The 72,089-nt window shown below is 38.1% G+C and overlaps 3 protein-coding genes, 1 long non-coding RNA gene, 1 other non-coding gene and 1 pseudogene across 5 annotated transcripts; 1 reads left to right on the plus strand and 5 right to left on the minus strand.

Moving 5' to 3' along the window:
- Window positions 1–14,666: 14,666 nt before the first annotated feature.
- Window positions 14,667–20,337, minus strand: LOC147787049 (uncharacterized; annotated as a pseudogene).
- Window positions 20,338–24,795: 4,458 nt separating this feature from the next.
- Window positions 24,796–28,569, minus strand: LOC147787050 (cytochrome P450 CYP72A219-like). The gene is made up of 5 exons (XM_087119641.1): window positions 28,219–28,569; window positions 27,918–28,135; window positions 27,053–27,297; window positions 25,681–26,065; window positions 24,796–25,601 (listed from the first exon to the last, which is right to left on the minus strand). The coding sequence occupies exons 1-5, from the start codon at window positions 28,499–28,501 to the stop codon at window positions 25,176–25,178; spliced, it is 1,557 nt and encodes a 518-aa protein (XP_086975767.1). The 5' UTR covers window positions 28,502–28,569; the 3' UTR covers window positions 24,796–25,175.
- A 2,234-nt stretch (window positions 28,570–30,803) lies between these two features.
- LOC111780492 (uncharacterized) lies at window positions 30,804–31,971 on the minus strand. Its single transcript, XR_002812852.2, has 2 exons — window positions 31,828–31,971; window positions 30,804–31,737 (listed from the first exon to the last, which is right to left on the minus strand). It is a non-coding gene; the product is annotated as an uncharacterized LOC111780492 (long non-coding RNA).
- A 4,773-nt stretch (window positions 31,972–36,744) lies between these two features.
- Window positions 36,745–37,761, minus strand: LOC147787051 (uncharacterized). Its single transcript, XM_087119727.1, has one exon. It carries the CDS (start codon window positions 37,759–37,761, stop codon window positions 36,745–36,747), a length of 1,017 nt encoding a protein of 338 aa, XP_086975853.1.
- Window positions 37,762–48,949: 11,188 nt separating this feature from the next.
- LOC111780767 (U1 spliceosomal RNA) lies at window positions 48,950–49,114 on the plus strand. The gene has a single exon (XR_002812913.2). It is a non-coding gene; the product is annotated as a U1 spliceosomal RNA (small nuclear RNA).
- A 10,439-nt stretch (window positions 49,115–59,553) lies between these two features.
- Window positions 59,554–62,958, minus strand: LOC147787052 (cytochrome P450 CYP72A219-like). Its single transcript, XM_087119376.1, has 5 exons — window positions 62,569–62,958; window positions 62,268–62,485; window positions 61,200–61,444; window positions 60,162–60,546; window positions 59,554–60,082 (listed from the first exon to the last, which is right to left on the minus strand). The coding sequence occupies exons 1-5, from the start codon at window positions 62,849–62,851 to the stop codon at window positions 59,657–59,659; spliced, it is 1,557 nt and encodes a 518-aa protein (XP_086975502.1). The 5' UTR covers window positions 62,852–62,958; the 3' UTR covers window positions 59,554–59,656.
- Window positions 62,959–72,089: the final 9,131 nt, after the last annotated feature.

Here is a 72,089-nt window from a genome sequence, read left to right on the forward strand (position 1 = left end):
GTTAACTACTAGGACACTCCACTATAGCCTAGTAGTTGCACTCCCCTCACTATAGATATATTTCTGTCCATTTGATATAACCATGATTAGTAAGTCGATCCTTCACAGGTTGTTCGTAACTAGAGTTGGGTCAATTTACCGTTTTACCCCTAAAGTTACTTCTTGTTCCTTATGTCTCACTGATCCTCTAATGAACAATCAGTTTGTGGTCCCACCAGTAAACCGAATCCCTCTCAGGCTAATGAGAGGGTGGGGCCCCTTGTTCAAGACCTGGAGTCAGTGCTTAAGGGAATTACCTCTCTTTTATCCCTAAAAGTGGGTAGGAGTGAATTCCATCTTGCACCCCACGTCCCCAGCCATTCACCCAGTCTTACCCCTAAAATGGGAGGCCTATTGAGTCGGCGAACTAGAGCCACTCTCACCCGTGAAAATCTAAGGATAATCTCGAATAAACAGGAGTTCATGATTAGCTCAGGATTAAAACCGAGTTACCTAGGTTATCGAATGAAAAGAAAATCAGTCTCAACAGTAAACGACATTATAAAGTGAGAGTGGTTTTCTTCATGGTCCGATCTTATGCAATACTCATTGCGTAGGACGCCCCCACTCACATGTCTCCACATATACAATTTAGTGATCACATTGTTTATATCATATACAAAAGTGGGCCGCATCCATAGTGTCCCCAGAATAAGGTACTCAGCCTTATCCTTATACTATAGATCATTTTGACTATATACTTGAACTTGATCCACTCTTATGTCTCTACATATAGTTCAAGTAATCATACTATAGCCAGAGTGTTCTTAGTTTATTGGATTTAGATTAATGATCGTAAAGTTCATTTATTCAATAACAATCTTTACTGAATAAACAACAATAATAACTTTATTGAAAATAGAATATGTTTTTTTTGTTTACAAACTATGAGTTTTAGGACATAAAACCCAACAATCTTCCCGTTAAACTTAATTGAATGTTGCTTGGTTTGAATTTTGTGCTTAGGTGATTCATATGAATATCTCTCAAATAAGCATGCATGAATATTTTGAATAAGTTTCTCGAGGTAAATTTATGAGTGCTAGAGCTGGAGTAGTCTTCGAGTTGACCTAGACCAATACACTTCCAGTAGACTGAGCACCATAAAATCATGAGCAGCAATTAGAGGTATAGATCTGAGAGCACCCAGAGGTTGGATTAGCCTTGAGGTGTTAGTCTCCAACGTCTTGAAAATGAGAGACGAGATTTAGACTGCCTAGATGCCCAAAGAACCTAGTAGACCTCTACGACGAGGATGACTTAAAACTCCTAATAGGCTTATTAGTAGTAAGAAATGTGTAACTAGATCCTCTAAGGTAATTTGAGTTACTATTGTGTTGAGGGGACGAATCAAAGTTGACACCACAATTGTGTAAACTAGTCCTAAAGAAAGATTTGGGACTACATAGGTGTTACTTCAAGATTAGTGTTTCTATGGTGTGTAGAAATGGATCAAGGCTAACGTCGTGATTCTGTAAATCATTCTTGAAGAGACGGGTAGAATTTAGGGTTAGCACTTCTATTATGTGTAGAAATAAGACTACTTAAGTAGTTGACGGATGATGGTTGTTTCAAGAACTTCAATACCTACACATAAGCTCACATAGTTGTAGGAATAAGCCTAAACTTTCTGGAGCCTAGAGTTGCCCATAGAAATCTACAAGTAGGCGCTTTATTGAGTACTTCTATACTCACCCCTTTTCCATTTCTTTTTTAGGTGAATGCAGGTACTAGTCGAGGTGGGAGAATACTCGAGAGCTGCCCTGTCACAGAGAGGTGTCGACCCAGGGTGTCAGTGTAGTATGTATTTTCTTGAGTTGACATTTGTACACTTTTATATCCTGTGTTCCGTTCTCTATTTGTAAATAACTTGAACAACATTTGTTTTTTATTGTTTTGGATTTTGACAACATTGTGTATGTTTTTAATTTGTGGGAAATTATATGGTATTTTCATTGTTTTTTGTACTGTTTTATTTAATTTTTTCTTTCTTTTAATTGCTTTCGTCTTGTCTTTTTAGTCACAGTATGAGAATCGAAGTGTAAAAGATCGAACCAAGTCGACCTAAACATGATCTGAGGGACCACACGCGACCCAAAATCTAGAGGCTAAACACGAAGCGCGCCTAACCCGACCACAAAAGACATGCGATTACGCAAACTCTCCACATATGATGCTGGTGTGAGAACCCCTAATTGCATATGGATGATGCGTGCAGCGTGCACGAGGGCCCTAAAGTTCCCTGTTTGGCCTTCGTTTTTTAGTTTTTTGTCATGATTTCTATACTAACCTTAATTTTCTTGAATTAGGACATACCAGAGAAATTTCAAGAAGTTTGGAGCTCCTAACACGTAGTAAAGTTAGCTCGGAAAGGTACACGTCATCTATGTAAGTAACCACTTGAGTTTTAGGCAAGTAATACTTGTAGGAGTCACTAGAACATGCTAGCATACAAACATTACTTACCTTAGGTGATTAGATAATGCATGTTAAGGATTTTAGAAAGACATTTTTTGATGAGTATGTATTGAATGTACGTTATGGTAAAATTACTCTCATGCCTCTACGTTTAGATTTTCGAGGACCATGTTATTTATGTATTATGCAAGGCCAGAAGGACCATGTTATTTAAGTGTGGAATGCATGATGTAAGAAATTACAAAAATGCCTTTATGAGGAGATTTGTGATAAAGATGATTTATTGTCTTCTAATGTATTAGGAAGGAGGATGAGCTATTGGATCTGTGCTCTAGGTGATTGATGAATGTTATCTCCCTGTTATCTTCTTGAGACCAGGAATGTATTTGACATCCTTTAGTGTCCACAGATTTCCTGCTCGAGTTTTTGTTGGGTTTTATGTCCTAAAGCTCATAGTTTGTAAACAAAAACATATTTTGTTTTCAATAAAGTTATTATTGATGTTTATTCAGTAAAGATTGTTATTGAATAAAGTGAATTTTACAATCATTAATCTAAATCCAATAAACTAAGAACACTTTTGCTATAGTATGATTACTTGAACTATATGTAGAGACATAAGAGTGGATCAAGTTCAAATATATAGTCAAAATGATCTATAGTACAGGGATAAGGCTGAGTACCTTATTCTGGGGACACTATGGATGCGGCCTACTTTTGTATATGATATAAACAATGTGATCACTAAATTGTACCTGTAGAGACATGTGAGTGGGGGCATCATATGCAATGAGTATTGCATAAGATCAGACCATGAAGAAAACCACTCTCATTTTATAATGCCGTTTATTGTTGAGACTGATTTTTTTCATTCGATGACCTAGGTAACTCAATCTTAATTCTGAGCTAACTATGAACTCCTATTTATTCGGAATTATCCTTATGCATGGGTGAGAGTGGTCCGAGTTCGCCGACTCAATAAGCCTCCCATTTCAAGGGTAAGACTGGGTGAATAGTTGGGGACATAGGGTGTAAAATGGTATTTACTCCTACCCACTTTTAGGGATAGTAGAGAGGATGTTTCCTTAAATACTGACTCCAGGTCTTGAACAAGGGGCCCACCCTCTCATTGGCTCGAGAGGGATTCGGTCTGGTGGTTGGACCACAAACCAATTGTTTCATTAGAGGATCAGTGGGACTTAAGGAACAAGAAGTAACTTAGGGGTAAAACGGTAAATTGACCCAGCTCTAGTTACGAACAACCTATGAATGATCGACTTACTAATCATGGTTATATCAAAAGAACAGAAATATATCTATAGTGAGGGGAGTGCAACTACTAGGCTAGAGTGGAGTGTTCTTGTAGTTAACGAATGTTGGTTAACAAGGTTATTGAGTTTAGCTGGTTAATCTTGGATCGTTGGAGCCCATGATCTGTAGGTCCATTAGGTCCCCCTGCTAGCTGATATCGGACTAAACCTTAGAATAGTGTGACGAGTGAGTTCGAAGTGTTTGAATTTAAATTAGGGAATATATGCTAAATATATACCATATATTTAACCGCATTTTGTTTTAATTGTGAATTAAACAAAAAGAGAGAAGGGAAGAAATTTAAATATTTTAATTATGAATAGGGATTCATAATCAATATGTGCCGGAATTGATTGGGATTGATATTTGATTTAATGTTAAATATTAATTAAATTGTTTTATTAATCATTTAATATTATTTTGATTTGAAATTAATTATTTAAATTAATGGTTGAATTAAAATGATTGACTTCACTTCATGGAAAAATCCATGTTTGAGTTAGTGGAATAATCCACGTTTGAGTTAGTGCAATTTTGAGTGTCAAAATTTGGTTTAACCAAACTTGCATGCTTGCCAAATAAACCCAGCAAATTTGAGTGGAATTTTAAGTATCAAAATTTGGTTAACTCAAACTTGCATTCACCACATAATGCCACAAATTTGAGTGGAATTTTGAGTGTCAAAAATTTGGTAATCTAAAATTTGCATGAACAGGCAAATATGACGCTATAGATAGAGTGATCAAGGTACATGGAAACTCTTCTTGAAAAATTTTGAGAAAATCTCTCAAAACTCTCTCTTTACATGTACTAAATTCCTATCAAAGTTTAGTCAGTCACCAGATTCCACAATTCCGTTCTAAGGTTGGAGAATAGTAGGGAAGACACTAGTGGTGGTTCGAAACCGGTTCATGAGAAAAAAGGAATTTGAACTACAAAAGGTTAGTATTCAAACTCATTGAGTTTTAATGCTTTTGAACATGCTAGCTAATTTACTATAATTGATGTACCTAGAGTGCCTAAGATCCAAATTGCTTCCGCACGTGTTATAATAACACCATCAATTTTATGCATATATCCTCTTTTCTTTCAATCTCTAAATCTTTGTTGTCGGCAAGATACACCTTTATGAAATTTTCAGACTTTACAAATTCCAAGATTCAATCTGAGTGTCCATGCTAAGGACTAGAGCATCCCCAATATCTTCGGCTGAATTTATAGAATCATCCTCCTCTTCTGATTTGTGATTCTGCTACCTACTTAGTTTTGTACAATCTATCCAAAAGTGACATTTTTCTCCATAACCCCAACACATCACGTTTGGTCTGTTTGGAAAATTTTCACGGTTCTTTGATTTTGATCGACCTTTGTTTGGGCCATTCGATTTACTTTTTCCACTATGGTCAACACTAAGAGCACTGCCGGATGAATCTTTAAATTCTCATTTGCTAATACTTTTGCTGAGAACTACATCTCGGATTTCATCGAACTTTAGTTTTTCAAATCCTCGAGAACTGTTGATCACGACAACAACATTATTCAACGACTCTAGTAATGATGACATCAAAATCAGTGCCTTCATTTCATCTTCGAAATTAATTTCCACCGAACTCAGTTGACTTACAATCATATTGAATTCGTTTAATATGATCAGCAATAGATCCACCTTCAAACATTTGTAGATTGAACTGCCTCCGCATCAAATACACCTTGTTCATAGTCGATGGATTTTCATACATATTCGATAGCGCCTTCAACAGATTTGATGTTGTCTTCTCCTTGATGATGTTAAACGATATGTTTCTAGACAGCGTCCACCAGATCAACCCTAAGGCCTAATGATCCTTGAGCTTCCACTACTCTATGGTCATAGTATCTAGTTTCACCCCAGAAGGGGGTTCATAAAGATCTTTCTGGTATAAATAATCTTAAATCTGCATCTTCCAGAAACCGAAATTGCATCAAACTTCTCAATTCCAATCTTTGAACTTTCCATCTTCGCTGATCGTGGAGAATCTCACCTAGCTCTGGTACTAGTTGTTTGGATCGCACAACAATTGTAACGACCCTAAATTTCCACATATCTAGAGTCGCCACTAACGTCTCATGCTCATCTCTAATGCAGAATATAAATCTAAGAATGTTCATCTTTATTAGCGAAAAAATTTAAAACTTCAGAATACGTTCAAACATTAGAAAACACTGCCGGACTTCTGTGTTTCAAACATCATGCTGGAGTTAAAAAAAAAAAAACAATTACAAATTAAATAATTTAAATGAATGAAATGCAAACGCTCTACCTTCACCAAGACTAGGAATTTTAAATATGCAACTATCCTATGCACGCGCCATAGTCTCTGATCACGATGTCACCGTCAACCGTACATGGGAGCCTTGCCTTTACCTCAAAAACAATATGGCACACGGCCTGAGTATTTCAAAGAAATATTCAGTAAGTGACCCCACTATAGGGGCCATGCTAATGCAAACACATGCAATCATGAATTTGGGACCTATCTCTAATAATCTTAGGGGTGGCCTCCAGTCTCGGACAAATTGGATGTGTAGTACTTCCCTACACACGACTCACACGTGCGAGTGTGAATCCCTAGGGCACTCGCACACCCCTTGGACCCTTTGGTCAAGCTAATCTGTAGCGACGTCCGGTGGTCAGCGGAACCCCATAGTGTCATGCGCCTCATGAACACCCTCATCTGTGTGCATTCACACCTGTGCGCATTCGCGCTCATCATATGGTGCACGTCTGCACTCATAATCTCTAGGGGAAGTAGCCCTATGCTTATGAACATACAATCTGCATGAGGTCCCTCTAAATCCATCGTAATGTCTCTTCTAACACAACCCTCTAGTCTCATCTCTTTGTTACTCTAGGTAACACATACTTGTGGATATTTATATTAATATCATTTTCACGCTCTTAGGGTTGTGTCCTATGTCGATCTAACGACATGATGCAATATGGCACTCATCATCATATACCATGCTCAATATGGAAAACATCATCATATTAAGGTAAACGTCATACATTCATCATACTTATCATATTGCCACAAAGTGCATCAAACATATCAAGTACGTCATTCATCAAAATATATATATACTGCACACATCATCAAGTATCGTAACCCACACATCATCATAACTCATATACCGCATCGTACGACATAGTTCATACATCATCAAAACTCATACAATTTTTAGCCTATCCTATAGTAAGGCCACTTACTTGGTTGCCCTTGGCCGAAGTACTCCTTAAATAGCTAAACGTAAGCTCCCGTTTCGTGAGAGCTGCTTCCTACGTTGCCGGGGTTTGTTTCCTATCACACCGTTCACCACTTTCCGTTAGTATTTCACAATTAATTTACCTATAATTCAATAAATGTGAAATATGACTCTAAAACGGCCTCGGATACCTTAATTGGGGCTGAAAATAGATCCTGGAGGGTCAAAACAGTGAAAATCGGGCTAAAAACAGGTGAGCCATTGGAGTGTCACAGGAGGGAGCCCGAGCCGTTTGCGCTGAGCCAAGCCGAGGGACCGCCTGCGGTGCTGTGTGCCACGTGGCAGAAGCAAAGCGAGCCACGTTGTGTAGTAGCATCGGGTCAAAGCACGGGTCGCAGTCCGGTTTGGGTCGTGGTCCAGGTCGCGTGCTGCGGAAGGCTACTGGGCCAAGACTAATCGTTGGGCGTCGGCTTACTGGGCTGGGCCACAAGTGTTTGGGTTGCAGGTCGACTCGATTGGACCGTGGGTCTGGTCTCGGGTTGGTTCAACTGCACCGTAGCTTCTGGGCTGGTTTGAAGTTTGGGCCACTGTAGAGGGCTGGGCCGAAGGCAGAGGCTGAGGGAAAGAATGGGCTGGCTCTCTTAGGTTTTGGGTTCGAGTTGACCCAGATCCGTGGATCTCGTCTTCCTTACCTGACTTCGGCCGATTTTTTGGCGAGTTTTCTCTCTCCTTCCCGCGGCGTTTCCGTTATCGATTTTGGTTCTCTTTCTTCCTTTTCCTCTTTATTTGTCGTCCTTCTTTCTTTTCAAAAGTTTTGCGGCCTAAGAGTTCCTAAAACCACAAATCTAAGAACGATTAGGAAACCCAATTTTCCGACCTCGGTTACTGACGACGGCGCTTACGAAAAAGCACAAAACGCACCTTGAGTTATTGTGCTTTCGTTAGGGATTCTTCTCGTGGTGGTAACTGATCGTTTGGTGTCGGTTTTTGGGTGGTTTGGGGGCTCGTTGGAGAAACTGGAAACTCGTCGACGTTTATCTGAAATCTCTCTCTCTCTCGTATTTTCTTTCTTTTCTCCCTTTTTAGGTATTCTGATAGGTGCTAGGAGTCGTGGGCTGAAGGCTGGGCGTGGTGTAGCCGTCGTATTGCGTTGGGTCTGCGAAACTCGATGGTCGCCGGAAAACTCGCGAGTTTTTCGGCGACTGAGTTTTTTTTTTCTTTTTCTTTCCCGGGTCGTTACGTTATCTACCCTTAAAAAGAACTTTTGTCCTCGAATGTCTCAAACTCTCGTACCAACTCGGGGTATTTTTCTTTTATTTCGTCCTCACGCTCCCACTGGCTTCCTCACTCTGGTGATTCCGCCACAGTACCTTAACGAACGCAATGCTCCTGTTGCGTAAGGTTTTTAATTCTCTAGCTAAGATTTTTACTGGTTTTTCCTCGTAGCTCAGATCTTCATTGAGTTGGAGTGGTTCGTAGTCTATTACGTGGATAGGGTCCGTAATGTACTTCCTCAGCATCGACACGTGAAATACATCATGTACTCCTGAGAGGGCTGGAGGTAGGGCTAACTTATACGCTATTGGACCAACCCGCTCTAGGATCTCGAATGGACCAATGAATTTAGGACTTTACTTGCCCTTATTTTCGAATCTTAACAAACCTTTCATAGGTGCCACCTTGAGGAATACTGGGTTCCCTATCTCAAACTCCAGGCTTTTACGCCTTACATCAGCGTAGCTTTTCTGTCTACTTTAAGCGGTACGCATCCTCGCTCGAATTTTCTGGACAGCCTCATTGGTGAGTCGAACCAGCTCGGGTCCTACTAATTCTCTCTCTCCTACTTCGTCCTAACATAGTGGGGACCTACACCATTTCCCGTACAGGGCATCCAAACGGTGCCATTCCAATAGTTGCTTGGAAGCTATTGTTATACGAGAATTCCATCAGGTGGACTTTGGAATCCCAACTTCCTTAAAATCTGGTACGCAAGCGCGTAGCATGTCCTCTAGAATTTGGTTTAAACGCTCCGTTTGTCCATCGGTCTGGGGGTGAAAGGCGGTAGTAAAGTCGAGGCAGGTACCCAGTGCTTTTTGAAGTCCGCGCCAAAACGCTGACGTAAAGCGTGGATCCCGATCCGACACTATAGACATTGGGACTCCATGTAGTCTTACTATTTCTTTCTCATATAGTTGTGCCCAATTGTCAACTGTATATGTAACCTTCCCAGGTAGAAAGTGTGCCGACTTGGTCAACTGTATAGCCTTTGGGCGTTTTGGGTAAACCTACTCTGAAGTCCATTGCTATGTTTTCCCACTTCCACTCCGGTATGCTTAGGGGCTACAACAACCCCGCCGCCTTTTGTCTTGGAGCTTTCACTTGTTGACAAACTAAGCACTTGTTCACAAACCCGGCCACATCCCTCTTCATACTCTTCCACCAAAAGTGTTGTTTTAAATCTTGGTACATCTTAGTACCTCCTGGATGCATGACAAATGGCGGTTGTGAGCTTCCGTCAGTATCTCTTTCCTTAAATCTTTTATTGCCGGAACACATAAGCGTCCCTGATACAGTAGTCCTTCATCCGATGACTTCGAGAATCTATCTACCAGACTAGGACTTTCTGTAAGTTAGGATCCTCTCGTTGGGAGGTAATAATTCTCTGCCTAAGCGTAGGTTGTACCGTGAGTCGGGCCAGCTGTGCTATGACTCCCTCGGTCGCTACAGCTATGTTGGCTTGCTCGAACTCTCTTTGTACCCTTACTTCCCTCGTAATGAGAGCCGACGAGGGGACTGTCTTCCTACTCAAGGCATCTGCGACCATGTTTGCTTTTCTAGGGTGGTACTGGATATCTACATCATAATCCTTCACCAATTCTAACCACCTTCTCTGCCTCATATTTAACTCTTTCCGGGTGAAGAAGTATTTCAAACTTTTGTGGTCGGTAACAATTTGGGTTTTCTCTCCATATAGGTAATGTCGCCAGATTTTTAGCGCGAACACTACAGCGGCCAACTCTAGGTCGTGGGTAGGGTAGTTCTTTTCATATTCCTTAAGTTGAAGAGATGCGTATGCGACAACCTTGCCGTGTTGCATTAATACACATCCCAGTCCTTTCATGGAGGCATCACTATAGATCACATACCCTTCTCAGCTCTTGGGTACTATGAGTACCGGGGCGATTACTAATCTCTCTTTTAGGTTCTGGAAGCTTGCCTCACAAGCATCATCCCATCTAAATGGTACCCCTTTTTTTGTTAACTTTGTTAAAGGCAAGGATATTTTAGCGAGGTCCTGCACGAACCTTCGATAGTATCCTGCCAATCCTAGGAAACTCCTTACTTCTGTTACCGTAGTTGGGCGTTCCCACTTTGTGTTCGATTCGACCTTGGTGGGATCTACAGATATTCCATCCTTTGACACCACGTGTCCTAGGAAAGAGACTTGTCGTAATCAAAATTCGCATTTGGAGAACTTGGCATACAACTTGTGCTCTCTTAGGGTGGTTAGGACTTTTCGGAGGTGTTCCTCATGCTCTAGGTTTGTTTTCGAGTATATAAGAATGTCGTCAATGAACACGATCACGAACATGTCTAGGTATTCCTTGAATACCTGGTTCATTAACTCGATAAACATAGCTGGGGCTTTGGTGAGGCCCAATGACATCACTACGAACTCGTAGTGACCGTACCTTGTCCTAAACGCTGTTTTTGGTACATCTTTTTCATTAATCCTAATTTGGTGGTAACCGAACCAAAGATCTATCTTAGAGAATACAGTTGCCTCTCTGAGTTGATCAAACAAGTCTTCTATTCTAGGCAGAGGATATTTGTTTTTTACGGTTCTCTTATTTTAGCTCTCTGTAATCGATGCACAGACGCATCGATCCATCTTTCTTCTTAACAAACAACACTGGCGCACCCCAGGGGGACACGCTAGGTTGAATGAATCCTTGATCTAGTAAGTCTTGCAATTGCGCCTTGAGTTCCTTCAACTCTGTTGGTGCCATGCGATAGGGTGCTTTGGAAATAGGCCTAGTTCCCGACTCGAGTTCGATGACGAAGTCGACCGCTCGGAAATGGGGTATTCCAGGTAAGTCGTCCGGACATACATTCGGAAACTCTTTTACTATTGGCACGTTTACTAGGGTCTTTTCCTTTCGTCTTACGTCTACAGCACATGCTAATATAGCCCATCCACCTTGTTGGACTAACCTCTTTGCTTTCATCATTGAGACTACCTTGGGGGTAATCCCGGTACTTGTGCTTTTAAATTTAAAGGTAGGTCCTGTCGGTGGTGAAAATTTTACTTCCTTTTTGCGACAGTCTATACTAGCTCGGTTTTCAGCTAGCCAATCCATGGTTAGTATGACATCGAAATCTGTCATGTTTACCACCATCAGGTCAACGCTTAAAGTTTTTTTCCCTATGATTACTTGGCCATCCTTTACTCTATCCCTAGATACTAAGTCTACCCCCGCAAGGGTTCTTACAGACATTTCATGCAATAAGGGTTCTAATTCGAACCCTGCTTGTACAACAAAAGGCATGGAAATAAAGGAATGCGTGGAACCAGAATCAAATAAGGTAAAAGCAAAATGACCTAAAATGGATAGTGTACCTGTCACCATGGCGTCGGACCTCCCAGTGTTCTTGCTCGTTGACGCGTAGGCCCTAGCTTGAGCTCGCGATGGTGCTAGTTGATCCATTTGCTCTACTACTCTGGGCGGGTTTGCTTGTGCTGCAGCGTTTCTGGCTGTACAGTTCACGGCGATGTGCCCCTCTTGACCACATCTATTGTTGGCTTTTTGGCCCTTAATCTCAAATTAATTAATTAATTGATGTTTTGATGATAACAAACCTACCTTCAATTATTAACCATTCTCAGTATTTTGTCCACAGTGTAAGGTTGGGAATAGCGATTTCAACGTCTTTTTTGGTTCACTCAAATTAGAGATAAAATGAGTTTCAGTCAAAACAAGATACCCGACGTGATGATGTGGCGGCAAAATTGACATTATGGACCAATCAAATTTAAAACAAGATACCTGACGTGATGATGTGGTGACAAAATTAATGATGTGGTGACAAAATTGACATCATGGACCAGCGGCAAAATTGACATCATAGACCAATCGAAGTATGACATTTATAAATTTGGTAGAATAACAAATGGTGGAGTTTTCAATTACATTTATAAAAGTTTTCTGTTACTTTTAAATGTAAATGAAATCATTATAATTTTTTTTCATTTATAAAAACATTTATAAAAATTAGTTGTTACTTTTAAAGGAAAAAAAAAATTATAATGATTTTATTTATATTTATGAAATCTAGAGGTTATAAATGGAAAGAAATTATAATGATTTCATTTAAATTTATGAAAACTAGTTTTAAGATAGAAAATTATTTAAATTACAAAATCATTCCAATTACATTTACAGTGATTAAATCTAAAACTTTTCAATTACTTCTAAAATGGTTTTCATTAACATTTTTTTTTATATTATTACATTTCAATAGGTTATATATATATAATAAAAATAAATTTAAAATGTTTTTAATATTTATTTAAAATAATATATATATATATATATATATATATATATATTTAAATGAAACATGTGGTTTATAATTTTTTACTGATAAATTTAAAAATAAATAAATATTATTTTTCGTGGTCCACGTTTCGGTTCACGTTTTAGTGGTCCGTATCAATTTCTATTTTTACAACTTGATCGCTATTTAAACTCATCACCTCTTCGTATTTTACAGGACACAACACATAACATTTCACAATACACAAGTTTTCCTTCGATCTAAACATTTTTTTAAGCCTCCATTGTTGCTCTCTACAAAGCTTCCAATTCTATTTCTTTTTTATCTTATTCCTGAGAGAGATGTCTATTGTATTGTGAGAAAACTGTAAATTTATTACTTCAGACAGTTGTGGTGTGTTTCTATAAGATTTCAGACAGTTGTACCGGTTTGATCTTGAGTCGTGGAAAGGATTGAGGTTGCTCTTGAACTCGTAAAAAGAGCGGTGTACCGGTTTGATCCTGAGCTATGGAAAGGATTGAGTTTGCTCTTGAACTCGTAAAAAGAGCTGTGTACCGGTCTGATCCTGAGCCGTGGAAAGGATTGAGTTTTCTCTTGTACTTGTAAAAGGAGCGGTGTAGCGGTTGGGCTCTGATCCGAAGAAAGAGTTAGAAAGTTTTATTCAAATTCCCCAAGAGGCACTTGGGGAGTGGAGTAGGTCGAGTTTGACCGAACCACTATAAAATTAAGGTGTTATATTTTCTAACCCTTTTCCTATTTAAATTCTAAAGTATTGTTAAGTTTTATTGGATGGTATAAGTTTTATTGTTATTTAAAAAAAAAAAAGAATTAAGAATTACATTGATTGAAACCCTATTCACCCCCCTCTAGGGTTGTCATATCGATCCAACATTTATAACACGCTCGGCTGCCAGCCATACACCTTCCACCGTGTAGTCTTCCACAGATAGTGCACCTTTCCTCTCTCCTCCCTCTGGCCCCATCTTGATTCCTGGGGTTCCTGTCAGTACGTCAGGGAGGGTGTCGCTCATTCCATCTAGGAGCGGATCTGTTATTGGAACGGTGCCTACGTGCTGGTGGTGGACGGTCAGAGCCTCCTGATTCATGAGGACACTTCTGCCCAACTACTACCGGCTCCTCATGTCGTTTCTCATCCTTTGGTTTCTCTAAAGCCTTGGTAGTTCTCAAGGCTTCCTCATAGGTCTTTGGGTTGAACGCCTCCAACATGCGGCGGATTCTTGGTTCCAGACCCAATACAGACTTCTCTGTCATCTTTTCCTCAGTGTCCACCATGGACGGCGCAAATCTCTTGAGTCTCTTAAACTCTCGGTTGTACTTCTCCACTGTGAATCGGCCCTGTACCAGGTGGGCGAACTCCTGCTGTCTTTTAAGTCGCTCTGACTTAGGATAATATTCTTTAAGGAAGGCCTCCTTAAACCGTTCCCAATTCATCGGTCCCCCTTCTGGGTTAAGAAGGGTTTTGTTATCTCTCTACCATATCTCTGCGTCCTTTGGTAGGACGAATGTTGCACAGGCGACCTTTTTGTTCTCTGGGCACTCCATAGTCTCAAAGGTGGTTTCTACCGCTACAATCCACATTTGGGTTTCTATGGGGTCTACTAAGGAACCAGTGAATGGTCGAGGGTCATATCTCTTGAAATCCCTTATCCAGTTTGAACATCTAAAGGGTTGTGGAGGGTTTACTGGGGCGTTGGCCTGAGCATTGGCCTGTGTCTGTGCCAGTGCCGGCGCCTGTGCTTGGGCCTGTGCTTGGGCTTGTTCCTGGGCCTGTTGTAGATTGGCTTGCTGAGTGGTTACCAAGGTTTGAATTAAGGCTTGGATGGAGTCACACATTAACTTAGTATTAGCATCTACTCCTGCCGCTGGGGGTGCAGCTTCAGGTGCGGCTTGAAGTGGTAGGGCAGGCTGGGGTGGAGGTTCTACTTGTAGTGGAGGCTCTACTTGTGATGGAGGCTCAACTTGTAGTGGAGCTAGAGAAGGTAGCTCAACTGGTGGTAAGACTGGGGGCGGCGTAACTGTTACCGACCCATTCTCTGATCTTTCTTGAGGTGGGCCCTTTACTGCCACACCTCGTCCTATTTCTCTACGACGGGGTCGCCCCCATCCTCATCTTCCTCTTCCTCTTCCCCTTTCTCTTCCTCGTCCTCTGGGCATGGTTCTATAAACCAATATAAGGTTGCTTAAGTCTAAGGCCTTAATACTATGCATTTATAAATAACAATATACACACTACAATACATCATAATGCCACATAAGAAAACATTCATCATGCTATACATCATATCATACTCCCAACAAAATTACTCAGCATGCAACACGTCACATCATACTCTTAAATAAATACGTGAAATATCACAACCATTTTAGTAATGTAACATAAAAATGCATGCGAGTTTTAAAACATTTCTCTTTTCTTACCTTATGCAAGGCGTACCTGACGGTGGAGGGGCATCGACGTTGGGACCGTGGAGCGTGCCAAACCTACATCGTAGGCTAGTCTACAAAATCTAAAACCTAAATTTCCACATATCTAGAATCGCCACTAACGTCTCATGCTCATCTCTAATGCAGAATATAAATCTAAGAATGCTCATGTTTATTAGCGGAAAAATTTAAAACTTCAGAATACGTTCAAACACTAGAAAATATTGCCGGACTTACGTGTTTCAAACATCATGCTGGAGTTAAAATAAAAAATAAAAACAATTACAAATTAAATAATTTAAATAAATGAAATGCAAATGCCCTACCCTAACCAAGACTAGGAATTTAAAATATGCAACTATCCTATGCACGCGCCACAGTCTAAGATCACGATGTGATATGGAAATCAACCCAAGGAAAAGTATGAAACGGATTACCTTGATGATCAAGATCAAGAGTAAAGAAAACTCGTTTCTAAACTCGTGATTCGAATCACTCCACAAGAGATGTGAGCAATACCACTTGAATGACTCTACATGCAAGTTCTAAACACAAGAATTTGCAAAGAAAGTTTAGCTCTCAACAAAGCTAAAATAGAAATTCTATTCTTAATTCCAAAATCTGATGTCTAATCAAAGAAAAGAAGACTTTATATAGCCTTTACAAACCTTAACCTATGTGATACATAACTCCAAAATTAAATGGGTTAGTAAATGAGAAATACCCATAACCTCCATATTAAAATGACTAGTTAATGGTGGAATATAGTAACCTATGTGGGTTACAATATAACCTTAACTCCTATATTTAAAACTAGCTTAAATATGACAACAAATAGTTAAACTATAATTAAATAATGCAAATAATAAAATGTGCTTATTAGTCATCCTTGGACTATTTGATAAATTCAGCGGAGTTCATTAAATGCAACTTAAAGTGCATTTAATTCATCTCTGTCTTGAAGCTCAACTTTGCATAACATATAAGGGAGGTCTCCAACGTCTTCTAGAATTTTCTTTGATGAGCTCATCATAGCTTGAATATAACTGTATATGGTTTATTGTAGCTTCTTGGCTCTCGTTCTTGTAATTGGACCTTGAGGTATGGAAATTCCTTGGTCGTGGTTCATATCATTCTCCCCCTCTTGAGAAGGATTCGTCCTCGAATCCAAGCCATCACCTACATCAAAAGAACTCAAATCAACAACATTAAAAGTTGCACTAACATCATACTTACCTGGTAAATCAATTTTATAAGCATTGTCGTTGATGCGCTCAAGAACTTGAAAAGTTCCATCTCCTCGTGGTAAAAGCTTAGATTTTCTTTGAGTAGGAAATCTTTCTTTTCGGAAATGCACCCAAACCCAATCTCCTGGCTTGAAGATGACAATCTTACGTCCTTTATTAATTCGGGTGGCAACCTTGGAATTTTGTTTCTCAATTTGTTCTTTTACTTGCTTGTGCAGTTTATGAACAAACTCAACCTTGGCATTTGCGTCAAAATTCACAAATTCTTTTGACGGTATAGGTAACAAGTCAATGGGGGTTAAAGGATTAAAGCCATAAACAATTTCAAAAGGTGTGCATTTAGTAGTGCTATGAACAACCCTATTATATGCAAATTCTATAAATGGCAAACAATCCTCCCAAGTCTTAAGATTCTTATCAATAATAGCCCTAAGCATAGTAGTCATGGTTCTGTTAACAACTTCAGTTTGTTCATCCGTTTGAGGATGACAAGTAGTTGAATATACGAGCTTAGTTCCTAACTTACCCCATAAAACACGCCAAAAATGGCTTAAAAATTTGACATCACGATCACTAACGATGCTTTTAGGAATGCCATGCAATCGTACAACTTCCCTAAAGAACAGGTCTGCAATATGTTTTGCATCATCAGTTTTGTGACAAGGAATAAAATGAGCCATTTTACAAAATCGATCAACCACAACAAAGATGCTATCATAACCTTTCCTAGTCCTAGGTAAACCTAAAACAAAATCCATTGATATATCAATCCAAGGACCATTAGGAACTGGTAATGGGGAGTATAAACCATGTGGTTGAAGCCTAGACTTAGCTTGTTTACATGCTATGCAACGAGCACAAACTTTATAAACATCATGTCTCATTTTAGGCCAAAAAAAATGTTCAGAGAGCATATCATAAGTTTTAGAAACTCCATGGTGTGCCATTAAACCACCTCCATGAGCTTCCCTCACAAGTAGCTCACGTATGGAACAAGATGGTATGCAAAGTTTGCCTTTTCGGAACAAAAATCCATCTAACAACAAGTAATTGTCCACAATGAGTCATTTTTCACAAGATTCAACAAAAGGAGAAAATAACATGTCATGTTGATACAAATCCTTTATGTGTTCAAAACCCAACAACCTAGCATCCAAAGTATTGAGGAGGACATACCTTCGTGATAAAGCATCTGCAACAATGTTCTCCATACCTTGTTTATATCTTATGACATAAGGGAATGTTTCAATAAATTCTAACCACATAGCATGCCGTCTGTTGAGTTTATTTTGTACTCTCAAATGCTTTAAACTTTCATGATCCGTATGAATAATGAACTCCTTAGGCCAAAGATAATGTTGCCAGGTTTGCAATGCACGAACCAAAGCATAAAGCTCTTTGTCATAAGTTGGATACCTCAAAGATGCACCAGTCAACTTCTCACTAAAGAACATTAAAGGTCTTTGATTTTGCATTAATACAGCACCTATCCCTACTCCACTAGCATCACATTCAATTTCAAAAGTAGACTCAAAATTAGGTAATGCAAGCAAAGGAGCAGAACTCAATTTTTCTTTCAAAGTATTAAAAGCAAGTTCTTGATCTTTTTCCCATATAAAGGATACATTTTTCTTAACAAGTTCATTCAAGGGTGAAGCAATTGTACTAAAATTCTTAATGAACCTACGGTAGAAACTTGCAAGACCATGAAAACTTCTTACCTCACTTACATTTTTAGGTGTAGGCCACTCTTTTATAGCCTTCACTTTCTCCTCATCAACCTCAACACCATTAGATGAAACTACAAACCCAAGAAAGTTAACTTTTTCCATGCAAAAGCTACATTTCTTTAAATTTACATACAAACATTCATTTCTTAAAGTAGTCAAAACATTGCGTACATGGGTAATATGATCATCTAAAGATTTAGAGTAAACAAGGATGTCATCAAAATAAACAACCACAAACTTACCTAAGTATTCTCGTAAGACATGGTTCATTAGTCTCATGAATGTACTAGGTTCATTAGTTAATCCAAAAGGCATAACCAACCATTCATAAAGACCATACTTGGTTTTAAAAGCTGTTTTCCACTCATCCCCAATATGCATGCGAATTTGATGATAACCCGATTTTAAATCAATCTTAGTAAAAAGACTACATCCATGCAATTCATCAAGCATATCATCTAATCTAGGAATTGAATGCCTATACTTTATAGTTATCTTTTTTATAGCCCTACAATCAACACACATACTCCAAGAACCATCTTTCTTAGGTACAAGAATAACTGAAACAGAACAAGGACTCAAACTTTCACGTACATACCCTTTAGCAAGGAGTTCACTTACTTGCCTTTGTATCTCTTCAGCCTCATTTGGATTAGTCCTATATGCTGGTCGGTTTGGAATGGGCGCGCCAGGAATGAAGTCAATCTTGTGTTCAATCCCTCTAAGTGGTGGCAAACTACTAGGCATCTCCTCAGAAAATAAATCTTCAAACTCTTGCAAAAGCACAAAAAAATCACTAGGCAAAGAAGGGTTAAGCATGTTAGTAAAGTAACAAGACCCCTTGCACATAAGTACAAGAATAGTCTGGTTAGAGAGCAAAACATTCCTAGCCTCACTTGATCTAACATACAAGCTTACTGATTTGGCTTTTCTCTCTTTTTTTTCTCTAGGCTGAGTGTTACTCTCTTGCTTTTCACTCAAGCTCATTTTTTCACTTGATTCTTTTTCAATCTCTGCTTTTGCATCAGCCTCTTGCCTTTTCTTTTCAAGTTTGCAATGATCAATAAATACATCTTTTGGAGACAATGGAACAAGAGTAGTTTTTCTACCATTGTGAGTAAAAGAGTATCGATTTGCATACCCATCATACATTACCCGACGATCAAATTGCCATGGCCTCCCCAGTAGTAAATCTCCAACATGCATGGATACAACATCACATAAAACATCATCAACATATTTTCCAATAGTAAATGAAACAAGAGTTTGTTGAGTTACCCGTACTTCCCCACAATCATTCAACCATTGAAGCTTGTAGGGTCTTGGATGTGGTTGTGTCTTTAAATTAAGTCTTTTGACTAGAATGGAACTCACAACATTGGTTCAACTACCGCTATCAATGACAACACTACAAGGTACAGGTTGAACAAGACAATGAGTTTGAAACAAGTTCTCTCTTTGGTCTAGGCCGTCCTCCTTAATGTGGGTGTTTAGAGCTCGTCGAGTAACCAAAGATATATGTGTAGGGTCCTCTTCGCTAAACTCCTCACTCTCATCAGTTTCCTCATTTATGTCGCCATGTGCCTCATCATCCGTAACAATTTCTCCCTCCTTGATGGTCATAATTCTTGCATTTGGGCAATCTCTACTATAGTGTCCTACCCCATGACATCTCCAACACTTTAAATCCCTATTTCGAACATTAGACTTTTCTACTTTTTCTTTCCCTGTTCTAGAACTCTCGCCTTTCTCAAATTTAGCTTGAGGCTTCTCATTAATCTCTGGATTTCTATGCTTATAATCAATGTTCTTAATATTCTTTTTCCATGTAGAAGTAGAATTGGGAAAAGTTTTAGAAGAATACCGTTGAGACCTTCTTTGGATTTGCCTCTCGATCTTAATTGCAATGTGCAACAACTCCTCGATATTAGAATAAGGCTGTAAATCAGTCTTGTCTGCAATCTCTGTGTTTAACCAATTAAGAAACCGCGCCATGAGAGCCTCCATGTCCTCATCGAGATCAAGTCGATCCATCAATGTATCCATCTCCTTGTAATAATCTTCCACAGACTTGCGTCCTTGTTTCAATGCTTGAAGCTTTTGCGCCTGTCCCGTTGAAAATATTGTGGAACAAAACGCTTCCTCATGGACTCTTTAAACTTGTACCATGAATCAATTGGTGCTTCAAGGTTTCTTCTCCTACTTGACATCAATTTATCCCACCAAATTTGAGCATATTGTTTGAATTGAGCAATGCATAACAGTACCTTCTTTTTATCACTAAAATTATGACAGTTGAACACCGACTCCATCGTTTTCTCCCATTGAAGGTACTCCTCTGGATCGGTTTTGCCATACAACTTGAGAAGTTTTAATTTGATGCTCCCCACGTTACGATCAATTCTATCATCATAAGGAACTCGTTGTTGTAAATTATGATACCTTCTTCCATGGTCTCTCCCTCGCATCAAGCCATGACCAACCGCATGTGGATTATCCTCGTGGTGATCAGAATTGTCGCCCTCATATGTATCGGTTGAGGGCGTAGGTTGTGGAATCCTCTATCGAGCTTGATTTTGAATCTCCAATCTTCCTATTCGATCAGTCAACTCTTATATTCCTCGAATTAGTCTTTCCATGGTTCGTTGTTGTGCTTCTCTCAATCGTGCATCAGTAATGTCAGTATTATCGTCTGGATTTTCCATGCTACAAAAGAAAGGTAAAAGAAAAAAAAAAAGGACCTCACAAGCGCTCCCTCACGTGTATTCACTCGTAAATGTAGTTCACTCGTGTTTAGCACTCAACACTCGAATCAATGTGTCACTCCCTTACAAACTCACCCTCACAATTGAGCACACACAAATCACACTCCAAAAAACAAATTGGGATGTGAGACAAGCTATGTTATAGAGCTAAGTGCAATTCAATGTGAATAGACAGCACACTCAATACATAAACAAGGGTATTGAAGGAGCAATCCGAATAACGACAAAGAAACGAATTAAAGAAAGAAAATGATTAAGGACTAATTTAGACATAGTAACATATGAGAGTTACATATAATAATCAAGAGGAAAAAAAAGAAAGACATTTAACATCAATGAGCTTTCTTTCTTTCAATGTTTTTTTTTTTTTTTTTTTTTTTCTTCTTATTGGCAAAATCTAATCAATTTACCAACAAGAAAATTGATTTAGAAGATCTTAAAGAAGAACTAAGTGTTGATAAGATCCAGATCTAACACTTTAAAGAACATAAGAAATGTTTTTTTTTTTTTTTTTGTTATATATTTTTGTGATAGAATATGAACATTCTACACAAACTGAGAAAAAAAAAATTATAAGAGAATTAAAAGAGATAAGCACCATGAAACATATATCCGATCTTGAGCCTAAAGCTCTGATACCAAAATGATATGGAAATCAACCCAAGGGAAAGTATGGAACGGATTACCTTGATGATCAAGATCAAGAGTAAAGAAAACTCGTTTCTAAACTCGTGATTCGAATCACTCCACAAGAGGTGTGATCAATACCACTTGAATGACTCTACATGCAAGTTCTAAACACAAGAATTTGCAAAGAAAGTTTAGCTCTCAACAAAGCTAAAATAGAAATTCTATTCTTAATTCCAAAATCTAATGTCTAATAAAAGAAAAGAAGGTTATATAGCCTTTACAAACCTTAACCTATGTGATACATAACTCCAAAATTAAATGGGCTAGTAAATGAGAAATACCCGTAACCTCCATATTAAAATGGTAGTTAATGGTGGAATATAGTAACCTATGTGGGTTACAATATAACCTTAACTCCTATATTTAAAACTAGCTTAAATATGACAACAAATAGTTAAACTATAATTAAATAATGCAAATAATAAAATGTGCTTATTAGTCATCCTTGGACTATTTGATAAATTGAGCGGAGTTCATTAAATGCAACTTAAAGTGCATTTAATTCATCTCTGTCTTGAAGCTCAACTTTGCATAACATATAAGGGAGGTCTCCAACGTCTTCTAGAATTTCCTTTGATGAGCTCATTATAGCTTGAATATAACTGTATAAGGTTTGTTGTAGCTTCTTGGCTCTCGTCCTTATAATTGGACCTTGAGGTATGGAAATTCCTTGGTCGTGGTTCATATCACGATGCTACCATCAACTGTACATGGGAGCCTTGCCTTTACCTTAAAAATATTATGGCACACGGCCTGAGTATTTCGAGAAATACTCAGTAAGTGACCCCACTATAGGGGCCATGCTAATGCAAACACATGCAATCATGAATTAGGGACCTATCTCTAATCATCTTAGGGGTGGCCTCCAGTCTCAGACAAATTTGATGTGTAGTACTTCCCTACACACGACTCACACGTGCGAGTTTGAATCCCCAGGGCGCTCGTACACCCCCTGGACCCTCTGGTCAAGCTAATCTGTAGCACGTCCGGAGGTCAGCGGAACCCCATAGTGTCATGTGTCTCATGAACACTCTCATCTGTGTGCATTCACACCTGTGTGCATTCGCGCTCATTATATGGTGCGCGTCCGCACTCATCATCTCTAGGGGAAGTAGCCTTATGCTTATGAACATACAATATGCATGAGGTCCCTCTAAATCCATCGTAATGTCTCTTCTGACACAACCCTCTAGTCTCATCTCTTTGTTTCACAAGAGCTTGAAGCTTAAACCACTGATGAGGAACAATAGGCTTTACGAGTTAGCTGTCTATCGCGGTAAGAAGATGTTATTCCGCTTCAGAGACTCCTTGAATCTACTCCCTGGCAAACTGAGCTCCCTTGGGAACAATCTTTGCCCAGATCTTGGACCAAAAGGCTCAATCTCAATCCCATATGACAAACTGAAAGTAGAGGATCTGGTTAATAATAAGAGTGAATTGTTGGATTATATGAAACAGGATATTCGTCTATTGGGTGGAGTAATGCAAAAAGTCGAGAGAGGGAGGGGGTCAAAGTGACGAGACACCGGGATCGCGTCGCCTTACGACACCAATAACAGTGATTTCTGATGAGTAGGGCCGCCTACCAATCAAAGAGGCTGGAAGACTTTCCACTTCATTGAAAAAGGGAACTCTAGGTAACATCTACTCGTGGATATTTATATTAATATCATTTTCACGCTCTTAGGGTTGTGTCCTATGTCGATCTAACGACATGATGCAATATGGCACTCATCATCATATACCATGCTCAATATGGAAAACATCATCATATTAAAGTAAACGTCATGCAATCATCATACTCATCATATTGCCACAAAGTGCATCAAACATATCAAGTACGTCATTCATCAAAATATATATATATACTGCACACATCATCAAGTATCGTAACCCACACATTATCATAACTCATATACCGCATCGTACGACATAGTTCATACATCATCATAACTCATATACCGCATCGTACGACATAGTTCATACATCATCATAACTCATACAATTTTTAGCCTATCCTATAGTAAGGCCACTTACTTGGTTGCCCTTGGCCGAAGTACTCCTTAAATAGCTAAACGTAAGCTCCCGTTCCGTGAGAGCTGCTTCCTACGTTGCCGGGGTTTGTTTCCTATCACACCGTTCACCACTTTCCGTTAGTATTTCACAATTAATTTACCTATAATTTAATAAATGTGAAATACGGCTCTAAAACGGTCTCTGATACCTTAATCGGGGCCGAAAATAGATCCGGGAGGGTCAAAACAGTGGAAATCGGGCTGAAAACAGGTGAGCCGCCGGAGCGTCACAGGAGGGAGCCCGAGCCGTTTGCGCCGAGCCAAGCCGAGGGACCGCCTGCGGCGCTGTGTGACACGTGGCAGAAGCAGAGCGAGCCACATCGTGCGGTAGCGTTAGGTCGAAGCGCGGGTCGCAGTCTGATTCAGGTCGTGATCCGAGTCGCAGGCTGCGGAAGGCTACTAGGCCAAGACTAATCGTTGGGTCTCGGCTTACTAGGCTGGGCAGCAAGTGTTTGGGTTGCAGGCCGACTCAATTGGACCATGGGTTTGGTCTCGGGTTGGTTCAACTGAACCATAGCTTCTGGGCTGGTTTGAATTTTGGGCCGCTGTAGTTGGGCTGGGCCGAAGGTAGAGGCCGAGGGAAAGAATGGGCTGGCTCTCTCGGGTTTTGGGTTTAGGTTGACCAGGATCCGTGGATCTCATCTTCCTTACCTGACTTCGGCCAATTTTTCGGCAAATTTTCTCTCTCCTTCACGCGGCGTTTTCGTTGCCGATTTCAGTCCTCTTTCTTCCTTTTCCTCTTGATTTGTCGTTCTTCTTTCTTTTTAGGAGTTTTGCGGCCTAAGAGTTCCTAAAATCATTGATCTAAGAACGATTAGGAAATCCAATTTTCCGACCTCAGTTACCGACGACGACGCTTACAGAAAAGCACAAAACGCACCTTGAGTTATTGTGATTTTGTTAGGAATTCTTCTCGTGGTGGTAACTGATTGTTTGGTGTCGGTTTTCGGGTGGTTTGGGGGCTCGTCGGAGAAACTGGAAACTCGCCGACTTTTATCCGAAATCTCTCTCTCTCGTATTTTCTTTCTTTTCTCCCTTTGTAGGTATTCTGATAGGTGCTGGGAGTCGTGGGCTGAAGGCTGCGCGTGGTGTGGCCATCGTTTCGCGTGGGGTCCACGAAACTCGGCGGTTGCCGGAAAACTTGCGAGTTTTTCGGCGACTGAGTTTTTTTTTTTGTTTTCTTTTTCTTTCTTTTTTTTTCTTTTTCTTTCCCGGGTCGTTACAACAATGCACACACTCATCAAGATGAACACAAAGTACAAGAGAGAAAAAATTCGAGAAATATTGGCTAAATGTTTTATTGTACACCGAATACTACAGAGAATGAAGAAAATACATTTTGGAAGCCCTGCCTAATAGGAGGATATATGTATATATATACCATATATATCTCTACCCGATATGAAATATCAATCATATATATCTCTACCAGATATGAAATATCTACCATATATATCACTCTCCGATATGAAATATCTACCCCACACACACACATTTATATATATATATATATATATATATATATATATATATATATATATATATATATCAGATATTTACGAAATATCTACCGTATATCTCTCCACCAGATCTTTACTATAAATAGTCATCGGAGAACATATCCCAACATTTAACATTGTATTGTTTGCATGACTAAAGTTTACATAGCATGATATGAGCTCCATGTTGAGGTCTAGTAGTTAAATTGGATGTTGGAGCATGCGTATAAGACGATGAAAGCTCAAAAGAAAAGTGTTGTAGAATCATGGATAGAGCAATTTTGGCCTCAATTATGGCAAAGTTCTGTCCGATGCATATGCGAGGACCCCATCCAAACGGGAAGAACCCAGTTTGATTTTGTGTTGCTTTTGAAACTCCCTCAGCAAATCTGTCGGGATTAAACTCATTTGCATCATCACCCCATAACTTCTTATCACGATGGATAAGAATAATTGGAAAACTCAGCATCACTCCAGCTGGAAAACTCAATTTTTCAAGCTTTGTTTCGTTTTGAACGAGACGAGGAACCACTGCTGCTGGTGGGTATAATCTCAAGACTTCGTTCAATATCATAGTAACCTAAATGTTGAGAATATGATAAAGTTTAACGAATGAAATAAAATAAAAATGAAAATACATAGAAGAGAGTGTTACTCACAATTTTTAGGCCATTTAAACCATCAAAATCTGGTTTGTTGTTACCAAACACTTGTAGGACCTCTTCTCTTGCTAGATCTTGCCATCTTGTGTATGAGCTCAATAAAACCATTGTCCAAACTAGTAGCATTGCTGTGGTTTCTTGGCCAGCAAGGTAAAAAACTCTACACTCGTCTACTATGTCTTCGATACTCATTCCGACATCGTTGTTTCCGTGCTCTTGAATTTCTTTCAAATTGGATTGTAAGAGGATGCTTAATAGATCATTATGCATAGCTTCACCTGCCATCATAGCCCTTTGCCTTTTGTTGATAACATCCAAGAGCAACGCTTTTAATTCTTTGCTTATCTTTTTCATTCTATTGTTCGACTTCGTCGGTACAAACCTGCACAAATATTATAATGAGATGTTATATGAAATTTCATAAATAAGATCCTATATGGATTGGAGAGAGAAATGAGAATCACCATCCTTGGAGAGAGAAATGAGAATTAGCGAGGACGCTGGCTCCAAAGGGTATGGATTGTTAGATCCTAGATTGGCTGGAGAAAGGAACGAAACATTTTTTTTTTATAAGTGTGTGAAAATCTCTTACTAGCAGACGTGTTTTAAAAACTTTGAGGGGAAACCTAAAAGAAAAAGCTTAAAGAGCAAAATATCGGCTAGTGGTGGGCTTGAGCTTAATGGTATCTGAGCCAGACACCAGGCGGTGTGCCAATGAGGATGATGAGCCTCGAAGAAGGGTGGACACCGGGCGGTGTGCCAACGGACGCTGGCCCCAAAGAGAGTGGATTGTGAGATCCCACATCGATTGGAGAGAGGAACGAGTGTCAGCGAAGACGCTCGGCCCCAAGGGAGTGGATTATTAGATTCCACATTGGTCGAAGAGAGGAACGAGTGCCAGCGAGGATGCTGGGCCCCGAAGAAGTGTGGACATCGGGAGGTGTGCCAACGAGAACGCTGGGCCTTGAAGAAGGGTGGACACCGGGCGGTATGCCAACGAGGATGCTGGGCCCTGAAGGTGGTGTATTGTGAGATCCCACATCAATTGAAGAGAGGAACGAGTGCCAGCGAGGATGCTAGTCCCCGAAAGAGGTGAATTGTTAGATTCCACATCGGTTGGAGAAAGGAACAAGTTCCATCGAGGACGATGGTTCTCGAAAGGGGTGGATTGTGAGATCTCACATCGATTGGAACGAGGAATGGGTGGATTGTGAGATCCCACATCGATTGGAGAGGGATTGAAACATTCTTTATAAGAGTGTGGAAACCTGTTCCTAGTTTTAAAACCCTCGAGCTGAAGTCCGAAAAGAAAAACCTAAAAAAGACTCGTATTCATGTCTAAATTGAATTGAATTGTGCATGAGTTCACCTCCATCCGGGTATGTAAACTGTAGATGTAGCTTTAACGAATAGATTGATAAGTTCTTTTAGCCGTATAAAGATCATTTTTCCTTCTTCATAGCTGCTTCCAAATGCTGTTCGAGAAATCACATCAGCTGCCAAGTTTCCCAAATGAGGCATCACATCCAATTCATAATATCCATCTTTTGAGACCACTTCTTCCCATTTCCTAATCATCTCAGTGCAACTCTCACACATTGCAGGCACCATGTCCTGTATATAGCAATTTAACCATATATATGAACAATTAGACTCCCAAAAATATTGTTGCTCAAAGTACCATATAGAAGTTTTTGAAATTGCACCAACTTCTAAATCTACTTTTATACAAATCTAACATGGTTAGTTGGATAGGCGTGTATCAGCCAAACTCCACCGCTGTCAGATATTGTCATCTTTCCGTTTTTTCTTTCGAGTTTCCCTTTAAGGTTTCTATAACGCGTCCGCTAGCAGATATCGTTCTCCTCCCCAACCGATGTGAGATCTCACAAGCAAACGCGTTTACAAGGGTATGGAAACCTCTCCCCTAAAAGATGTGTTTTCAAAATCTTGATAGAGAACCCGAAAGAAAAAACAAAAAAAAAAAAAAAAACAATATTTGCTAGCGGTGGATTTGAGTTGTTACAAATAGTATTAGAGCCAGACATCGACTATTGTATCAACAAGGATGTTGTCTCCGAAGGGGGTGAATTGTGAGAACACACATCGATTCGAGAGAGGAACGAGTGCCAGCTAGAACGTTGGGCCTCAAAGGAGGTAAATTGTGAGATCTCACATTGATTAAAGAGATAAACGAGTGCTAGCGAGGACTCTGATTAGAGAAGAAAGCATACCTTCAAGTGTTTGAAATGAAAGGCTGGATTGATTATCTTTCTATGCTTAACCCATTTGGGTCCTTCATGATCCGTAAGTCCATCGAAAAGCAACCTTTGAAGAGGGTTGATAGACGGCTTTCGAACATCATGCATTAAAGAAAGTGCAGCTTTGAGTTGATCAGGGTCCATGATGTGCACTCTTGGATATGGTCCAACCCACATGAACGAATTCTTTCCTGTATTTAATACAAACAACAAACAAACACTTAGAGAATAATTAAACACCTAAATTTGATAAAAACAAACAAACACGACATACCATATTTGTGGATGGTATGATTTATGGAGGGGATGACACGTGGAGCAATATCATGGGAGAAGTTCATGGGGCTGGATATGGCCTGCTCTCTCATGGTGGCTATGTCCTTCATGTCGCCGGTGAGAAGCCGGTAAGGATTCCCGGCGAAGCCTTGCTTTCTGAGGCACCTCTCAAGCTTCTTGGGCCTCAGCCAAATCCAGTTCAAAAATCTCCATCCCCATACGGCTAAACACACCACAGCCACCGCCCAAATGGAAACCCTAATACTCCCCAATATCTCCATCTAAATACAGACAGATTTCTGAGTTTTGAGCTTCAATTATTAGCTATGGAAGGAAGGAGGACTTGTGTTTGCTAATTTATAACCAAACGAAAGTGCATGCAAACAAATTTGATTCGTGAAATTATAATTTATCCAATTAAGTCGAGTTTAATATCGACATATTTGAAGTTGAATTGATTTTGAGTTTTCAATTTTATGTCTATTAGGCATATGTTGTCTGCTTATGCACACGGAAACCGTTCGTGTCTATCCATGAGCTTGCTTGCTATCAAGACTAGTTATAATGGCTTAGGCCCACCACGAGTAGATATTGTCTTCTTTGGGCTTACTTTCCCCTCAAAATTTTTAAAACGCGTATGCTAGGGAGAGGTTTCCACACCCCAACCGACGTGGGATCTCACAATCCACCCCCCTTTGGGGTCCAGTGTCCTTGCTGACACTTTTCCTTTCTCTAATTGATATGGGCCCCTACCAAACCACCCCCTTCGGGGCCTAGCGTCCTTACTGGCACACCGCCTCGTGTCTACCCTCTTTGGGGAACAACTTCCTCGCTGGCACATCGCCCGGTGTCTGGCTCTGATACCATTTGTAATGGCCCAAGCCCACCGCTAGTAGATATTGTTCTCTTTGGGCTTTCCCTTTCGATCTTTCCCTCAGTTTTCAAAACGCGTCTGTTAGGGAGAGGTTTCCGCACGTCCTCTTTGGGGTTTCCCTTTCGATCTTTCCCTCAAGGTTTTTAAAACGAGCTTGTTAGAGAGAGGTTTTTCACGCGTCCTCTTTGGGCTTCCCCTTTCGATCTTTCCCTCAAGATTTTTATAATGCCTCTATTGGGAAGAGATTTCTAAACCGTTATGAAGGGTGTTTCGTTCTCCACTAGAACTGATGTGGGGTCTCACACTAGTCATATATAGCATAGCATGATTGGTCTCTTCAATTCTTATTTTTTATTTTTTATGTTTAAGTCACACAATTTGTATACGTTCCGTGTAAGAGGTGACGTTTCTTATTTTGTGTAATTGATGGCACCGAATCTATTAAATTTTTACGTCTTTTTAGGAATAATTATTTTTCAGTATTTCAATTTCGTGTAAAATATATATTTTAATATTTCTGGTAAATTTATCTTTTTTTGGACATAATTTTATACATCAATTAATGAGGCTATAATAGAACAAATTCCAATCCAATAAGGCCAGCTTGCGTGAACATCTTTTTGTAGGGAATTCAATTACATATTAGCTTTAGGTATTTTGTTTGGTGTTTGTAATCACGTTATCAAATAAATACATTTAGAAAGAAGATAAGGATAAAAGTCTGTGTGGCCTATTTTTATTGTCACCTTTGTGGCTGCGGCTTATTACTCTTTTATTCCATAACCCTAAATTTTGTTTATAACCTAAGGTCTTACGGTATACATATCATGATCATTTAATGTGGAAATACAATAATGCACATTGTAACATAAAGTAAAAATGCCTTATGGTACCCTATATGCTACTAAATGAAAATGCAACTAACCTATACTAACATATAATCTAATAATTGAAATTATGAAACTACCCTGAGCATATGTCATGGTCTCCTAGTTGCGATGTCACCATCAACCACAAAGGGGAGCTTTATCTTTAACCTGAAAATGAGAGTAGCACATTGCTAGAATATTTTAAGAAATGCTCAAATGTGCAACCACATGTAATTTCATGAATGAAACCTATCATAATAGTCTATCTTAAACGGCCAATTTGGATGTGTACATTCCCTACACACAGTCCACGCGTACGAGTATGAACCCACCAGTCAGCTTGCATACCTCCTGGGTCCCTTTCTGGTCGGGCAAGCATTCTCTGGTAGTTGTTGATGGCGAACACCAATAACAACCGCCACAGCTGCATTACGATAAACATAATGATCGTTCTCCTATCTTGTAGCATACGCATCCGTACTATCCTAAAGGAGAAGGGGTATCCCCCGATGCAGGAGCACACAATAATGCATGAGGTCTCAACATTTTTCCATTTTTGTTATCATATAATACAATCCCGTTAGCGTTTCCTTCATATCATATCATTTTTCATATCGTGTATTATATCTTTCATACGTATGTCAGAGTTGTATTTTATGTAGCTCGTCGTTTTACATGTCAATCATATCATATCATTCATGTCACACATATGCATATCATAACGTTTTCATGCTTTTAGATATAACAATCTACATCATGCACATATCGTATCAATCATGTATCATAACAATCACATAGCATATTTCGAGCATGTTTTCAACATATCGTATCATAAACATATAAACTCATCAAATACAACATAACATTCACGTATCATAATATATACATATCATTTTATAACAGTTTGCATATACAGGCATATAACACGGCGAGCCATGAACACACACCATCATACAACACAAAATTATAACCGAACGATGGTAGGGCCACTTGTTTGGTTGGCCTTAGCTGACGTTTTCCCTAATTCGAGCACATTCGCTCTCGTTCCTTGAAATTACTTCAATTATCATCGGTCATCGTTTTCTATTAAAATATTCATCCCGTTTCGTTAGTAATCTAAGAATTCTTAACTCAGTCGAATTTAAATCGAGAAATTTACCCTTACTGACCTTATTTGCCTTAAACAAACTCAAGTTCAACTTCGAGATGGTCAGAACTATGGAAATTAGCTAGTTTTCTCTTTACTGAGTCGAAGGAGCGAGTTTTGAGTCGTAGAGTTGAGCCAAGCCATTTAAGCCAACTTAACCGAGTAAGTGTTGTACTGCAGGTGTGCCATTAGAGGCTGACGTGGCTGTTGGTGACTTTCGGTCGAGGCGCGAGTCGTTACGCGTATGCGGGTCAAGATTGCGGTGCAGTACTAGGGTGCTGCAGGTGTGGGCTGATGCGTGGGTCGTAGCAAGTCGCGCCTCAGGTACTCGGGTGTCGATCGGGCTACAGGCGCTTGGTTAGGGCTGAGGCAGAATGGGTTGCAAGTGATTTGTTTGGGTTGAGGTAGAATAGTGTCAGCAACGGACTGTAGCTGGGTAACAAATTTAGGTTCGACCCAAAGTCCACGGACCTCGTCTTCTCTACTTGTTTCCCTCGAGTTTTTTGATTAATTTTCTCTCTCCTTTGAAACGACGCTCCGATGTTCGTTTCTTGCCGTTTTTCCTTTGGTTCTTCGTCGTTGACCCTTCTTCTTTGCTTCCCACGGAGTGTTTCTGGTTGTATGCACCTATAACGTGTAGATCTATAAGACTCTAAAATCTGAAATCAAACCCTCTTTTCCAACGGCGAATCACATTGTTAAGGCGTGAGAGCTTACCTCCTACATACGTGCAGTCGTCAGTGATCCTTTTCATAGTGTGGGTTGGTTGTTTCGACACTAGATCTATGAGATTATCGTTGTCGGAGTATTCTCAAAAATCACTCACTCTCCCTCTCTCGTTTTCTCTCTGTGTTTTTCCTTTCTACCACTTTTTTATTTGTTACATTTCTCTAGTTTGTTGAATTAAATGTATCTCCACTTCATTTCATCATGTTATGCATAGTATCTTGGACAGATTTTTTTATTATGTTCATTTTTTTTTTTTTTTTTTTTTTTTTATATGTAATAACAGTTAAGGTTATAATAATAATAATTAAATAATTGTGTAGGAAATTTTGGGCGAGTCGTTCGAACCGCTAGAACCCCAACCAACCACCCACTCTCCATCTGATTCTCAGACCCCTGTGCCGCCCTTGCATGTGTCATGTTTTGGTATTATTTGACGTGTGCTATGTTATGTCTATGCTATGGTATATGTTATGTCACGATACAAGTTATTATATGTTATAAGTTATACTATGATATGATTATGTATGTTATTGAACTACGTTGTATTATCAATGCTATGCTATGTAAACTTTGTTAATATGTTAGCTTTATGTCTATGAGACATTAGAAAATCATGTATGTTAATCATGAAAGATATGATGACAAGTATTATGTATGTATGTTTCATAGGAATGCTATATCAAAAAGAAGGGAAGTATGACTTACATTATAAGTACATGCCATGTTTTGATGTTATGAGACCTTCTGCAGTTCGTATGTCACGTGCATCAGGATACTTCTCTCTTATGATTTGTACATACACATACACTACGATATCATGTACACTGTGATATTATACGCAGTCCTTTTTCTCCGTGAATTTCGACAGCATGAGTATACGCTACAAGGTACATATACGAGCCACCTGTTCCATTCATGTGTGCACCCGTGGGCCATGTGTAAAGAAGCGCCACACATCTAATTTCTCCCCCGATTGGAAAGTAGAGACCAAATGTAACACCAAAAAAAAAAAAAAAAGGTCGAACCCAACCGAGGGGCAAAGAGGTCGTTTTGCCTCTCAAGCCATTATAATGTCCATGGGGAGCTTGAGCAGAGTACCTGAAAAAAAAAAAATATATATATATATATATATATAATAATAATAATAATAATAAAAAATAAAAATAAAAAGATAAAAAAGTTTGAGAACGGGAAGAGAGAAGAAAGAAGAAACCCGTTGGAAAACTCATGGGACCACTACCAAAGTTTGCTTCCAGCCAATATATCTAGATACAAGAACTCCCTCTTGGAAGGAAGAAGAAGATTTGACCGACCCGAGTTCCATTTTCTGTCAAGCACTAAGAAGAACCCTACGAAGTTTTTCCTCAGATTCGAGCATTTTCTTTCGAATCGAGACCTAAAATTTTCAATATGTTCCTCGTGGTAGGATTCTCCACAGATTTTGTGAAGGAACTCGACAGAAGATTGTTAGAAAACACTCATACAACTAAGAGAGACAATAAACCAACTTTTTCATTATTCAACTTGTTACAGAATACATATATAGACAGAATAGCCACACTAACCGCTAGTAACTACCCTTAACCGCTAATTACTTCCCTCAACTGACATACATTGAAATACAAACAGTAAATAAGATTAATTACGGTTAATACAAGATTAAATAAACTAACAAATCATCCCCTTAATCTTTGAATTTCGATCTTCACATTCTTATATTCTTCAAACCAATTCTTTCTCGAAGCTCCACAAATTTTTGTCGTCCTAATGGCTTCGTAAGTATATCAGCCAATTGATCCTCAGTTTTTACATGATCCACTTCAATCTCTCCTTTTTGCACACATTCACGAATGAAATGGAATCTCATGTCTATATGTTTGCTGTGATCATGATGAACTGGATTTTTCGCTAATGCTATAGCAGACTTGTTATCGATATTTAAACGAACTGGATTTACTTCCTTCCCATGCAATTCCTTCAGTAAACGTCCTAACCATATTCCTTGACACGCAGCTGACGTCGCCGCAATATACTCCGCTTCACAGGACGAGAGTGCCACCATTTTTTGTTTCTTTGAAGTCCTTGTAATTGGATTGCCATATAAGAAAAACAATGTCCCTGTTGTGCTCTTTCGATCATCTATATCTCCAGCAAGATCACTATCACTAGATCCGATTAAGCGATTTTCTACTTGCTTTGCCTTCACATAATGACATCCAATATCAATAGTTCCTTTCACGTACCTGAGTATCTGCTTCACAGCTGCCATATGAACCATAGTCGGAGCTTCCATATAACGAATCATAACTCCAACGGAATATGATAAGTCAGGTCGTGTGTTCACTAAATAACGAAGACTTCCGATAATACTCTTATAAAGAGTGGAATCAACAGATGTACAATTACTCACTTTGCTTAGTTTTGTTTTCGGCTCCATAGGAACATGACACGGATTACAATCCATCATTCCAAGTTTTGCCAAAAGCTTTGCCGCATAACTCGACTGAGATAACCTGATTCCATCAACATCTTGTTTAACTTCTATTCCCAAATAATAAGACAGCAATCCTACGTCACTCATTTCAAACAACTTCTTCATTTGTTGCTTGAAGGTTAAAATATAATCCTTGCTTGACCCAACAATAATTAAATCATCAACATAAACTCCAACTATTTGAATTTTATTTTCCTTCCAACGTGTATACACAGCATGCTCTAAAGGACACTTTTGAAATCCAAGAGACTTTAAGCAATTATCCAGTTTTGCATTCCAGGCACGAGGTACTTGACGTAAGCCATACAATGCTTTCCTGAGTCGTAAAACATTCCCTTCTCGACCTTCCACCGCAAATCCTTCTGGTAGTTCTACATAAACCTCTTCCTTCAACTCACCATTAAGAAATGCTGACTTGACATCCATATGATGAATCTCCCAACTCTCTTGCGCTGCTATAGTAATCAAGACTCGCACTGTTTCAAGCCTTGCAACAGGTGCAAATACCTCATCAAAGTCCACTCCAGATTTCTGGACAAAACCCTTTGCGACTAATCGGGCTTTATATCTCACAATCTCCCCATCCGGATTTCTCTTCAACTTATACATTTCAACCCGATTGCTCGATGTCCATTTGGTAGTTTTGCGAATTCCCACGTGCCATTTTTTTCAATAACAGACAACTCTTCTAGCATTGCTTGCTGCCATTTCTCATTTTCTCTTGCTTCCATATATGAATTTGGCTCCTCAAGTGAAAGAAAACACATCCCAACTTCTTCATCCAACTCAATAGAATCAGAGTAAATTTCTCTTAACTATCGAAATTTTCTTGGATTTGATGAGATGTATGAATCGTTTCTTGGTGATGAATCGTCTCTTGGTGATAAATCATTTGCTGGTGATGAATCGTCTCCCAATAGTGTCCCCGATGATTCTCCCCGCTCTTCTAGAATGACCTCATCATTCACATAGGCCTGTGGATCATAATGAACAGCGAATTTACCACCTTCCTTCCTATTTTCTTCCAATTGTTGCACATCCCATTTATATTCTTCTTCTTCTAGAAACTTGACGTCTCGGTTGATATGAAGTCTTTTCGCTTTAGGATCATACAAACGATAAGCTTTTGAACCTGCTTCATATCCCACGAAAATCATTGGCACACTTTGGTCTTGTAACTTGGTTAAATTTGGTGTTGTATTTCTTGCATATGCCAGGCTTCCGAACACTCTAAAATGCTCTACATTAGGTTTTCTTCCTCTCCATTTCTCATAAGGAGTTGCTTCAATTACACTCTTCGTTGGGGATCTATTAAGAATGTAGACAGCTGTCTTCACTGCTTCTGCCCAGAAATACATCGACAAATTCTTGCACTTCAACATACTTCGCACCACTGCAATAACAGTTTGGTTTCGTCGTTCAACCACACCATTTTGTTGCGGAGAATAAGGTGCTGTTAAATATCTTCTAATCCCACTACTCTCACAATATTCTTTGAACTCAATACTTGTAAATTCTCCACCTCTATCAGTTCTAAGCGCTTGCAATTTCTTTCCGGATTCAGTTTCAATTTTATTTTTTACACGTTTGAATCCCAAGAATGCATCAGATTTATTTTTGAGCAATTCAATCCACATATATCTGCTAAAATCATCTACTAACAGCAAAAAGAATTTATTACCTCCATAAGTTGTTGGAGTAATTGGACCACACAAATCACCATGCACCAATTGCAGAACACTAACGGCTCGAAAAATCGCTTGTTGTGGGAATGGTGTTCTTCGTTGTTTAGTGATTACACAACTATCACAAACTTGTTTGATCCTTTCAACATGTGGAATTCCTTTCACCATCAGTTTCGTAGACAGATTTCTTAAAGCCTCAAAATTCAAATGCCCATATCTAGCATGCCACAACCAAGAGTCTTCAGACAACTTACCAAGTAGACATGTTGGTTTCGTTGTTTTTAGGCTAATTGTATATAGCCTATTTCTTGACCGCTTCACTTTTGCCAAGAACTCCTTTGCCTTTGTGAAAATGACAAGTAAACCATGTTCGATCTCAATTTTGCAGCCCTGTTCATCCAATTGTCCTAAACTTATAATGTTACTTTTAAGTTTAGGGATGAAATATACGTCGGAAAGAATACAGTGATCTCCATTTTCACATTGCAGCATCACATCTCCACGTCCTTTTATCTCTACAAGTGATCCATCTCCGAACTTCACCGTGCCGGTCACTGACTCGTTCAATTCTGAGAACCAACTTCGACAACCAGTCATGTGATTGCTGGCTCCCGTATCTAGGAACCAAATGTTGTTTTTCTTCTCAATTTCTTCCGGGACAATCTTCTCTTCATAAAGAGCCATTTCCGTCAACTTTGGTGAACTAAGAGTTCGGACCTCACAAACTTATGCCGTAAGTAAGGCTGGCTCATCCTCATCACTTTGCGTCTCAGTTAAATGCGCCTGATTCTCCCTTTTCTTCGATCTACAGTGGGATGCATAATGATCCTCCCTTTTCTTCGATCTACAGTCAAATGCATAATGACCAATCTTTTGGCACTTATAACACTTCACCTTCCGACATTCTGAGGCATAGTGGCCAAGGCCTTGACAATTGTAGCATCTTACCTTGCTCTTGTCAGCCTTCTTCTCTTGATGAAACGAGTCGTTTCCACGACCATGGCCTCTCCCTCTCCAGCGACCACTGCGACCTCGCCCTCGGCTATGGCCTCCATTGTCGCTACGTTTTTTCTCTTTCCATTCTCCTTGAGTCAATAAGACATGCTCAACATTCTCTTTGTTGCCACCGATCCGTTCCTCATATGCTTTAAGACGGCCGATGACTTCCTCCATGGTCATCACCTTTAAATCGGCAAATTGCTCTATTGCCGATGCGATATGAAGAAACTTAGGAGGTACCGAGCGGAGGAATTTTTTCACCAAGTATGCCTCTTCAAACTTGTCTCCAAAAGTACGTATTTTATTAACGACTTCTGTCAACCTTGCTGCATAATCATCAATAGTCTCGGACTCCTTCATATTCATAATTTCAAACTCAATCTTCAGAGTTTGGATCTTTGGCTCCTTTACACGTTCAGCACCGAGATGAATAGTTTTTAGTGTCTGCCATGCCTCCTTTGCTGTCTCTTTCTCTGCTAACAAAAACAACATCTCCTCAGGGATTGCTTGATAGATAGCTGCTAAGGTCATTTGATCCTTCCTTTCATCAAGACTATCTAGAGGCTCAGTTGATTCGATTGCGTCCCACACCCCTTGAGCACGCAAATAGACCTTCATCTTCATAGCCCATGCTGCGTAGTTGGTTCTCGATAACGTCGGGTATTGGAGTGATACCAGACCCTCCTTTGTTGCAGACTTCGACGACTCTCCTCTCTCTCCAGTGTTGTTATTATTTCTCGGCATGATCTTTGGCATGTAACCAAGCTCTGATACCAAATGTTAGAAAACACTCATACAACTAAGAGAGACAATAAACCAACTTTTTCATTATTCAACTTGTTACAGAATACATATATAGACAGAATAGCCACACTAACCGCTAGTAACTACCCTTAACCGCTAGTAACTACCCTTAACCGCTAGTTACTTCCCTCAACTGACATACATTGAAATACAAACAGTAAATAAGATTAATTACGGTTAATACAAGATTAAATAAACTAACAAAGATTGGACCAGAAAATAGAACCCCGAGAGTTCGTCCAAGAATGGTAAGAGGAAGCTATGAACCTACTTCGAACACTCATAACTCAGTCTCTGTTTGGTGTTTAAATTTAAGAAAAATATCATGAAGAAGTCGAAACTACGATCTATAACTTTTCTAAAGAAACTAAGTTGATTTGAGTTCAAAATAAAAAAAAATACAAAAATTTAAAACTCAGAAAAAAAACCTAACGGATCTATGTGTTGACTGTTAGAAGGACAGAGGAAGTTTTGGCGTGCCACGTGTCAATTGGCGAGAGGAACTATGCATGCTATCAGAAGGAGGACACCCCTCGAGTGTCGAGTAGAACGATGCATCAAGCGTGGTGTGGAGCGCTGCGCGAGCGGGCATTGCGCAACATGTCTCCACCTAGACAAGGAAGGGCCGCCTTCTGCAATACCGATCCGACCCACGTAGTTTGACCCAAACTGACCTGCCACCCACTAACGAACCCAATTCAACCCTTTGTCCAATTTTCATGATTAAGACGTGGATTCCTTTGTTTTATTCAGTTTGTATGGAGAGCTAAACCTTATAGGAGAGGCGCAAGAATTTATTGTAGTTTAAGTATATTGACCGTGTGATTTTAGTTTATTAAAGTGTTGTTATTAATGATTTACATGTTGATTTAGTTTGCCACTTTACATACATCGTTGTTCTCTTATTCAAAAGAAGAGAGGGAACAATGAAATTCTCTTTAATACTCTAATTCCTTTGCAAGAATACTGGAAGGTAATAGAAGAGTTAAGCATAATTCTTCTACTAGGGCCTTATTAACAGAAATTACAAAACGATTATGGAAGTAGTCACTTTGACGTCATGGAAATAAAGGCATTGATTCTAAAATTTTGCCTACAGAAGATATGCCTTATTTGCAAAATGGAAGGCCTTATTTGCAAAATGGAAGACCTGTTGATATGGTTTTCAATTCATTAGGAGTTTCCTCACGAATGAATGAACGACAAATATTTGATAAAAAATAGTAAAAGGTCTCGAACAGAAAATGATCCTATTTGAACGTCGTAAGCTTCCAAGCAGTGGGAAGAGACCAGGACCGTATGCCTGTTGTAAAATGAGCCGGCGACTCATAGGCAGTGGCTTGGTTAAGGGAACCCACTAGAGCCGTAGAGAAAGCGCGTCACCTCTCTTCTCGAGAATCCATACATCTCACACTCCTTAGATTTATTTATGGCCTTCAAGGAATTTCGATACGTGCAATTCCCTAACACTAGAGACTCTTGTCATGTTTTTTTTTTGTACAAAATTCAGGATACAATCTCGTATTTTTTATATTCGTGTAAACCTTAAGAATATTTTTTGGGGTGTGCAAACCCAAAGTTACAATTATCCATGGTACAGAATTCAGTTCTTATAGATAAATGCTCAATACCAAGTAGGCTTACAAAGTTGATAATGTTCAAGTGCTTTATGGGTTGTCTCAAACCTTGGATTTCTAATAGCACTCCCTGTTCATTAATTGATACTTTGAAACAGGTTTCATTTGGAATGTCAATCGAATCACTTTTTTGAGAAATACGAGACATCGATACAGTCAAATAGAAAGCCCTCAAGGGCGCTATATTCTAGGAGCCCAAACTATGTGATTGAATAAATTCTCCTCTATCTGTTGCGGGTGGAGGACTCCTTCTCCTTACCCTTCTTCAAACCAACGAATAATCTATAATAAGTCGCAAACCCAGATCAACTAATTGTTCTCTTCCGAAGAAATGAATCATCTAAATAATGAGTCATTGATATCGACACATTTGAGATCGCCAATGTTTTGAAGTTCTACTATTCAATCCTTTTCCAACAACCGCTGTCAAAAAAATAATCGCAGAAATCCAAACATTTATCTATCCATAGTACATTGAATGTACATAAATGGCTATAACAGAGTTTATGTTATTCGTATTAACAACTACTCTAGAGGAATGTTTTTATGCGGTGCGGAGAAACTAATCTAATTCGGAGTTGTTGATGTTTATACCGATCGATCATAGAAAAAAGTTTATGATTCATTTTGATTAAGCTTCCTTCCTATTAATCTTGAAGTTCTTAAACCGATAAGGGGCTTTGGCTATTTTCATAAAACTCCAGCCGTACGAGTAGCTCTAGAAGCATGTGTACAAGCTCGTAATGAGGGACGTGATCTTGCTCGTGAGGGTATTTGCATCGATATACTTCTAATGTCGAATCGGGATCAACAAGGACAAAAATAAAGCATTGGGTCAAACTTTTCTTTGGTGTCAAGTAATCGAGTCGATTCCATGATTATAAGTTCATTCGATACCTGGTAGGGGCAAACAATTCTTAATTGTTGATACAAAAAATAAAACAATGGATTCAGTAGCCCGGGTTGCAACAAGGGCTCAGTGTCATTATGTTAATAAAAAATGGCTCCTCCGAATATTTAGGTCTTGGATTAATGATCAATTTGATTTTTCAGTCGCCGGCTCTCCTATCATCAGGTCACCAACTTTCTTGACCTCCAAACCGACACAGATGGGTAGGTAGAGAATACCTAGGGGCGCGAGACAACTCTCTCTAAGGAACTCGACAAAATAGCCCCATAACTTTGGGAGAGGCTCGTATGGTACGATCCCTTCGTCACCCCAATGACAATTACTATCTTTATTACATGAGCTAAAACTTATTTGTTCTTGTTCATGGAGTAGCTTATTTTGTAAGAGGGGCCAAAAAAAGGGTACTCCAAAAGTAAAAATTGCAAAATCGGATCCATTTATCTTAGGCCCCTGACTGATTCTACCATAGAGGCCTTGACCCATTTGTATCTATATGCATTAGGATCCCAATTCATGAATCTCTCTGTAATCAATCAATAATCTTGGTCCTATTGAAAGTGAAGGATCAATTATCAATAATATGAATAAAAACATTCTTAGTCATAGTCATAGTGACAATTCTAGTTACAATGCACCGGACACGTAGCTTACCAAATCAGTTGCGACACGAATTTATGTATTGTATACGTCATTAGTCCAATCCTTTGTAGGAACTACCCATAATAACGAAGTTGCAAAATGAATCTGTTTATCATAAAGAGATTTGTTATTCTTGACTCTGGCCTTAATTGTTATTTGAACCAGTTATGTCTTGGTTTGGGACTTTTATGGAAATGAAAAAATGAAAAATGAAAAATGAAAAATGAAAAAAAAAAAAAAGAAAAAAAAAAAAAAAATCTTTGGTCACAGTAGAAAAACTTTTTTCTGGTTGCCAGGGTAACCACAAAGGACCATTTAAATGGACTCTTTTGCTACCATAAGCTCCAATTGCATCATAGGAATTACAAAAAAAAAAAAAAAGGGTTCTTGCCAAGTATGAACGATTTTGTTGCAGAGTTAATAGTTTTTTTTTTTTTTTTTGGAATAATTACTGATCACACGCTTATTTATTTTACAAATTATCACAAACCCAACTTATTAACTTATCTGAGTTAAGACATGTGTTCAATACAAAACCAATAAACCTGGAAAATGTGGATTATTTTGTGAAAGGATTTTAGGGCTTATAAAAGGCCGGCTTGCTTTTCCATCAACATTTATTTTGGATTTCAATAATTTTAGAAACAAAAAAATTTGGACATATAGATACTTTTTTCTTACATCAAACAAATAGATGTTACTCTTGTATAGCTCTATATTTTTAATAATAATAAAAAATTATTTTCGGTTGTTCAAAGGATTTTGGGTTCTTCCATCAAATATTCTGCTTTTTCTCAGATACTCGGTTCAAATACTTCCAATAAAATAGGTTGGAAGGTATGTATGCCTAATCTATGCAAATCAATTACGAAAGAATATGAACTTTCTACTTATGATCGTCACAAATTGAATTATAATCAAACTTCTTTGGGTCCTTTACCAATGTAAGTAGTTGATGATTATACAATTAGAACAATTCTGAATTGGCCTCAAATTGAAGTCTAAAATAAATAAATCCCTTTATTAAAGAGTAATTGGAATAATGGAGAAACCCCATGAAACAAATAGTAATGATTCATATAAATCACTTAATGATAAATGCCTCAATAAATCCTTTATGCTCCTTGAGGGCCATAAATAAATCTAAGGAGCATGTAGGATTATTTATCTTAATATGTATTTTTTTTGTAGAAGAGTTAGCTATTGTTAAACCATGTAGAATACTTTATGAAATGAGTGGAGTAGCCGAAAATATAGCCAGAAAAGCTATTTCAATAGCGGCTGAGAATGCATCAGATATTTACCGAAACCAGTAGGTCCCAAACAATTCGAGCTAAAATTGATTAGTGCGAACCCATGGAAATACCCATTTATCAACGAAAAATAGACACTAGGTAACTTTATTACACTGAAAAAACTGGTCGTTTTGATTCTTTGGAACAACTCTATGGAACAGCTCTGGTCTTTCTACTAAGATAGAGAGCGGTAAAGAAAAGAAAATGAGAAAAGAGCCAATTGAAAAACAATAATCATGCTTCTAATCCTTCAATTATAAGACGATGTTGTTCAAAAATTGCAAATTGGGAATACAATTATAAAACAAAATACAAAAGGCTCCAAAATGTAAAAATGAAATGACGGTCTAGAATGACCTCCAATGTGACCATATAGCTCTCGAACACTCCTCCACCCCGAATGGACGCTTGTGAACACCTGAACAAGAAAGATGAAAGGGGTGAGTATATAAATATCAGTAAGTAACAAACTTGTAGGCTCACATTGCATCTTTAACCTAGTAAGTTTCCATAGGCTTTACTCAGGGCTCTAGAAAGTTCAGACCTAGTCTCTACTAATACTAGAGTATCTAGGGTGGCTCGAAGTTCCAAGAGGTACATTTAACTGTTCATGGACCAACTCTAGGTACAAAGAGTGTAACAGGTTTTTTAGGTGACAAATCTCATCTGGGGAGTGAACTAGTTTTATGTTCTTAGACTTAGGTAGTTTGATATGCCTAAGCAAAATGTAACCTAAACCAAAAACACTTATTTGATATTCAAATAACTTAGCCCGTGTCTAAAGAAAAGGTAAGAACACTTAAGCCTAATGGTAAAGAATCACTCCAAGAGAAAGTAATAATCGAATTACGTTGTTGATCAAATATCATAAGACAGAAACACTTATTTGATATTCAAACCACTCCACAATCAAGATTGATCATATCAAGTTTGAATGATTCTATACATGCAATCTAAATTACATAGAATTGAAAAGAAACTTAGCCATTGGCCAAAGGAAAGCACAAAGGCTCTTTTTGCTACATTTTCCAAGCCTTCTTTATAAACACAACATACCTGACTTTATATAGTCTCAAATTAACCTTCCATAAGGCATTCCAAGAATTGTAACTTTCATATTTTATGACCCCAATTACCCACTATGTACACTATGTAAATAAGCCTTATAATACATTAAAGACATGAGTTGTAACTATCTAAGAAAAAATGATAATCCTCCCTAAATTATCATCCTCCCAAAATTTGTAACTCTCTAAGAAAAAATGAAGCTTTATTCTTCTTTAATGTGACATGAATTGCAACATTTTGTGATAATTTAAACAATATTCTCTTCACATCTTTTTTGAAGTTTATATTGCATGATTGATGCCTTAGTTCATATTATTCTCCACTTCTTTAAGAGGATTCGTCCTTGAATATATTTGTAAACTGTTGATATGTTAATAAAATACAAAGGACCTTACAAAACTCTCTCACAATGAATACACTCAATAAATTCTAGGCCACTATATTTACACTCATTTACACAAATGAAGCTCTCATTCTCACCTCTCAAAATTTTCAATAGAGCCAAGATTGGATTTTATACTTTTGGTCGATTAAAAACTAAATAAATAAATAATAAATTGAAAATAATGCAAAGGAAACATATATCTCATCTTGAGCCAAAGTTATGATCTTTTTTTTTTTTTTTTTTTTTTTGAAACTCTTGGGATATGATCTAGCAACCTTGTTGAAGCAAAACGTTTAGATCTAAATTATCCAAAAAAAAAACCCGATAAGGAATCAAACCAAGGGAAAGTTTTGGAATAGACTATCTTGATAATCAAGATTAATAGTAAAGAAAACTCATTTCTAAACTCGTGATTTGAATCACTCCACAAGATAGCTTGATTAAGACTACTTGAATGACCCTAGCATGCAAATCTAAACACAATAAACGCAAAGGAACAAGTTCATGACTTAAGAAGTAGCAACTATCATTATAATATCCAAAATCTTCCTACTAAGCAATAACATGAATGACTATTTATAGCCTTAAAAATAAACCTTGTAACATATGGTTAATTGAAAAAACATATGGTTAATTGAAAGGTTGTAACTTTTATGGCCATCAATAACACAATGACCACTAACTAATTGTAACTTATAATCTTAAAGACAATTCTCTAATACTTAAAAATACAATAGAATCTTCTTAAATCTAAATCATCCATGGCATGATTAAGACACCATATTCCGTATCAAGACGTCTACTTGAGAAGGATTGGAAATGCCTCAAAATGTATTATAGGGGGAGGCATGGTGTTGGCTCTCCACTACCACTGGGCCTTGTGGCCTAAGCGAGTTACCCTGTGACCCATGCGTGTGTCATAGCGTGGGCGAGCGTTACGAGACAAGTGTCTTAGGAAACTTCCTTTGAAATGGATTTTTCAACGACGGTACGGAAGGCATCGGTGTGCCGGTATTGTACCCCAGCCCATATGTCGGAGGTTGGATTATGCACTCGCTATCTGCAACATATGTCGTAAATGTGTTAACGTGGACACAGGAGAGTCTGACTCTCAAGAGAACCTGAATGGATGGATGTTTAGGATATCTCAATGAGATGATCAACGCATGGGTTAGTTCCCAACGAATGTGTCTGAGCAAGCCTAGATGGTTGACGTGTCCCAAGACATGGGACGACATCATGACGTTGTTGTGAATCAAGATGACAATGAGATGCAACGTTGTTGTGTCACACACAATTGGACATGCACACACGAACAACGTGTGTGGTCGAACAAGCTTCAGTTCTACACAAGTGATATTCTGTTGGCAAAGGCAAACCTTGTGACGGTCTGACGAAGCCAAAAAGCTGGGTGAAAAATATGCATGACTGGAACACGAGTTGGACAATATGGATAATTGTGGAATGTATTATGTAAGAAATTTAAAAAAATTCCCCTATGATGAGATTGTTGATGAATGATGTTTTATATGCTTTCCCCTGTATTAGGAAGATCTGTGCTCTTGATGATTGATGAATGTTATCTCCCCATTGAGCTTGTTTTGCTTGTACGCATGCATGATATAGTATGTGTTATCTCCAAGTGTTTGACTGTGTGTTCTCCCTATTGAGCATGCTTATCTGCATAAAGGTAGGGTGTTAGAGTTAGGTTGACTAAATAATGACCTAGGTCAGGACACCTCTAGAAGAATGAGCACGTTAGAATTGTGAGCGATGGTAAGAGGGTTTGGACCCTAGTGATCACAGACTAAGAAAGACTCAAGGAACTAAATTATAACAGTGAGGAGTCAGAAGTCCGCGTTAAGCACCTAGCTACCTTATAAACCTAATAGACCTCTTCAGCTCCAAGACATGACTAAGGCAAAGTTTAAATTATGAATTACGCGCTTAGGTGATTGATAAGTATATCTCCCTAACAAAGCATGCATGAGGGAACTCAATTAAGATTAGGGTAGTACAACTAGTGCAGTTTGCATGCTGACCTAGGTCAAAACGTTACCAGTAGACCCTTCACCATAAGATGGTGTCTAGATCTTTGTGCACTTAGAGACTTGGAATAGCCTCGAAGAGAACTCAAGCGTTCTGGAAATGAGATATGAGATTTAAACTACCTAGAACCCTTAAAAACCTAGTGAGCCTCCACAGTAGCTAACGACGACCAAGGTAGTTCTTCAAGTTGATAAAAATGTGATGGTGTCTTCAGACCCTCCACTACCTTATCCACTCTAGTAATGAGCAAAGCACAAGTTTGCTAAGGTAGTGGGAGCTTCAACTTCGTGGAGTGGCTAGTGGCCTCCTGAACGGGACCAATGTGCTATAAACTCGTCCTTGAGAGGGGAGTGTGGGACCACGTCGGATAGCCTAGTAGCTGGCCAGGACACAGGGATCGCATTCCCCAAGCTTAGGTGACTCTATGGTCTTGACAGATGGGCCAGCCAAACTCTCGTGAATGATGTTCAAACTAGAAATCACCATATTGTCTCATCAGCATTTTATGAGGTCTCTCCTCAATTCAGGTTGCCAATCATTCACGACGTAAGCAAAATAAGCTACCAAAGTAAAAGAGTAGAAAAATTGTAGCAATTCAGCGAGAGAAAGGTAGTCTCTAGGCCATTAACAGTTGGTACGATGTCAAAAGAGTTTTCACTTCCCTTTCCACTCTGGTACCAATACCATCGAACTAGGACTAGACCGGTTAGGGGTGTGTGACTGATAGTTCAGTTTGATTATCCTGCGCAGCATATCCGTCCTGAAAGGGGACATAGAATTATGCAAGTAGTCTTAGAAGCTAGCAAGCACATGGGGGTTGCTCCCCCAACCTTGGGTGACTAGATGATCTTATCGGTATGATTCGCCAGCTAACCTCCCATGGATGATGAGAGCAAGATAGCACACACCATGCTGTCCCCACAAGAGAGAGTTTTACGAGGTAGGGCCTCGACCTAGGACACTAGTTACATTCTGCTTAGGAAGAGCAAGCTACTAAGTCTAAGAACATAAAAGTAGTTCACCTCAGAGATGAAATTTGTCACCTAGAGACCTGTAGCGCTAGAGAACTACACCCTATGTACCCAGAGTGGGTCGGTGATAAATTAAAAGTATCACTTGAAACTTCGAGCCACCCTAGATACTCAAGTAGTAGTAGAGAGTAGGTCTGAACGTCCTAGAATCAAGAGTAAAGCCTATGGATACCTATTAGGTTAAGGACGCGATAAGAGTCTACAAGTAGGTTGCTACTGAGTATATATATATATATATATATATATATATATATATACTCACCCCTTTCCTCTTTCTTTTTCAGGTGTTAGAACGCTACCAGTCAATGTGGAGGAGCGTTCGATAGCTATGTGGTCACAGAGGGGAGTCGTTGCAGAGCGTTAGTCCACTTCTACATTTTGGAGTCTTTTGTATTTTGTTTTATAATTGTATTCCCCGTTTGCAATTTTTGAACATCGTCTTATGATTGGATTTGATTTTGTATTTAATTTGGATGTTATTGATTGTTTTTCTTAGTTAAATTTATCGAATTTGTATCTTTTATTTTTATTTGATTTTGCCTTCATCTTTTTAGTCCCGGTCCGAGATCGGGAATTGGGTTGTGACAAAAATACTGTAGCATTGAATTAATTACTTGACAATGCGAAAACCCTAATCGCCCATTTCAAAAAATCAATGAAAAAATTGAGTACTAGTCAATATTATGAAAAGTTATAGTGACAAAATCTAAAATGATATAACTGGTCGACGAGCTTTTAAAAAGTTTTGAAAATTTAATTTCTCATGCTAGACTCTTCTCATATATACAAGAAATAGTACTAAAATAAAAATTAAGAAGAAAAAAAATCTTGTAGCTTTCAATTAACGACTTGAAAATATAAAACCCTAGCATAAACCCTAATCATTTCATTTCCATACAATGACGAAAAAACTTAGTTCCAGTTAATATGTTGAAATGTTATAGCGACGAAAGTTAAAATTTGATGATTTTGAAACATGTTAGAATTAAAAACACAACAAATTAGTTTCACTGATGAACCATTTTCGCAATATTTTTTATCGGTTATAATTGGCAAAACTTTGACATGATCTTAAGAAGTTTCGAAAACTTAATTTCTGATGAATATATATAAGAAATAGAACTAGAGTAAAAATAAGGAAGAGAAAACCCCGTACCCATGAATTAATGGATTGTCAATGCACATTAATTCCAAAAATCAATGAAAAAATTGAGTTCTAGTTAATATTTTGAAAAGTCCACTAACGGTAAAATTTGATGATTTAAAAACATATGAAAAGTAAAAGCAAAATATATATATATATATAGTTTAGCGGTTAGGCAGTTAGGTAATTTCTACAATATTGTTCGTCAAGTTACAACTGACGAAACTTTAACGTGGTTTTAAGCCGTTCCAAAAACCGTTATGATAATTTTTAGGCTTCTTTTTTTTCTATACATAAGAAAAGTAGGATTGAAGTATAGTCACTATTATACCAAAATTCTACCATCTTCTCCATTCATAATTAACAAATTAAACATGTTTAGTTCTTCCTCCATTATACATAAACATAAACATGAACCGATATTTATTTAAGTATACTCATATATTTTGTTTTTTAAGATGAATTAATCAATTTTTTGGGCATGTATGCAATATCTTTGTAGGATGAAATTTAAGGACCTTACGATCTTACAACCAAGTTCTTTAAGACAGAATTTAGAACAGAAGAACTCAAAACCGTTTATGAACTTAAAACCGTGAACAAAGGTCCTCCATATAAAATCATGTGCTTATAACTCATGATAAGAACTTAAGGCCAATGATTCTCAAGACAAGAACCAAGATATCATCAAGAAAAGAGTGTTGTACTCTAGCACTCACGGTAAACATGATTAAAAACTTATAATTAGACCACTTACTAAGTCTTGAGGTCACTTACTAAGTCTTGTACTCACCCCATTTTTTTTAAAGGTGTCTCATAGATCATTGAACTCTCAATTTCGTGTCAAATAAATCATTGAATTCATTTGGTTCTACTTTAATTTTTTTTTAGAAAAGACCCACGTCGTTCAATTCAGCGGCAGGAAAGCCTCACATCACTATAAATAGAACACAGTATCGTTCCAAGAAACTTACTTACCTGGACGGGGTTGATGGGCGATCAAGAAAGCTCATGGCCCAGATTGGTGACCTCCATTGCACACAAAGGAGGGGTGCCCATCTAAGGTCTGCCCAATGCGGCAGAGCCTACGTCATTATTTGTGGCCAGCGGGGGCCTGCGTTCGCGCGGCCCCTTCCAATGCATCAGTTTCAACTATTCTTGCATATATGTCAATCTCCTTATGAACAGGAATGCATATGGTTATTATCTTTACTTTCACACTAATCTATAAATAATTACAAACCAAGTGAGTAGTTTCTACTGTGGGTTGAAAATGAGTAATTTTATTGTGGGTAGAAATAGGGTTGAAAATGAGTAATTTTATTGTGGGTAGAAATAGTAGGTCCGGGAAGTGATCAAATAAGTCTCAGCCTAATGATCTAAGTTTTTGTTAAACAATAATACTTGAATAAAAAAATAAAAAAAATTAAGATATCCTTACACAAAATTTGTAATTTGGATCAACCAAGAGATATGACTAAAATTAGATTATCACTTGCATCTACCACAAGAATTGTTGACTATGCACAAAATTAGATTATCACTCTGCATCTACCACAAGAATTGCTTGACTTGCTTGAAACATGGAAATGACAGTGATGATGCTTGAAACATTTGAAACATATGGAAATGACAAATATGGAAATGACAATGATGATGCACAAAATTAAATAGAAGTTAAAGGACAATGATGATGCACAAAATTAAATAGAAGATAAAGGACAATGATAATGCACAAAATTAAATAGAAGATAAAGTTTAAATAGAAGATAAAGTTGACTAAAATTAGATTATCACTCTCAGATGCATCTACCACAAGAATTGGTTGAAACATGTAAATGACAATGATGATGCACAAAATCTAATAGAAGATAAAGTTCGATAAAATTTAAAAGAAGAGAAGAAAGTCAAGGACATCAAAATTAAATATAAAATCAAGGTCAAATGTTACCAATTGGAAATACAAATATACAAGAAAATACAAAAGACTCCAAATGTGAAAATGGACTGACGCTCCAGAACAATAAACACCTCCTTGCTTCGACTGGTACCTGAAAAGAAAAAAAAGAGAAAAATGGGGTGAGTATAAAAATATACTCACTAAGCAACCTAGTTATAGGCTCTTTTCGCATCCTTATCTTAGTAGCATCCACGGTCTTATTTCTGGGTTCTAGTGAGTGCAAATCAAGCTACAACTCTCTTTTCTGTATCTTAGGAGGCTTGTCCATTTTATGCAGTGGAATGCTTAGTGTCTTGAGGTGAGGCGTGACCTCACAAGTAAATCTGATGGGATCGTATGGCTGGATCTAAATAAGTAACTCTGTCTGAACATCATCTGTGGAGGTTAGCTAACAACCTTCCCATGGGACCATACATCCACTAAAATGGGGGGTTGTGATCTCCTGTGTGTCGGTCAGCTACTAAGTCTTTCTATGTAGTTTCATGTTCCCCCGCTTAGGGATGGATTTCTACGGCCCAGGAGTCCTATTCAGAAGACCCCTTAGCTATCACCACTAGGTCAGGGCACCTGTCACACTTCCCTGTCCGGATTTGCCTAGCTCAACGATCTTAGTACCAAAGTTCTGTCTTGACGGTACAATATCGAAGCAGAGAGGGAAGTGGAGTTTCTGGTGAAACTATCCACACTACTCAACTCTAGCGGACTATCTACAGTTACAGTGGTGTCCTACTAGTCTTTCTAAGGCGGACTCTTGGTGGCTTAGACCTTGATTCATTCATCTCTAGGATTCTCATGCAAGGTCTCACAAACCTGTCATGATTTGGAATACTGAGTCTGGGCTGGCACTCGCCTCGCACGCCTAAATGCACAGTTTTTTGATGTACCCCCATTCTAGGGTTTTGTCTAGCCTACTTAATCTCAAGCGCCCTAGTATACGCTCATAGTTTCTTCCTATTCAACAAGAAAGATAAAACAAGCAATCATGCAATGGAGTTAACATGCATCAATTCATGCAATATTAACAAACATACTCAACGGGAAGATAACGTCTATCTTCACCCACAGCGCAGATTTCACAAGTTTTTCTTTCTCCTCATGGATACATGCATTATCTTATCTGTAATAGCCCAAAAATAAATAAATAAGTAAATAAGTAAACAAAGAAATAAACAAAGAAAATAAATTATAAAAAAAAAAAAAAAAAAAAAAAAAAAAAAAAGAATTACGTTTAAAAACAAAATAATAAATAAACAAAAAAACAATCCTCCCCACTCCTCTCCACTTAATCTCTCATCCCTTCCCATCATCTCTCCTCAAACCAATTCTTGCGAATCTTAAGTCCCTCCAAAATGAAACAAAAAACAAAAATAGAAAACGAAAATGGCCCGTGCACATTCACTAGAAGAGAGATGGCAAAGAGAGATCTGGTCAGTTTCTTTAAGGTATATATTAAATCTCTCTTTTTTTAATATCAATTTCATTTTTAGAAAATTCAATGATATTTTAAATCTTGTGAATTATTGCAATTATTTAGGTTGTCAATAATCTTGTATGAATGATAGTAAAAGAATAAACAAATGAATAGATTAAATTAAAAATCAAGAATATAACTATTAACAGGGTAAAAGAAACATAAAGGAAATACAGAAACAAAGACTAACAAAATCAAAGGAAAGAAAAATGAAATACAGAATCACAAAATAGTAGTCTAAATACTACTGAAAGGGAAATACGAGACAAGGAGGGAAGACTGTTAATAGAATTAAAAAAAAAAAAAAAAAAAAAGGAAACACAATAAAAATGTTAAAGGGTATTAAATAAATAGAAAATGGAATATCGGTAAAATATTAAAGGGTATTAAATGGTTTTTTATGAAAATAATACTATAACAAACCTATATAAATATTTCAAGACTTAACTCATGCAAAGACTCTAACTTCGCATGAAGTATAACACATGGACCCATATAAATTAGAGAAACAATTTTGTAGAAGTTCAAACTTGGAACTGATGTCATGGTCTCACATAGGTTGATTTGAATTTCAATGGACTGTCATTAAGGATAACGTCGGGACATCAGCATAAGCTAATCAGGTAAGTGGTCTTACTATCAACATAGTTATATTTGATGTTGACACGTGCCCCGTGGTTCTGCACGTGTCATATATATTGATATGTGTGAATTGTCTGTGGATCAATATGCTTCTTATATGTTATGTATTTGTTGTGAATTGTATGATAATAATTACGGTACGATGTGTTTAATGATATGTTTGAGATAGGATACGAGAAGGATGCACAAAACGAAATGTAACGATAGGAGTAAGATACGTTAATGAAACGTTAAGGTTAGGTTGCATACCGGAGTGTTATGGATAGGAGAGATTGATGAAAGAATACGATTAGGTTATGGGTAGAAAGGGATAGGTTTGTGATAGATTGATGAAACGATAGCGTTAGGATACATTCCTGTGATGATATGACTAAGGTACATTCACATAACGATATGACTGTGATAGGTATAAGAACGTTAAGGCTATAATAAGTTAGAGAACGATATGACCACAAAGTGTTTATGATACGACATGTTTATGATACGATATATTGTGATATGATATGTTATGTTTAGATTGTTTTTGTGACCATTGAGGTAATTGTTGTATGAATTGCACGTTATGAAATGACATCTTAAAAGCATGAAGCGCTATGTTATGTTTTCTAAATTGTATGTATACAACATGTTATGAATGATATGATATCACGATAAATGAAATGAAATATAACCTCGTTAGAATTATGCATGATATGAGAATTGGAAAATGAGAAAAGATATGATATGAATGTAAAACGATAGCGGGGTTATATTTAATAATGTCGAAAATGGAAAAATATTGGGACCTCATGCATTATGTGTGCTCATCCATTGGAGGATACTCTTATTTCATCACGATGGGCAGGGGTACGATCACTATGTTTTACATAATGCTGCTGGCAGGGGTATGATCATTTTGTTTTACATAATGCTGTCGTGGCGGTTACTAGTTCTAACGGATGTCTGGCGTAAGGAGCACTCAGAGTATGCTCGCCCGACAAGGAGAGTGGCCCAGCGGTGTGCGAATTGACTGGTGAGTCTATACTTGCACGTATGGGCTGTGTGTAGAGTATATGGTACTTATCCAAGTTACCCATTAGGACAGTACCGTAGGCAAACAGATTAAAAGGATAGGTCCCGTCATTGCATTCACATGTTCTTGCATTTAACCCCAATAGTGGGGTAACTTACCGACTATTTCTTTAAATACTGAAGAGATGTGCTACCACAGTTTTCAGGTTAAGGTAAGACATTCCTGTACGGTTGACGACGACATCGCAATTCGAGGCCATGACACATGCATAGGTAGTGGTATTTATTTTCTTAGACTTAGGCTGAAATAAGATGTTTTTAGTTTAAATGTTTATTTATTTTATTTAATCTTTTGTTGTGTCGTTTTAAAGGTGTTTTCGAAACACGTAAGTCCATGGCTGTGTTTTAAGACAAATGTTACGTTTTATGAAATTTAAATGAAGTCTTTTCGCACTCAATGTTCATGATATGTATACAGTAGCGACCTTAAATTAAGTAGAAAATTTCGGGTCGTTACATTATCACAATCTCAATCTAAACAGATACATAATCGTTCATATCTAGATTCCATTTATTTTTTTAATTATTTCATTTCCATGGTTTCCATACTCATATGCTAGGTTCGGCTAGCTAAGTATATCGGTATCGTAGCATACATGCTTATTCCAAGTGGTTCCTACAAGTACTGCTCGTGGGAATCCAAATGGCTACTTGCATGGTTGACGCGTGTCTTCCCAAGCTTGAGTTTCTTGACGGAAAGGGTTCCAAAAATTCTGAAATTTCATTGATAGGTCCTATTTCACATAATAATAGGGTAGTATCGAAATAGGGATGAAAAACAAGCAAATGGAGGCCGAACGGAAGGAAAATGATGACTCACGCGCCCACACGCACATCACACGTGCTATGGAGGGTCCCTACGTGCGACTTCCATGCGCGGCTTTCTGCACAATCGTGGTGCAGATGGTCGGGTCGGAGCGTCTGTTCGGTTCGTGCGTTCCTGGGTCGCGTGCGGAGCGTCGGTTCGGACTCGGGCCGACCCGAATCCCCGTGCCTAACACGTTTCACCTAGTGTGCGGGACACGTCTCACAAGCCGGAATGCATTGTGTGTCTAACACCGATTCCGCCGCGTGGCGGCGTCCCTTCTCTCTCTTGCGTGTGTTTCAATTTTCCAATCGTTAGGTGTTTTTGCGTTTTCAATCTAATTTCTTAGGAATTTTTTATCTTCCAATCCGTAATCTGAATCAACAAGTTTTTTTCAAGAATATCGTAGATCTCATATTCTACTTCTTCAATATATTTTTCCTATATTTTTCCGGTAATCACAGATCTTATTATTTAAGTTCGAATTTGGAGAAAAACACGAGTTCTTACCGAAAATCACGTTTTCTTGAAACTTCGATTCGAAAGCAAATCGTGGCCACTTTCACTCTGAAACTTGGAAAGATAACATTGCTGAAGGTAGAAGTCCAAGAATCAAAAGAAAAACGCGGCTAACTCATGAAAACTTCAATAAACATCTCGATCTACACATTCGCGGACTAACCTTAAGTTCTTGGACGTTTTTGAATAAATAAGAAGGTGCGATTTGTGAGAGCACCTTGCCTCGGACTGCTGATGGTTTAGGTTGAGGATTCTCAAATCTCAGGTGTCGGTTTTAGATCAAATCTTCTCCTCTTGCCTCAAAACCCTAACCTCTTTTCTTTCTCCGGTCTCCCCTCTTCTTTCCCCCATAATGACCAGTACACTAATAGACCCCTAATTAGGAAAGAGGGGTCAAAATGACCATTTTGCTTTTCGCTCAACTTTGACCGAATTTTCTTATAGATTCTTTACTAAGGATATTTTTGTAAGCATTTTTCTCTTTCTCTATTGTCTTAAGATTCGGTCTCTAAGTCTATCAATAAAATCGCTTAAAAGAAAAATCGGGTATTTAATTTATCGCAAGGGCTCAAGTGTTCCAAATTTCCCCCTCCAAAATTTCATCTCTAAAAGTTTCTAACATCTGATTTTCGATGTGGAACATCCTCTTGTCCAATTTTCTTGCTTAAGTTGCTACGTTGTCTCAGTCGTAACTCTACAAATTCATTCTTGGATGTTTTGGATGTCTATTAGGTTCTTTAGGGCGTCTAGGTGGTTTAAACTTTATCTCTTATTCTCAGGATTTTTAGGACTACCTCTTCGAGCTTATCCACTACCGAAGGTGTATACATCTATACCTATGATCGTCACTCACAATCTTGGGGTGTAGTGTTTACTGGAAACTTACTAACTTAGGTCAACTCGCAACCTCTCTAGCTCTAGCGCCTTAGTTATAACTTGGTTCTCTTATGCATATTTTTACTGGGAGATTATCTGATAAGACAATCCTAATCCTTAGCATAAGGATCTAAGTTTTTGTTAGAGCAAGAATCCTTGAATAAAAAAAATTAATACCTCCTTACACAAAATTTGGATCAACTAAGAGATAAAGACTAAAATTAGATTATCACTTACATCAAAGATCTTGAACCAAGATTTGGAACCTTATTCTAAATCGAGTCACTCCTTAATAGAACTTGATTAAGGCTAGATTGAATAGCTCCGATGCAATCTCACAAGAATTGCTTGAAACTTGGAAATGACAAAGATGATGCACAAATTTCTAAGGGTAGAAGTCTTAATGTCATGACCTGATTTTCGAGGCTTCGAAAAACCAAATCATGACTAAAAAGACGAAAGTGAAAACAAATAAAATTGAAAAGAAAATTAAATAGAAGATAAAGTTCGATAAAATTTAAAAGAAAAGAAGAAAGTCAAGGACATCAAAATTAAATATAAAATCAAGGTCAAATGTTACCAATTGGAAATACAAATATACAAGAAAATACAAAGACTCTAAATGTAAAAACGGACTGACGCTTCGGAATGACACCCCTCTGTGACAATGCATCTCTCGAACACCTCCTCACTTCGACTGGTACCTGAAAAAAAAATGAGAAAAACGGGGTGAGTATAAAAATATACTCAATAAGCAACTTAGTTGTAGGCTCTTTTCGCATCCTTATCTTAGTAGGCATCCATGGTCTTATCTCTGGGTTCTAGTGAGTGCAAATCAAGCTACAACTCTCTTTTCTGTATCTTAAGAGGCTTGTCCATCTTATGCACTAGAATGCTTAGTGTCTTAAGGTGAGGCGCGACCTCACAACTAAATCTGAGGGGATCGTATGGCTGGATCTGAATAAGTAACTCTGTCTGAACATCGTCCGTGGAGGTTAGCTAACAACCTTCCCATGGGACCATACATCCACTAAAATCGAGGGTTGCGATCCCTTGTGTGTCGGTCAGCTACTAAGTCATCCTACGTAGTTCCACGTTCTCTTGCTTAGGGATGGGTTTCTATGGCCCAGGATTTCTATTTAGAAGACCTCTTAGCTATCACACTTCCCTGTCCGGATCTGCCTAGCTCAACGATCTTAGTACCAGAGTTTTGTCTCGATGGTACAGTAACGGAGCAAAGAGGTAAGTGGAGTTTCTGGTGACACTATCCATACTGCTCAACTCTAGCGGGCTACCTACAGTTACAGTGGTGTCCTACTATAGTCTTTTTAGGGCGGACTGAGGTAGCTTAGACCTGGATTCATTCATCTCTAGGATTCTCGTGCAAGGTCTCACAAATCTGTCATGATTTGGAATACTAGGTCTGGGTCTGCTGGCACTCGCCTCGTGGGCCTAAATGCACGGTATTTTTTAGGTATCCCCATTCTAGGGTTTTGTCTAGCCTACATAATCTCAAGCCCCTAGTCTAGGCTCGTAGTTTATTCCTATTCAACAAGAAAGATAACATAAAGCAATCATTCACGGGAGTTAACATGCAACAATTCATGCATTATTAACAAACATGCTCAACAGGAAGATAATGTCCATCTTCACTTGGAGCACAGATTTCACAAGTTTCCCTTCCTCCTCATGCATACATACATTATCACTATCTCAATCTAAATAGATACATAATCGTTCATATCTAGATTCCATTGATTTTCTTGATTATTTCATTTCCATGGTTTCCATACTCATATGCTAGGTTCGGCTAGTTAAGTTTATCGGTATGGTAGCATGCATGCTTATTTCAAGTGGTTCCTACAAGTACTGCTCGTGGGAATCCAAATGGCTACTTATATGGTTGACGCATGCCTTCCCAAGCTCGAGGTTCTTGACATAGAGGGTTCTAAAATTCTGAAATTTTCTTGACAAATGCTATTTCACATAATAATAGGGCAGTATCGAAATCGGGATGAAAAACAAGCGAACAGAGGCCGAACAGAAGGAAAAATGATGACTCCCGCTCCTACATGCGCATCACACGCGCTCTGGAGGGTCCCTATGTGCAACTTCCACGCGTGACTTTCCACACCATCGGTTCGTGCGTTCTCGGGTCGTGTGTAGAGTGTCGGTTCGGACTCGGGCCGACCTGAATCAGCGTGCATGACGTGTGTCACCTAGCATGCAGGCACACCTCACCAGCCGGAATGTGCCATGTGTCTAACATCAATTCTGCTGGCTCCTCCGTACGCCGACCAATGCGTGGTGGCGTTCCTTCCCTCTCCTGCGTGTGTTTCAATTTCTAGATCGTTAGGTGTTTTTGCGTTTTCGATCTATTTTCTTCGAATTTTTTTTATCTTCCAATTCGTAATCCGAATCAACAAGTTTTCTTCACAAATATCGTAGATCTCATATTCTACTTCTTTAATATATTTTTCCTATATTTTTTCGATAATCACAGATCTTATTATTGGAGTTCGAATTTGGTGAAAAATATGAGTTCTTACCAAAAATCATGTTTTCTTGAAACTCCGATTTGAATGCAATCTTGGCCACTTTCACTCCGAAAGCTTGAGAAGACCACATTGCTGAAGGTAAAAGTCCAAGAATCAACACAAAATGTCGCTAACACACGAAAACCTCGATAAACATCTCGATCTAGACATTCGCAGACTAACCTTAAGTTCTTGGACGTTTTTGAAGAAAAAAGGTGCTATTCGTGAGAGCACCTTGCCTCAGGCTTTTGATGGTTTAGATCAAATCTTCTCCTCTTGCCTCAAAACCCTAACCTCTTTTCTCTCTTCTTTCCCTCTCTTCTTTCTTTCTCTTTCTCCTTATGAGCGAACCAATTTGACCCCTCAAAGAACAGTAGGGCAAAATGAGTATTTCGCCCTTATGTTGACCTTAAGCGTTTTTTTTTTTTTTTTTTAATTCTGGTGCTACACCCAACTTAAAAGCTCAATTTCATTAATAAAAAAATCTTATTTTTGCATGCTAATTTGTGGGTATCTGTAGTCTCGTGAAACAAACTTTCAACTCTAATTATGATTGGTAAGAACTCCTCACCCTTCAAATATCTACTTAAAAAAAAGTTACACCAACTACTAAAACAAGTTAGCATGAAATTAAAATAATAAATAAAGTTTTCAAAAAAATTATCAATTCAATTGCTATTTATAGAAACCTCATCCTCCACTCTAACCTTGCAAATGTTCACTTCTCAATCTAGAAGTGGTCTCAATTTAAAAAGTGTACTTCCTAAAGTGCTACATTATAGTGGCAAGATATAAGAACTAGATTGGTTTTCTAGAACTGAAGCATGGAGATGGAGAGGGAACCATCGAAGTATATGACATGGAGGTTTTCTCTAATGATTCTGGACCATTGCGTATTGTTATCTTGATGGATATGGACAAGCATAAGGTTAAGCAAACAAATTGTGCAAGCACCCTCAAAATAGAGGAGGAGGTCAAACAAGATTTCCTAACTATAGGTGCAAGCACAAGGTTGAGTTCTTAGAGAACTTCACGTACTTGAGGGTTAGCTTAAGGAGTACCATGAGAGTTATTACTGTACTAAAGGCAAGGAAGCTGATTATTTACATGCATGGACATTTTTAGCAAGTGTGACAGATGTTAGTGATATAGAGAGAATAGTATCCACGGTACCGATGGATAAGAAACTCGAGCATGTATTTCCAATGGAGTTTACTTGTAATAACAACTACCAAGCGATCATCTAGATGATACTCTTTGAGGAGGGTCGTCCTAGGACAGCAGTTTTAAGTATAGGAGTTTGTGGTCATTTTAAATTTGTATCTCTTTCTCTTGTCCCGTCTTTAATAAACTTTGAATAACACTCAACTTGTATATGGTTTTCAGTTTTAAATGTAACATTAGTTTGATTTTAAATTACACAAAATTTTATACCCATCAATTTGAAAGCCTTGAGGTTTAAGTTGTGAAAACCACTTTGACAATTATTCCGATAAAAGATAGTGTTCGTCATGATCCCTGATTTGAAATCTTCAAAATTGAATTGTGAAAATCGTTTTTGGAATTATTCAGATGGTGAGTTGATCGACCTTGAATGTATGGTTGATGAAAATTTTCTTTTTTCAAAATAAAATAACTTAGACAAAAATAAATTTGACATTAAAAATAATGTCAATTTCTAACAAAGATGATGGGTAATAAGTGTCTAGAATTTATAAACGTAACCCTTCAAATTTTTTAATAGTTTTAGTACTTTATTCTTGACATTCTACATTGATTCTTATTTATTTACATGACTAAAGTTTACGTACCATGATATGAACTCCATGTTGAGGTCTAATAGTTAAATGGGATGTCGGAGCATGCGTATAAGATGAAGAAAGCTCAAAAGAAAAGTGTTGTAGAATCATCGATAGAGCAATTTTGGCCTCAATTATGGCAAAGTTCTGTCCAATGCATATGCGAGGACCCCATCCAAACGGGAAGAACCCAGCTTGATTTTGTGTCGCTTTTGAAACTCCTTCAGCAAATCTATCAGGATTAAACTCATTTGCATCATCACCCCATATCTTTTTATCACGATGGATAAGAACAATTGGAAAACTCAGCATCACTCCCGTTGGTAAACTCAATTTTTCAAGCTTTGTTTCGTTTTGAACAAGACGAGTAAGCAACGCTGCTGGTGGGTATAACCTCAGGACTTCGTTCAATATCATCGTAACCTAAATGTTGAGAATAAGATAAAATTTAACAAATGAAATAAAATAAAAATGAAAATACATAGAAGAGAGTGTTCCTCACAATTTTTAGGCGATTTAAACCATCAAAATCTGGTTTGTTGTTTCCAAAGACTTGTAGGACCTCTTCTCTTGCTCGATCTTGCCATTTTGTGTATGAACTCAATAAAACCATAGTCCAAACGAGTAGCATTACTGTGGTTTCTTGGCCAGCAAGATAAAAGATTCTACATTCTTCTACAATGTCTTCGATACTCATTCCGACATCGTTGTTTCCTTGCTCTCGAATTTCTTTCAAATTTGATTGTAAGAGGATGCTTAATAGATCAGTATGCATAGCTTCACTTGCCATCATAGCCCTTTGCCTTTTGTTGATAACATCCAAGAGCAACGTTTTTAATTCTTTGCTTATCTTTTTCATTCTAGTGTTTGACTTCGTTGGTACAAACCTGCACAAACGTTATAATGAGATGTTAAACGAAATTTCATAAATATTGCATGTGTGAGATCGATTGGAGAGAGGAACGAGTGTCAGCGATTGTGAGATCTCACATTGGTTGGAGAGGGGAACGAAGCATTTTTTATAAGTGTGTGGAAACCTCTTTCTAGCAGACTTGTTTTAAAAACTTTGAGGGAAAGCCTAAAACGGAAAGCCTAAAAGGGAGAGGCCAAAGAGGACAATATTTGCTAGTGGTTGGCTTGAGCGGTTATAAATGGTATCAGAGTCAGACACCAAGTGGTGTGCCAACGAAGATGCTGGCCCTGAAGGGGGTGGATTGTGAGATCGAAGGGAGTGGATTGTTAGATTCTACATTGGTTGGAGAGAGGAACGAGTGTCAACGAGGACGCTGGGTCCAGAAAGGGGTGGATTGTGAGAGGAACGAGTGCCAGCGACGACGCTGGGTCTTGAAGGGGGTGGATTGTGAGATCCCACATTGGTTGAAGAGGGGAAAGAAACATTCTTTGTGAGTGTGAAAACCTCTCCCTAGCAGACACAGTTTAAAAATTTCGAGGAGAAGTTCAAAAGGAGAAGTTCAAAAGGAAAAGACTAAAAAGGACTCATATTCATGTCTAAATTGAATTGAATTGTGCATGAGTTCACCTCCATCCAGGTATGTAAACTGTAGATATAGATTGAACGACTAGATTGGTAAGTTGTTTTAGACGTATAAAGATCATTTTTCCTTCTTCATAGCTGCTTCCAAATGCTGTTCGAGAAATCACATCAGCTGCCAAGTTTTCCAAATGAGGCATCACATCCAACTCATAAAATCCTTCTTCTGAGACCACTTCTTCCCATTTCCTAATCATCTCAGTGCAACTCTCACATATTGCAGGCACCATGTCCTGTATATAGCAATTTAAGCATATATATGAACAATTAGACTCCCAAAAATATTGTTACTCAAAGTACAATATAGAAGCAACTTCTAAATGTACGTTTAAACGAATCTACATTGTTAGTTGAATAGTCGTGTAACAGCTCAATCCCACCGCTAGCAGATATTGTCCTCTTTAAGCTTTCTCTTTTGGGTTTCCCCTCAAGATTTTTAGAACATGTCTGCTAAGGAGAGGTTTCTATACCCTTATAAAAAAATGTTTCATTTTCCTCCCCAACCTATGTGGGATCTGACAAGCAAATGTGTTTACAAGGGGACAAAAACCTCTCCTTAGGAGACACATTTTAAAAACTTTGAGGGAAAGCCCGAAAGGAAAAGCCCAAAAAAGACAATATTTACTGCTAGTTGTGGATTTGGGCTGTTACAAACAGTATTAGAGCCAGACACCGGGCAGTGTGCCAGCAAGGACGTTGGGCCTCGAAGGGAGGTGAATTGTGAGATCCCACATCGATTGTCGAGAAGAACGAGTGTCAGCGAGAACGCTGGGTCACATAAGAGGTGGATTGTGAGATTCCACGTTGGTTGGAGAAGGGAATGAAGTATTCTTTATAAGAGTTTGGAAACCTCTCCCTATCAGACACGTTTTAAAATCGTAAGGCTAACAACGATATGTAACGGGCCAAAACGGACAATATCTACTAACGGTGAGCTTGAGCTGTTACAAATCGTATTGAAAGCAACGAGTATAAAAAATTAAACTTATAAATACTAATTATGAGTTTATTTATTCAAGTCAAGTTTTGATATCTAATTACAAGAAGAAAGCATACCTTCAAGTGTTTGAAATGAAAGGCTGGATTCATTATCTTTCTATGCTTAACCCATTTGGGTCCTTCATGATTAGTAAGTCCATCGAAAAGCAACCTTGCAAGAGGGTTGATAGTCGGCTTTTGAATATCATGCATTAAAGAAAGTGCAGCTTTGAGTTGATCAGGGTCCATGATGTGCACTCTTGGATATGGTCCAACCCACATGAACGAATTCTTTCCTGTATTTAATACAAACAACAAACAAACACTTAGAGAATAATTAAACACCTAAATTTGATAAAAACAAACAAACACGACATACCATATTTGTGGATGGTATGATTTATGGAGGGGATGACACGTGGAGCAATATCATGGGAGAAGTTCATGGGGCTGGATATGGCCTGCTCTCTCATGGTGGCTATGTCCTTCATGTCGCCGGTGAGAAGCCGGTAAGGATTCCCGGCGAAGCCTTGCTTTCTGAGGCACCTCTCAAGCTTCTTGGGCCTCAGCCAAATCCAGTTCAAAAATCTCCATCCCCATACGGCTAAACACACCACAGCCACCGCCCAAATGGAAACCCTAATACTCCCCAATATCTCCATCTAAATACAGACAGATTTCTGAGTTTTGAGCTTCAATTATTAGCTATGGAAGGAAGGAGGACTTGTGTTTGCTAATTTATAACCAAACGAAAGTGCATGCAAACAAATTTGATTCGTGAAATTACAACTTTATCCAATTAAGTCGAGTTTAATATCGTTCGTGTCTAGCCATGAGCTTGCTTGCTAACGAAACTAGTTGTAATGGCTCAGGCCCACCGCTAGTAGATATTGTCTACTTTGGACGTTCCCTTTCGGGCTTCCCCACGTGTCTACTAAGGAGAGGTTTCTAGCTTTCTCTTTCGGGTTTCCCCTCAAGGTTTTTAAAACGCGTCTGCTAGAGAGGTTTTCACATCCTTATAAAGGGTGTTTCGTTCTCCACCCCAACCGGTGTGGGATCTCACAATCCCCCCCCCCCCCCCCCCCCCCTTGGGGTCCAGCGTTCTCGCTGACATTTGTTCCTTTGTCCAATCGATGTGGAACCCCTACCAAACCCACCCCCTTCGGGACCCAGCGTCCTTACTGACACACCGTCTCGTGTCTACCCCCTTCAGGGCTCAGCCTTCTTACTGACACATCACCCAGTGTCTAGCTCTGATACCATTTGTAATGGTTCAGACCCCCCACTAGCAGATATTGTCCTCTTTGGGGTTTCCCTTTCGCGCTTCCCTAGAACGTGTCTATTAGGGAGTGGTTTCCACCCCCTTACCAAAGGTGTTTAGTTCTCCACCCCAACCAATATGAGATCTCACACTAGTCATATATAGCGTGATCACGTTCTGGGTAAGAGGTGACGTTTTTTATCGAACAGAATCTATTAAATTTTAACTTTTTTTTAGGAATAATTATTTCTCAATTTTTCAATTTCGGGTAAAAGATATATTTTAGTATTAATTTTTTTGGACATAATTTTAAACATTTAATGAGGCTATAATGGAACCAATTCCAAATCCAGTTAGAACAGCTTGCATGAACATCTTTTGTAGGAATTCAATTACATATTAGATTTAGATATTTTGTTTGGTGGTTGTAATCACCTTATCAAATAGATTTAGAAAGAAGATAAGGATAAAAGTCTTCGTGGCCTATTTTGATTATGAACTATGTGGTTGTGGCCTATTACTATATTTTTTATTTCTTATCGTACTTTATTCATCCTATTATATCATGTTATGCTATATTATCTTCGACTTTATTTTTCATTTTTATGTAATAGGTTAAGAATATAAAAATAATAAATAAATAATTGTGTAAGAAATTTTCGGCGAGTCGGAGGAGCTGCTATGACCCCAAACGACGTATACACTATCAGTGTATTTCCATTTGAGAAAGAGACCGTAAACAATTTGGAAAAAGGTAAAGAAAAAAAAAAAAAAAAACAAGGAAAACCAATTTCTAACCGTGTATTCCATAAGTACTCAAACGCACAACCCACAAGCTCTTTACGCCTCAAACCCAACTCGTGGCCCAGAATTCCTACTGTAGCTAATCCGACACATAGTGACAAGGGAAGCGTAACAACGGGAAAAATAAAATAAAATAGTAATAATAATAATAATAATAATAAAATAATAAATAAAAATTAAAAGAAGAAAAACATTTGGTAACTGATCCCTTCTCCTTCCTTCAATCTCTCACCACTCCTTCCCTAAAAATAAATCTAGCAACAAATCAGGAAATTCATTTTCTGTAAAAACAACCGCAGATTTAACCAGAATTTCTTCCTTTCTACAAAAACAAATAGAAAAAAAAAAGGTTTAAGCAAATTTAGTTCCGGAGGAGATATGTCATTTGAAGAGGTCAGTAGTCCTATGTTAAATCTTCCTTTTATTTTATTAAATAATATTAATTTGGTTACAATTATTTAGTTTTGAATTAGTGATTAAATGAAAAGAATTCTGTATGAGTTTAGGAAATCACAACAAATTATATTTTAGATCTACTAAATTAAAAAGCTAAGAATAGAATTGTTAACTAAATCAAAAGGAAGACGAAGGGAATAAGAAAAAATGAAATAGAGATAAAAATCCAGAACACTGGTAATGAAAAGAAAAATAATAATAGAAATCCAGAACACGGTTAACTAGAAAGAAAAATAATAATAAAAATAAAAAGGGAAGATTTGGAAGTAGGAATAGATTAACAAAATTGAATATTACCTTTTTAAAAATAATTACAGAAGATTTGTGTAACACAATTTAAAAATAAAATAGGAAATATTAGAGGGCATGGAACTCCCATAAATTTTGTCTAACAGTAAATATCAGAATTTTAACTAGATAAATGAGAGAAATAATTTTATAGAGTTCAAACTTGAAACTGATGTCATGGGCTCACGTAGGTTGACTTGGATTTCAAAGGACGGAATTGAACTTTCATTATGGATATATTCGTGACAACGACTTAAGCTAGCTAGGTAAGTGACCTTACTATCGGCATGGTTATATTTGATGTTGACACGTGCCCTGTGATTCTGCACGTGTCATATATGTTGATATGTGTGAATTGTCTGTGGATCAATATGCTTCCTATATGTTATGCTATGTTATTATATGTGGTTTGTATGATAATAATTATGGTACGATGTGCTCAAGGATATGTTTGAGATAGGATACGAGAAGGATGCACAAAACAAATTGTAACGATAGAAGTAAGATATGTTCATGAAACGTTAAGGTTAGGTTACATACCGGAGTGCTATGGATAGGAGAGATTAATGAAAGAATACGGTTAGGTTATGGGTAGAAAGGGATAGGTTTGTGTTAGATTGATAGAACGATAGCGTTAGGGTACGTTCTTGTGACGATATGACTAAGGTACGTTACGTAATGATACGACTGTGATAGGTATAAGAACGTTAAGGCTATGGTAAGTTAGAGAACGATATGACTATGAAGTGTTTACGTTATGACTTGTTTATGATATGATGCATTGTATGCTAGAGTATTGTTCTTAAGTACATAGTTATGTGAACGTGAATGTATGTTTTTAGTCTGATGTGATGTGTAATGCATGTAACGATGTGTGGTTCTTGAACGATTATGGCTTGTTTGTATGAATATTTGAATGTAACTGCATGAATTGTATGACATGAAATACGGTAAATTGCATGAAACATAACCTCGTTAGGAATATGTATGATATGTAAAGAAATGAGAATGAGAATGACATGTAAGCATGAAAACGTGACAGGTGGTTATGTTCATTAATGATAACGGTAGGACTAGTGGGACCTCATGCATATTGTGTGCTCATGCATTTGGGGGGATACCCCTATCCCATCACGAGGGTACAGACGCGTACATCCAATGGCAGGACAATGATCGTTATGCCCTGCATAGCTGTCGTGACGGTTCTAGTTTTAACGGGTCCCGGTATAAGGACTCCTAGAGCATGCCCACCGGCTAGGGACAGTGGCCCAGCGGTGTGCGAACTAGCTGGTGAGTCCATACTCGCACGTATGGGCTGCGTGTAGAGTATATGGTACACGTCCACGATTACCTGTTAGGATTACACTGTAGGGAAAATGAAACGAAACGAAACGAAAGATAGGTCCCATCATTTCATTGCATGTGATTGTTGCATAACCCCGATAGGGGGTCACTTACTGAGTATTCTAGAAAGACTCAAGCCTCGTGCTACTTTACTTTTTCAGGTTAAGGCAAGGCACTCCTATACGGTTGACGACGACATCGCAACTCGAGACCATGGCGCATGCATAGGGTAGTGGTATTTATTTTCTTAGTCTTAGGCTGGAATAGGATGTTTTTTTAAAAACTCTTATTCATTTTATTTAGTCTTTTTTTTTTGTGTCGTTTTAAAGATGTTTTTGAAACACGTAAGTTCATGGCTGTGTTTTAAGTTAAAGGTTATGTTTTATGGAATTTAAATGAAGTCTTCCGCATTCAATGTTTATGGTATGTATACAATAGCGACCTTAAATTAAGTAGAAAATTTTGGGTCGTTATAGGAAGAGACGCACCCCCAAACGAGGGAGACTTTATGGACCTTTGGGAGGTACCAGTTAACCCCCTAGGTAGAACACCATGTAGTCTCATAAGGAAATGCTCGAGGTAGCGCCTCAAGGAGGGTCACAAGTCATTCACAACATGACATAATGGAATACAATGGTTTGATTACAGGGAGTTGAATAAGAGAACGGTGAAGAATAAGTATCCCCTCCCGTGCATTGAGAACTTACTCGATCAGCTCGAGGAGGAAACAGTGTTTTAAAAAATTGACCTTCGATCAGGTTACCACCAGATCAAGATAAAAAATGAGAACATACCAAAAACAGCTTTTAGAACAAGGTATGATAATTACGAGTTCGTGGTAATATCATTTGGACTCACTAACCCATATTGATATGGATACTCAATCTGTCTACGAAAGCCAGCTTAATGTCATTAGAATTGCTTTCCAAATAGACAAGGAATTATAAGAGCAGATTTCATGTCAACTGCCTACTCTTCAAAGAGAAATGCCTCCTTTCAAACCTACAAAGAAGCTGAACGAAATGAAATGCCTCCTTTCAAACCTACAAAGAAGCTGAGCAAAATGAATTGAGATGAATTGAGAGCTCACTAGTATTCTCATATGGAAGCCATAGAAGAAAATATACCTTTCTTTTAATGGTTTGAAGAAAATATTTTGCAAGTATGTACGTTGACCTAGAGGAACTGGAAGACCACCAGAAGAGGCGAGGTATATTCAAAACATTCTCCGTTAGAAGAAGTTGAATTTGACAACTACTGCGGAGAAAAGGTCAAAACCAGTCCCTTCAAAAATATTCTCGAAGGGCTGGAAAAGGGCAATCCAACTCTAAAGGATATCAAGAATATCTAGCATCAAAACAATTACTCAAATAAGATTTTATCCACAATTGCTACACAACTCGAGAGCATCGAAGGAAAAATCTCGAATAAATCTGGTACCCAACAAGAAAGCGCGAGCAGCTCTATACCAAAGATCGATGAGTCAATACCAATACTCAGATCGGCAAATCTTGATATTATGATATGATCAAAGAGTTTCAAAAGAGGAGGCTGTAATGGCCAAGAGAGAAGAAAAATTGGATAAAATTTTAAATCCAATGGTAACAATTTCAGAACCATCCATCAACGTCGTCAACAATTATGATATGATCAAAGAATCCGAAGATGAGATCGGAAATAAGGTAGAAGAACCCTTGAACAATCAAATTGCAAGGATTTTCAGAAGAAGCCAAAACAATACCAGCAATCAGAGAAACTGGTATCATCAACCGTTCTTTCCAGATATTCAATTCGAAGAAAAAAACATTAGAGACTCAAGCTCATTATGATGGTCTAACAGTCTACGAATGGAATATCGATGGACTATTAGATTATCTGATAAGGAATGTTGTCAACGAAATGATGATGGTCGCTGGTACTTATACAATATTGGGCCATAAATCCAAACATCAAATTGCTCAAGTCCTAGGAACAGGATTTACCGGGCAACTCAAAGACTGGTGGGACAAATATCTTGATGAAGCAACTTGCCAACAAATATTAAACCACTATGTTATTAGACGAACTACTCAAATCATTAAAGATGAAGGTCCATCAACCAGGACCGAGGTACAACATGAAAGGGTAGAAGATGCTGTCAATACCCTTATCTATACCCTCATAGAATTCTTCGTAGGCGACCCCCTGAAATACGAGGAGCGATCCGTTAGAATACTCATGAACCTAAAGTGCCCAACCTTAGGCGATTTTAGGTGGTACAAAGACATGTATTTCAGCAAAGTCTTCATTAGGACAAACCGTTCGTTGGAATTCTAGAAGGAGAATTTTGTCAATGGACTGCCAAAACACTTCTCAAGGAAGATCAAAGATGATCTCAAGACAAAGTATAATGGAACAATTCCATGGCAGACTTTGTCATATGGATCCATAGCGTCTTTCATCATAGAAGAAGGGCCAAAACTTTGCAATGAGTCAAAGATTCAAAACAAGCTTAATTCCTCGATATCAAATAGGAAAGAGCTCGGAAGATTTTGTGATCAATATGGATGCAAGGGGATAGAAGCCCCCTCGACCTCCAGAAGAAAGAACGTCAAAATGTATCCTAAAGCATACAAATCGTAGGCCCAGAGAAAAGTATCAGAGTAAATCCATGCAATCTCAAAAGCCAGCGTATTCAAAGAAAATGTATGCTTCTACCAAAATCGACAAAGGCAAAAGAAAGCAAACTTGCTTTAAATGTCGGGAAGAAGGACACTATGTCAATAAGTGTCCGATCAAAGGAAAGATCAATGAATTAGATATTGATCAAGAGCTGAAAGATCAGCCACTACAATTAGTTCTAACTAATTCAGAACAATCGAGCAAGGGAGAAATCCTTGAACTTCAGGAAGAATCCGATTCATATTCTAGCACAGAATATGAATTAGAGCAAGAAGGAAGAAGGACATGCGAGTGGACGTTTTTCATTCTTCACCCGGTCCAACGTAGCATTTCAAAAGTCAAAGTCCACCTAATTGGTTACCTTTATTAACGCGTTAAAACAGGCCTCTCTATAAGTTCGCCTTTCGTCTCGTTTCGAATATCATAGTATATATAACTAGCCAGATCGTCTGAAGCATGAACAGAATCACCTTTGTTCCAAAGGCCTAGGAGTTAAGCGAGTTCCTTTTTTTTCAAAGGAGGTCCTTTTCTTTCTCCGAACCGATGATGCATAGATACTCATCCTCCGTTCCAGCACAATTATGTACAAAGTAGTAGTAAGCAATCAATTACAATATACAATGGCTATTTTAGATCAAGTGTGACAGTTTTCATGCTTATTCGATCCTCCTAAATTTTGGTCCTAGTAAATCTAACTTCCTAGGATTTGATTTTACTAGCATGCGTTTCCAAGGTATCCCTACAAATATTACTTGCCTAGAAACTAAGTGGATACTTACCTGATTTGTCTCATGCCTTTCTGAGTTCAATTACGGTCCAAAAGTAAAAAAAAAAAAAAAAAAAAAAAAAAATAAATAAATAAATAAATTCGTTAGCATTGAAATGGGCACATAAACTGAGAAATGGCACATAAACTGAGAAATGGCACATGTCCGTGGGTTTTTTTTTTTTTTTGTTCTTGTGACAAATTTTTCAGAAATCATAAGTATTTAATTCCAATTTTTTTTTTTTTCATTTTTGTAACTGTAACGACCCAGGCCCACCGCTAGCAGATATTGTCATCTTTGGGCATTTCCTTTCGGGCTTCCTCTCAAGACTTTAAATCGCGTCTGCTAAGGGAAGGTTTCCACACCTAAATGGTGGTTTGTCTCCTCCCCAACCAATGTGGGACATCACAATTCACCCCCCTTCGGGACCCAGCGTTCTTGCTGGCACTCTTCCTTTATCCAATCGATGTGGGACCGCCTCCAAATCCACTCCCCTTTAGGGCCCAGTATCCTTACTGGCACACCGCCTCGTGTCTACCCCCCTACGGGAACAGCGAGAAGGCTGACACATCATCCGGTGTCTAGCTCTGATACCAAATTTGTCACAACCCAATATTTTACGACGGACCGTGACTAATGACAACACACAAATGCACAAAGTGATTTAAATATGAAATAGAGAAAATATTTTACTTCCAATAAAGTTTTTCAACGACAAACAACAGAACACTTGCTTTGTGGTGTTGTTTAGATTATTGTAGAAGGTTTTCATTTGTATGCAATGAGGTATTGTGTTATTGGGAAATTTTCTCACTAATTTCTTGAACCTTTCTCGTGCCTCAATCAACGTCTCATCGTCAAATTGTTGAAAAAATACTACTTAATTTATGAATTTGACATTTCTAGTCGGTGGAAAATACTTGATTAAAAACTTCTCAGCCAAAGTGTTCCAAGTTAATTGTTTCAAGAGGAGAGTCTTTAATCAAGATTTTGGTGCGTCCCTTAATGAGTAGGAAAATAGACTTAATCTAATCCATTCCTGGTTGACTCCCTGAAATCTGAACGAGTCACTTACACCTACATATGATTTAAGTGTAAATGAGGATCTTCAAAATGCAACTCTTGAAATTTCTCAAATGTTTGCAACATTTGGAGCATCTGATTTTAGCTTGAATATGGGCAACTTGTGATTAAGTTTTTTCGTAGTATTTTTTCAACCTCAGTTATGACATAAGGACTATGGAAATTGTTATAAGCTTATATAGAATTAAATAATAATTCGTTAAAATTTAGCCAAACGCTCGTCTAGCTTAATTGGTAGAGTGCAAGGCTCTTAATCTTATAGTCATGAGTGAGTTTGAGCCCAAGACATATTTGTAAAAATGTTTATGATAAACTTTCCTTATATAATATTGAGTGAATGGGCTTCAATTTAGAGAGTGAATGTCAAATAATATATCTCGAGACATATTTGTAAAAATGTTTATGATAAACTTTCCTTGTATAATATTGAGTGAATGGGCTTCAATTTATTCAATTTAGAGAGTGAATGTCAAATAATATATCATTATTTTATTAATTATTTGATAACCATTTTATTTTCCAAAAATTACTTTGAAATGTTAAGCATATGTTTTAGTCCTTAAACATGTTTAGTTTATGAAAAACAATTTATTTAACTATTTATGTTTCAATTATAATAGTTTATGATAAACTTTCCTGATATAATATTGAGTGAACGGGCTTCAATTTAGAGAATGAATGTCAAATAATATATCATTAAATTAGACATTCTATGAAAATCTTTATGGATACCATCTAAATTGACCTACTACTTCTTAAATCTCAAATATGTAAAATGACCGAAATGTCCCTCGGGCCTTTTAAAGTATTTTATGATCTAAACACTTTCCAAATGACTTACTACTTATTATAAGACTTATTCCTAAGAACATACAGATTGTTGAGATTTATGCCCTAAAGCCTCGTAATTAATTATTTAGTTTTTAACTATAATTTTATTATTTTATTTGTAATTTAATTGTTATTCATTGTATGAAAATCCAAGATATTAATGTAATCTTGAACAATATGTGATTGACATACACGAGGATCGTGTTCAAGTAATAACCTAAAGAATCTATAGTATATCGATAAGGTTGGGTGCCTTATCCTGGTAACACTGTTGATACGGCCCACTTTGTAATTGTTACAAATGGTTTGATCTAGCTGTAATTATGGAAAACTCGTGAAGGATCGATTTGCTTGTAATGATTATATCAATGGACATAACTTGTCCTACCATGCATAAGAGTGCAA

This window comes from Cucurbita pepo, chromosome 18, assembly GCF_057944985.1.
Source record: "Cucurbita pepo subsp. pepo isolate OVF chromosome 18, ASM5794498v1, whole genome shotgun sequence".
Classification (NCBI taxonomy): domain Eukaryota; kingdom Viridiplantae; phylum Streptophyta; class Magnoliopsida; order Cucurbitales; family Cucurbitaceae; genus Cucurbita; species Cucurbita pepo.

Coding starts and splice junctions, on each gene's coding strand:
- LOC147787050 (XM_087119641.1), bottom strand. CDS start 28,501: ATGGAGATATTGGGGAGTATTAGGGTTTCCATTTGGGCGGTGGCTGTG. Junction 28,136..28,218: donor TCATACCATCCACAAATATG/GTATGTCGTGTT, acceptor TATTAAATACAG/GAAAGAATTCGTTCATGTGG. Junction 25,602..25,680: donor GTTTAAATGGCCTAAAAATT/GTGAGTAACACT, acceptor CTCAACATTTAG/GTTACTATGATATTGAACGA.
- LOC147787051 (XM_087119727.1), bottom strand. CDS start 37,761: ATGCCGAGAAATAATAACAACACTGGAGAGAGAGGAGAGTCGTCGAAG.
- LOC147787052 (XM_087119376.1), bottom strand. CDS start 62,851: ATGGAGATATTGGGGAGTATTAGGGTTTCCATTTGGGCGGTGGCTGTG. Junction 62,486..62,568: donor TCATACCATCCACAAATATG/GTATGTCGTGTT, acceptor TATTAAATACAG/GAAAGAATTCGTTCATGTGG. Junction 60,083..60,161: donor GTTTAAATCGCCTAAAAATT/GTGAGGAACACT, acceptor CTCAACATTTAG/GTTACGATGATATTGAACGA.